Here is a 72,089-nt window from a genome sequence, read left to right as displayed (position 1 = left end):
AGAAGTCTCTGGCTTTAACCCCAGTGTAAGTGGAGGGATGCTTTTCTTTGCTCACTTCATTTGTCTGCCTTTGCTCATCTATAAAATAGAATAATATATTCTCACAATGTTACTATGGAGATCATCTGAATTACTATGTGTAAAAAGCCAAGCATAGTTCTTGATACATAGGAGACCAACAGTACATTAAATTTCTGCCCCTTCACCCAACCTCCCCTTCCCCACTCCCTACTGGGTTCTCGTATGTCAGACACCCCCTCCCCCAACACATATGCTCTTTCTCATGTTCATGGATGGTTCTTGTCATTGATTTCCCTAATCGTCGACTTAGGAACCCAGTCCCCACTTCCCACCTCCTGTCCAGTTCTAGATTCCGAAATTTGGATGGAGCTGGGGCTGGTCTGGGGTCCAGACACCCCATGAACAAACCCCAGCTCCACCTACTTCATGTGTGACCTTAGAAACATTTGTCCCTTCAGGCTTTAGTGTCTCCCCATGTAAGGTGAAGGCAGTACCGATCTCCACGACAGAGGGCTGATGGAAGAATTACATGACAAGATGGCTGGAAGGCATTTGGCAGAGGGTCCGGTGTACAGAAGGCCGTCAATAGATGGTCACTACTGGTAAAGATGAGCATAGATGTCAAGATATGAACGTCGTAGATCATTGTTTTTATCCTCACTTCTCCTCTCCCAAGCCTGGCTCAAGGTTAGAAGGTGGCTGGTCTTCAGCTAGAATGTATACAGCAGCTTGCAGTTTCAAGGGTGCTTTTCTAGCTTTTGGAGGCAGCAGGAGGAGGAGGTGGCTGGGCAGGAAACATGCCAGCAGGGGAGCGGGTCCCCAGGACGAAGGAGGGTGTGGGTGTGGGCTGGGCTGGTGAGCCATTCCCAGTGCAGTGATTCTGCAGGCATCCCCGCGTCCCGGACCCCCTGCGTGGGCCCCTGCACTCATGAAACCCTGATGTGTGAGCCTGGCCCCAGGTTGGTATCGGGGGCAGGAAATGGTGGGGACTTCTACATTCAGGAAATAGGCCTTTTCTGGTGTGCAGGGGATGATCAGGTTCACTCCATCAGAGTCCGAGGTTCCGTGGCTCACGGCCAGGCCCGTATACCAGGAGCGTGGTAGAGGATGAGTGCTGGACAGCACGTTCCCAGTTCCCCTGGCTCACCCTGTGTGATGCCCTGAATGCTGTATTTTGGGCTAAATGGACCAACTAAGCCCTCTGAAAGTTCTGCCTGAGATTTTCTTAGGCTAACGTCTGGATAACCCTTTGAGTGATTTTTTTTTTTTTTTTTTTTGTATTTATAATGCTTTTTATTCCCGAAGTTTGATAGCATGGCTGTACATTCATGTTTCCACTTGACAGAATTCCCAGGACAAAAGAAAGAGAAACGGTGGCATCCGTGGCAATGGAGCAGCGACGGTGAAGCCCCCACCCAGGGAGACAATAATCCCTGCTTTACTGAGTCATGGGGGGCGACTTAGCTCTCCCCAGGCCGGCTTCAGAGTAAGGCTTGAGAGCGTAGACCCACGGCAGCTAGTGCTCCCGCTCAGCCGGGGCAGGCGCAGGTCCACAGAACCTTCTGAAGGGAGGCCCAGGAGGCGGTCTGAGAACCCACCAGGCTCTGTCGGTTAATTCCTCTCCTGATTGGCCCCATGTAGGAAAAGCCAAAAGCAGCACCAGGCTCTCCAGTGCCTTCCATAGCCCTGCCCCGTTAAGTGTGGATTGTAGGCTGTGAGGGAGGACGATGTTCCTGGACTCTGGGGTCTCTCTCCCCAGTGCCACAGTGACTATCCCCAAGACAGCCATAGCAGCAAGATCCAAATCTCCTGATGTCTGGGGATCTCATTAGACGGGGGGGCTCATCGGCCCAATCCCACAGAGTGTGTGTGTGTAGGCAGACTGGGGTTTCCCACAGGAGCGAAGCCTTTGCATCAGGGCGCAGTCCTGCTCTGCTCAGTAGATGGAGAGGAGCCCTTGCCTCAGGACCCAGCGGTGTTTAAGGGTGCGGCTTTATTAGGCAAGCCACTCACACTCGGGTCTCCGCGGCCCCTTCCAATTCGAATGTTCTGGAACTGTGACTCACTCACTCCTAGATGCTGTCAACAAGTACTCACGGAGCACAGCCCACGTGCCTGGTGCAGGGAACAGAGCAGACACCGGGGCGGCGGCATCTGTACCGCGTGCGAGCAGCCCTACTTTGCACGCCTCCCTCCAGAGCATCACTGCGGACGGCCAGGGAAAGCGGAGGACCTCGTCCTGGGGAAGGTGATGCAAGGGGAGGCCTGCCTGCAGTCATTCCTGCCTCTCCTACAACTCTCCCCACATTTGTGCCGACAGCAGACCCAGCCTTATTTGCTTTTCCCGCTGTGAGCCCCAGACAGGCCTTCCCACAGGTTGAAGGCAGATCAGACCCCAGATCCACCAGCTTCCCTGGGACTTTGGCTCCTGGGCGTTTCCTAGTTCTGGTGCCTGCTTTATGCCTTTCTCTTAGACACGTGTCAAAGTAGGAGAGGCTCCCTTTCTAAGAACCAGCAGACTGAGGCGTGGGTACTTGAAAGAAGGGCAGTTTATTAATCTCTCATGGCCCCAAAGCGTTGACTTGAGAGAACCTGGAACCACTTGGCCTCAGAAGCCATTAAGACCAGGGAGCCCCTCAGAGGAGAGAGAGTCGTATGCAGAGTATTTACCACTGCTGGGGGGCCCAGGGTGCAGCCTTGTTGGACCATGGAAACCGTCTGCAGGGCACCTACGGGAAAGCTTAGGGGGGGCAGTAGGTTTTACCAAGACCTGAAAATAATCAGTTAATTGTCCGTGTCCCTCCTTTGCAGGTTTTCCAGTAGATCCACTCAAATATTTATGCAGCTCTTTGGAATTAGAAATACAAGGGATTTGAAACCCACGAGAAAGAAAAGGAAACCCTGATATATTGAAATAATGAACTGGAAAATGAGTGCATTTTTAGAAAATGTAGGATTCTTAGTGTATGTTTATCTGACATAAGATGAGTTTAGATGTGAAAAGACTGAAAAATCTGAAGTGGATGGCGGTTTTTTTCTGCGAAGGGAGAAAATACATTGATTACATCATCTGTCTATTTTGGCAGTTTTGTCTTTTCCGTTCTGACTTTTTATATCTCTTGTTGCATCCAGTGATGAGCTATAATACAGTATCGAATGCTAGCTGTTTTGGGGGCATTTTCCCTTTTTTCAAATTTTAATTGAAATGCTTCTCATGGGGCACCAGGGTGGCTCAGTTGGTTAAGCATCCCACTCTTGGTTTTGGCTCAGGTTGTGATCTCAGAGTCCTGAGATTGAGCCCCACATCAGGCTCTGCACTCTGCTGGGAGTCTGCTTGAGATTCTCTCTCTGCCTCTGCCCCTCCGTCTCATGCTCCTGCGCTTGCTCGTGCATTCTCTCTCTCTCTCTCTCTCTCTCTCTCTCTCTCTCTCAGATCTTTAAAGTGCTTCTCATGCTTTGGTCCCCATGAAAGGGGATGTTTGCTGTACATCCCTGACAGATGCCCTCTATCAGACAAAGGAGGTTCCCTTCTATTCCCCGTCTGTCTGCAAGTTTATCACGAGTAGGCTACTAAATTTCCAGCTGCTTCCTTTTCTATATCCATGCATACAATTGTATGCTTTTCACTCTTTAATTGGTTAGGGTGGTGAATTACATTAATAGATTTTTTCTAATGTTGACGCATACATTTTTTAAGGAAAACTCTTAGTCAAAAGACCAAGACCAATATCCCCTGTTGGATTCAGTTAGCTATTTTTTCACCTACCCATTATTTGCCAATAATTATCTCTTAAATATTTTTCTCTTCTTTGCCTATTTTTGGTACCAAACGTTTGCAATTAGCAATGTTTTTATATGCTGAGGAAATTTCACGCCTTCTGTAAGCTCTGAACCTGGTATCTTTTCTTGTTTGTTTTTCTGAAAGGGTAGATTTTTTTTTTTGCACTGCTTTTCCATTTTTGTAGAGTTATTATTCTACTAAATTTTTTATTCTTGGTATAATTATGGTAATTTATATCTTCCTATGAGTTTGCCCATTTTATATACTTTTTCAAATATTTAAAATTGTTCCAGGTATGTTTTTATAGTTGTGTGTACCTGCCCTTGTGGCCTTTTCTCCTGATTTTGCTTTGTCTGTATGATTTATCTTCATTGTTGAAAGTTGTTTGAAATTGATCTTTCCACAAATTCCAAATTTTAAAAAATAACATTTCTGGGGGAACCCTCCTACACTGTTGGTGGGAATGCAAGCCGGTGCAGCCACTCTGGAAAACAGTATGGAGGTTCCTCAAAAAGTCGAAAATAGAGCTACCGTATGACCCAGCAATTGCACTACTGGGTATTTACCCCAAAGATACAAATGTGATCCGAAGGGGTACGTGCACCCTGACGTTTATAGCCGCAATGTCCACAATAGCCAAACTATGGAAAGAGCCAAGACGTCCATCGACAGATGAATGGATCAAGAAGAGGTGGTATATATACGCAATGGAATATTATGCAGCCATCAAAAGGAAGGAGATCTTGCCATTTGCAACGGATGTGGATGGAACTAGAGGGTATTATGCCAAGCGAAATAAGTCAATCAGAGAAAGACAAGTATCATATGATCTCACGGATATGAGGAATTCTTAATCTCAGGAAACAAACTGAGGGTTGCTGGAGTGGTGGGGGTGGGAGGGATGGGGTGGCTGGGTGATAGACATTGGGGAGGGTATGTGCTACGGTGAGCGCTGTGAATTGTGTAAGACTGCTGAATCACAGACCTGTACCCCTGAAACAAATAATACATTGTATGTTAAAAACCAAAAAAAAAAAAAAAGGTAGTAGGAAGGGAAGAATGAAGGGGGGGGGAAATCGGAGGGGAAGATGAACCATGAGAGACTGTGGGCTCTGAGAAAAAAACTGAGGGTTTTAGAGGGGAGGGGGGCAGAGGGATGGGTTCACCCAGTGATGGGTATTAAGGAGGGCACGTATTGAATGGAGCACTGGGTGTTATATGCAAACCATGAATCGTGGAACACTACATCAAAAACTAATGATGTAATGTGTGGTGACTAACATAACAAAATAAAATTTAAAAAAACAACATTTCTGTTGTTTCATGTTTACTTCGGTATTTTAAATTCTCCTTCGTTATTTGTTTTTGCTTCCTTTGGGTTTATTTTGTTCTTTTCCAAGCTTTTTGGATTAGAATTTTTTATTTATCGTCCCTCTTACAGTAAATATATAAAGCTATAAATTTCTGAGAACTGCTCTGGATGTTCCTCATTTATTTTGACATGTAGTGCTTCTGTTTTAAGTTGTAGTACTGTGTATTCAAAAAAAAATTTGCTTTTATGTCTTCTTTAACTCTGTTTACTTAGATGTTTGTGAACAGAATAAGCGTGAGGCAAGAGTCAAGATCTCAGATCCTGGAGTCACGGGGCTGGGTTTCTATCTCTCCATCCCCCTTTGGGGGGGTTGTTCCTTCTCTCCTTGTCTCCATTGCCTCATTTGTAAGATGTGGGGGATGATAGTACTTCCTCAAACAGCTGTTACAAAGACTGAATGAGTAAATATTTGAAGGTGCTTAGAATAATGGCTGGCATGTAAGTGTTTATGAAGTAAATATTCCCATCTGTGAGGGGGAGTAATCAAGGGTTTGACTACTTTTTTAGGAAGGGGCTTGATTTCTTAAGGCATTGTGGTCAATGAAAATTATATAATACCAATATTTCACAATTTGTTGAGGCGTCCTTTGGGGTCAGAATAGTGACCATTCTCGGTAAGAAGGTTAGGCTTTTAGATCAGGCTTGTTAATTGTTCTTCTGCCCTTTTTAGCTCCATTGACCCATTGATTGTTTTATTAGTTTCTGAGAGAACTGTGTGACTATCTCCTGTGATTGTTTATTAAATTTCTTCCAGTAGTTTTACCAATTTTTGCATAATATAAAGTGAAGCAAGGCTGTTAGGACCTTATAAATTCATGAATGGAATAATTTCCTGGCGAACTATTTTGCTTATCGATAGTCTAGGTCCTTTACTGGTTTTCACTTGGTATACGGTTCTGTCTGAAGCCAGTGGTACATCAACTTTTTTTGTCAGCGTGTTCCTGGACTCCGTTTCAGCCTCTTCATTTTCAACCTGTGTCATTTTATTTTAATAGTATAGTGTCAGATTATTAAAATTCAGTCTGAGAGCCTTTTTGTTTCAATTGATTAACTTAATCCCCTCACATCTTTTATAATTAGAGATATGGCTGGGTATTACTGTCATCCTCTATTTTCCATTTACTATGATTTCTTACTCTGTTTGTTTCTTCGCCAGGCTTTTGTTTGACTGATTCATTTTCTGGTTATATATACACCATTTCTAGTCATCCAAAGGTCAAACTGAATTTTTACAATTGAATTTAGTTTTTATAAATAATCCAAATGCGGAATTAAAAATACAAAATGGCACTTTATCATTAAAACAGTTCTCTATCCACCCATGATTCTTGCCTCTTCGAAGTCAGCTCTTCTGTCTCCTTCTCAGGGTATTCACCTCCATATTTCTGCTGCTTCTATTTTATGTAAAATGCCTATAATGCTATTTCTTAGTTCCCAGATCTTGGGCGTCCTCTCTTGCCTCCCCAGCTCGCTCACAACACTATTACACATGAACACAAACGTACCCACGTACTTCTCCTCTTGTTGTCCCCTCCCACTAAAAATTAAATCTGTTTTGAGAACATACGTCCTTATAATATGCAAATATTATTGAGCCACGTAGCATACCGTAAGTCTGTCTCTTCCAGTGCAACTTTTGTTTTCTCACTAAATTTTAGTAATTGGACCCTCTTGTCAGTTTTGAAGTATCTACAATTCAATTTCATTTTTTTTTTTTTACCCGAACAGCAAAACATTTCCCCAAAACTAGTTATACATGGTCAAACATATGTAGTCATTTCTGTCTGGATGGATGGATGGACGTCCATCCATCTCTGTCTAGCTTGCTGAGTAGCTTCTTTTTGTCTTAAGACCACTGCTTTGCCGTCCTCTTTCCTCCAGCTTCAGTCTGGCTTGGGGCTTTGTGGGACTGCTCTAGGGCTCCTTCACCAGCATTCTCTCCCCCACCCCGACCCCCAGCTTTATTAAAGTAAAATTAACAAATAGAAACTATATATGTCTAAGGTATACAATGTGATGATTTGATATATCCCTTGTCAAAGGATTACCACAATCAAGCTAGTTAACACACCCACCACCGTGTGTGTGTGTGTGTGTGTGTGGTGAGAACACCTAAGACCTCTCCTAGCAAATTTCAGGTATATGGTACAGAATTATTTGCTGTAGTCACCATGCTGCATAATCGATCCCTCGAACTTATTTATTTTATAACTAAAGGTTTGTATCTTTTGACCAACATCTGCCCAGCTCCCCCAGCCCCTGACAACTACCACTCTACTCTGCTCCTATCATCTTAGTGTTTTTAAATTCCACATATAAGTGAGATCATACAGTGTTTCTTTTTCTGTGTTTGGCTTATTTCACTTACTGTAATGTTCTCTGGGTCATTCATGTTGTTGCAAAGGTCAGCATTGCCTCCTTTTTTATGGTTGGGTAATGTGAGTGTGTGCGTGTGTATGTGCATGCACACCTGTAGTCTCCCACATCCTCTCTATCCATTCATCTGTTGATGGATACTCAGGTTGTTTCGATGTCTTGGCCGTTGTCAGTAATGCAGTGGTGAACACAGGGGGGCAGCTATCTCTCTACAGAACACCCACTGTGCATATTCTGGAAGAGCCATATCTAGAGAATTAAGAAAATGGGAATAAAGGCACTGTCAAGAACTATGAAGGGTCTGAGATTTACCTTAGTTGCAAGCTGGCAAGTTATCCTGACACCCTGTTGTGGAGGCAGGCAGAGGGCACAGACTGTTGGGTCTGAGACAAAAGACATCGTTCCTTATAGCCATAGTGTTGACATGGGCACTGGCTCTTTGAGCTCTGGAACAGGAACAGAAAGAGTGCCAGGAAATACTTGAACATGCGATGAGTTGCATGAGAAAAGTGGAACTCTGAGCCTGGGGAACCCGAGTCAGCTTTAACGTGCAGTACCCTTGCCTGCCCTGAGTGCCGGAGAGATACAGTGGCATCCAGAAGGGAAGGAGGAAGATGTTTGTGATGACAGGTGTTGGTGAATGTTGGCTTCTGGAATGAAGTGCCGACGCACGGAGCCTCACCTCTGAGGGAAAAGGAGTGTGGCTTTTACATGGGGGATGTATTCTTAAGAAGCTAGGTGAACCATTTGCTATATAAATAAAAACAATCATCTATTTTGGGTTTTAAAATTTGGAAAGGCTCTCTAATATTTGAACCATTAAAAGAACAGAGAATCTTTATTATGTTTAGATTAGAGGCAGGTAATAAAGGTCGAGATAAATGGTTATCTATCTTAATAGAAATGTATGTACTCAAAGACATGAAGGTAAGAAGTCAATGAAAATAAATGGCAGGAATTTCTTTGCAGCTGGCCGGAAGAAGGAGTGAGGAAATGTAAAATAATACATTTAAAAGGAGAGCAGAGAGTGTGATTAAAGCATAAAGTCCTCTGAGCTATTAATTTAAAAGAAAGTAGGACTTGAAACCACTGTGGGCAATTTCTAAGTATATAGGCCTGAAAGATTAAAAAAAAAAAATTACAGAACTGGGTTTCATCAGGGAGCAGTACAAATAAAAGACCCCTCACACACCCTTGGTTCTCTTTCATGCCTGTGGGGGACCCCCCATCCACACCACCAGAGAAGATCTGGGAAATGCCCTTGGGACAGTGGCAGGGGCTCCTGCGTGAGGGGATCCTGATAAGGCAGCGACTCCGACTGACTCATGTCAGTCTATTAGGAATGGCGTGAACAGAGTTAATGCAGGCTCATTCAGCTCTCACAGTAGCAGAAAGTGCATAATGACATCTTTGGTTCAAATTCAATCTTCGTATTTTGGAAAATCCCACACACTGAGGCACCGTTCAACCCCAAAGTCTCAGCTGGGTTTCTCTTCCTTACAGGAGGCCCCAAGGACTCAGCCTCCTTAAAGCTGCTACAAACCACATGGCCCTAGACCCATTCAGAACCACTCTTCATTTCCTAAATGTGACATGATCATCCCTAACAGTGATGATAACCGTGGCCGACATTTTTTGAGATCTTACTGTGTCAGTCATTTTGCTTAATGGCTTATGCTTTAACCTATTTGAGCCTTACGGTATTCGGAGATAAAGTACTAAAGTTACCCATCGTATAGGTGAGGACAGTGTGTTATGGAGACGATTGGACCTTGCCCAAGGTGAAATAACTTTCAGTGGTAGTACCTTCTGGCTCTGGAACCTTGCCTTAACCACTGACCTCTAGTGATTCTCTTGCTGCTTCATCTAAATCTTGCTAAATGCTGATTCCTCTAACCAGATGCCCCCCTGTGACCCATGCATGGGTCACCTTTCCCTTACTGGTTTGGATACCCTCTTCTCTAGTGCGTTTTGACCCTCGGTCTGAGTTAAGTGCTCTTGTCTTATGCTTCTATAGCATCCTGTACTCATCCCCATCATAGTACCCATCATTCTGCCCATCATTCCCATTTATTTTTCTCCCTTAATGGTGTTTCCAGTTCCTTAACATCAGACACTCTAATCCATTATTCATTCAATAAACGTTTGTTGAGAAACTAGTATGGACTAGCCATTGCATCCATAGATCCTATCACATGGTAGGGGACTAGAAAATGTTTGAACAAATAAATGCTCTTTTGGGGGATTCCTCTCCCCTTAAGATTAATTGTGAATTTTATTGCTGGTCTCACAGAGAAAGACAGGTTGAATGCATAGCCACATTGAATAAGTTATAGAATGGATTGTATTCGTACAAGCTTCCTGTGAATATTGCCTTTTATCTTTAGCTTCCAGTCCCCACTCTAAAATCATTGGCAGTTTTCCTGGTTAAGCACCGGGTATTTAGTGTCTGTAGTGGTGGGGAGCCTCAAGCCTTATATGTACTTAGTTTACTTAGATAGCATTTACTAGGTTTTCCAAACACTCTGCATATATTAACTACTTTGATCCTCACAACTTAGAAGAGGTTGCTGTCATTAAGCCCACTTCAGAGATAAACAGACAGAAGTGACTTCCCTGTGGGGACATCGCTAGAAGGAAAGAGGATTCAGTCCCAGGCAGTGTGGCTCCAGATCGAAGCTTTCACCCGCAGAGCCTTCCTGCCTCTCACTACACTCTCTTTCCTCTTTGAGACCTAATGACAGCAAATTGCATCCTGACACCTTCTTTGTGAGACATCACTCGGTAAGAAATTGTACAGAGAGGAATGTGACACTCTATCAAAGTTTAGTATGCTCCTAGCCCTTGACTTTGCATTTCACTTTCTTGTGTTCACTTAAGTATGAAATGACATGTTTATAGTTGTCTATTATAGAATTGTTTATATTATACGGTAACAGCTGGAAAAAAAACCTGTGAGCCATAAGTTGAGTTAATAATGACCTATCTATAAAATGGAAAATTATATCATCATTAAAAAAATTCAGACGAATCTTTACTCTCTGGAAGGGCACCCAAGATATTAATAAATGTAGTAGGAAAAGTATGAACGTGTAGATGCGCACGTGTATGCTTGTGTCTTAGCCCGTATTTGAAGGCATATCTGCATAATTACCTACTATATCTTTCCTGGACATGGGGTGGAGGGGGAAAGGAGGGTGCATGCTTACTGACTGTATTAACATGGCTCTGCTATTCATTTGTTTTCACTAGTACGACTTTACTATTCTTCCTCAGCGTGGCGTTACTATTCCAAACAATCCTTGCCCGGGGAGACAAAAGTTGTGAACTTCATTGTTTTTACGAACCTTCACAAGAAAAAATTCAGGTCAGTGACCGTCAAACTCTTCAGCTTTTTAATAGCATCAAATAACTGTTAACTCTCTAAGGCACTAGAAACCCTTACCTCAAAACTTTCACTTTGTTGAGCCCACAAATCCTGAAGTACTATATCGTAGTACTCACCCAGTCCTAATTAAGCTCCTGCGTTGAAAAACTGATTATATACCTCACGCGAAACCATCGGGAAGAGCCTTTCACTCCCCTCTAGTAGATACTAATACTGTGTCAAGGTCATACTCCTGTATCAAAATAGGAGTGAACTCAGCTTTGTTTATCAACAGGTTATTTTGGTGATATAGTCAGCATTCTAAAAGAGGAAGGAGAAAATAAAATAAAATAAAAAAACAAAAGAGGAAGGAGGTTGAAGGCAGACTAATATTTAACTAGAACCTGTTTTAGTTTTTGTACAGGGTTGTGTATTACCTATTCAAAAACCACTGGAAGGTGGGATGAATGGGAGAAACTAAGGTGCTCAGTAGAAGCACTTCAGGAAAGAATGTAGAAAACCCAGATGTCAGTCCTTTGTCATTTCAATTTGTAGAGTCAGTCAGAGTAGGAGCAACCGACTGAGAAAGAGTATCTGTGATAAAATGAGTTAAAAAGAAAGAAAAAACTTTGAATTTCTTAGATAGAAGCAGGGTCATTAGTGGAAGAAGGGTAGAGGAGGGGTACTTTTATGTTGGCATGTGTGATTCAGTTCCGTGAATGCTAGAAGAGCTGGGAGCAAGACACAGGTACACTTTAATGCCCCTATAGTAAGCTCATTGTTCCTAGAAAAACAGCGTCTGTCTTTGGAAGGGAGGGGAGGTTCCAGGTGTACCCGTCCAGCGTGACAGGGTAGAACCGCCTTGCCACACTGGCATGCCATTGCCGCCTCAATAAATCCAGTAGTCTGGACCCCATCTGGAGAGACAGGGCGGTTCAGGAGAGAAGGCGCAGAGGAGAGCCAGAGATGAAGCTGGAAATCCAACACACATTGCCTTCTCCAAAGACATTTGGTTGTATCTTCCTCCTTCATTGTCTGCTGTGGCCAATCTCCCTCCCAAATGGTGATGAGAAACATTAATCTATGCATCCAAGAAACTCCCCCCCAACCCCCGCTCCAGGAAAAGGGAAACACAAAGACAGCCACATGTAGAAACAGTACAAGCTGCTGACAGATAAAGACAAAGAAAAATCGTGAAATCAGCAAGAATAAATGACTCCTCACACATAAGGGAACTGAAATAAAATTAACAGCTGGCTTGTGGGACAGTGGAGTCCACAGTCAATGGGATAACACATTTAAATGGCTGGGGGAAAAGAAAACATTATCAATGTTTGTTTGTTTTTTGCAAGCTTTTTTAAAATTTATTTTTATGTTCTTTTTAAATTTTATGATGTTAGTCACTACAGTACATCATTAGTTTTTGATGTGGTGATCCACGATCCATTGTTTTTGTATAACACCCAGGGCTCCCTGCAGTACGTGCCCTCCTTAATACCCATCACCGGGCTAACCCATCCCCCCTCTCCCCTCCCCTCTAGAACCCTGTTTGTTTCTCAGAGTCCATCGTCTCTCATGGTCCGTCTCCCCCTCCGATTTCCCTCCCTTCATTTTTCCCTTCCTTCTCCTAATGTCCTCCCTGCTATTCCTTATGGTCCACAGATAGGTGAAACCATATGATAATTGACTTTCTCTGCTTGACTTATTTCACTTAGCATCATCTCCTCCAGTCCCATCCATGTGGATGCAAAAGTTGGGTATTCATCCTTTCTGACGGCTGAGTAATATTCCATTGTGTATATGGACCACATCTTCTTTATCCATTCGTCTGTTGAAGGGCATCTCGGCTCCTTCCACAGTTTGGCTATTGTGGACATTGCTGCTATGAACATTGGGGTGCATGTGGCCCTTCTTTTCACTACATCTGTGTCTTTGGGGTAAATACCCAGGAGTGCAATTGCTGGGTCATAGGGTAGCTCTATTTTTAAATTTTTGAGGCACCTCCACACTGTTTTCCAAAGTGGCTGGACCAACTTGCATTCTCACCAACAGTGTAAGAGGGTTCTCCTTTCTCCACAACCTCTCCAACATTTGTTGTTTCTGTCCCGGTCCATTTTTGCCATTCTGACTGGTGTAAGGTGGTATCTCAATGTGGTTTTGATTTGAATTTCCCTGATGGCTAATGATGATGAACATGTTTTCATGTGTCTGTTAGCCATTTGTATGTCTTCAGAGAAGTGTCTTTTCATATCTTCTGCCCATCTTTTGACTTGATTATTTGTTTTTTGGGTGTTGAGTTTGAGAAGTTCTTTATAGATCTTGGATACCAGCCCTTTATCTGTTTACACTCATGAAAGAAATTGAAGAAGACACAAAAAGATGGAAAAATATTCCATGCTCATGGATCAGAAGAATAAACATTGTCAGAATGTCTATGCTACCCAGAGCAATCTACACCTTCAATGCCATCCCGATCAAAATTGCAATGACATTTTTCAAAGTGCTGGAACAAACAATCCTAAAATTTGTATGGAATCCAAAAAGACCCCGAATCGCCAAGGAAATGTTGAAAGAGAAATGCAAGCTTTGTTTTGAAAGAGATGTTTAAGTACCCAAACAAAACATGGCTGGGGGGTGGGTAAGGGGAAGAGATGTGAATAAATGGGAGCCCCGGGTTGTCTATAGGAAGGGGGATCCCAGCTGCCTCTTCAGCACAGCCTGAAGCTTTCAGAGAGGAATGCCCAGGGACTTGAGATCAAGAATTCTGTATTTGGTAAAACTCCCATTCAAAAATGATGGTGAAAGAGGCACAGTCCCAGGTAATCAAAGCCCTGAGAATAACTGTTGCTGGCAAACGTGCCTTACAGGAGTGTGGAAGGAGGTCCTCCAGGCTGAAAGGAAGGGACGCTGGACGGCAACTCGGGGCTGTGCTGCAGTGAAGGGCACCAATAATCATAATTACAGAAAATGCTATACAAATGATGGTTTTATTTAGAAACATTTGATACCAAAAGTGATCATCTAGTTCTGCTTTTCCGGTGATGGAGAGATTATACGCTAATAGATCACAAAAGTAGCATGTGGGCTCTTGAGAATTTTGAGTTTTTTCCCCTCACCATTGGTATCTGGATTATTAAAGGAAAAGGGCCTTTTCTGAACTTTGGCTTCTCTTGTCCTTCCACCTTCCCGTTGCCCTCTTCTATCACTAGAAGCTTTTAATTCTGATCTGCATACTTTTCTGCCTTTGGCCAGTCGTACAGCATTTTCAACCATGAGCTCCGTCGTTGACCCTGTGTGCGAGAGAGGTGTGTCTTCACCACACGGCCTGAGCTTCACGGGGCTTTCTCTAGCCGGAATGGATCATATGAACCCTATAAATCAGACCAAAGCCTGTGACCCTGTTGACGTGGCCAGAGTCTGGTGTCTGTTTCGTCTCATTAATCTTTCCCCAGTTTCTGTCCTGGACATGTGGAGTTGGACATGTGAGTGAAGGCAATTTGATTTGAATTGGTAGAGAGTATCCACTGAAGAAAACTTAGAGCTTACTCCAACTCATTCCTAAAAGTTATAGCTGAATAATATATTAAAACTGTAATCAGTTTTTTTTAAAAGACTTTTTTTTTTTTTTTTTTTAGAGCTGATTTAGGTTTGCAGCAATAGCCCACATACCCTTTGTTCCCACACAGGCACACCTGCCTTATTATCCGCATCTGCCTCAGGAGTGGTATGTCTGTTATAACTGATGAACCTGCATTAACATGTCATCACCCACAGTCCACAGTTCACACTCGGGTTCACCCTCAGTACTGTGCGTTGTGTAGGTTTGGATGAATGTAAAATGATGCGTATCCACTGCAGTGTACAGAGTATTGTCCCTGCCCTGAAAACCCTCTGTGTTCCGCCTGCTCACCCCTCCCTCCTCCTCGGCCCCCGGTCACCACCTATCTTTTTACTGTCTCCGTAGATTTGTCATTTCTGGAATATTACATACTCAGATTCATGCAGTACGTAGCCCTTACAGAGTCGCTGCTTCACTTCATAATATGCATTTATGTTTCTCCTCTGTCTTTTCACGGCTTGATATCTTGTTTTTAGTATTGACCAATATTCCATTATCTGAATATACCATAGTTTCTTTCTTCATTCCCCTAGCGAAGGCATCTTGACTGTGGCTCCATTTTGGCAGTTGTCAATAAAGCTGCTATAAACATCCACACACAGGTTTTTGTGTGAACATAAGCTTCCAGATTCTGTGGGTAAATACCAAGGAGCACAATTGCTGGATCATGTGATAAGAGTGTGTTTAGTTTTGTAAGAACCTGCTAAACTGTCTTCCAACATGGCCGCACCGTTTTGCATTTCCAGCGGCCGTGAATGAGTGTTCCTGTTGCTCCACAGCCTCACCAGCGTTTGGTGTCATCAGTGGTCTGGATTTTGGCCATTCTGATAGGTATGTAGTGGTATCTCGTTTTAATTTGCATTTCGTGGAGCATCTTTTTACAGGCTTATTTGCCACCTGTGTACCAACTTCGGTGAGGTCTGTAAAGGTCTTAGATCCATTTTTAAAATCAGATTGTTTTCTCATTGTTGAGTGCTAGACTTGTTTGTATATTTTGGATATAGCAGATGTGTCTTAGGCACATATTTTCTCCCAATCTGTGGCTTGTCTTTTTCTTCTTTTGCCATCTCTCACAGAGCAGAGGTTTTTCTCTTTTATGTGATGTTGCATCTGAACAATCATCACCATACCCAAGGTCGTCAAAGTTTTTTTCTCTGTTGTCTTTTAGAGCTTTAGAATTTTGCATTTTTCATTTAGTTCTGTGATCCATTTTGAGCTCATTTTTTGAAGGGTGTAAGATCTGTGTCTAGATTCATTTTTTGCATGCGGATATTCAGTTGCTCCAGCACAATTTGTTGAAAAGACTGTCTTTGCTCTCTTGTATTGGCTTTCTGTTCTTTTCCACTGATCCATGTGTCCGTTCTTTTGCCAACACCATCCTGCCTTGATTACTGTAAGTTCTGGAGTTGGGTGATATCACTTCTTTGATTTTGTACTTCTCTTTAGATATTGTGGACCTTTTGCCTCTCCAGATAAGTTTAGAATAAGTCTGTTGATATCCACAAAAGAACTTTCTGGGACTTTGTTTGGGATTGCATTGGATATGCAAATCCATTTGGGGAGAACTGATGTCATGACAATATGAAGTCTCCCCATCTCTGAGTGCATAATCTCTCTCCGTTTATTTAGCTCTTTATTTTCATTCATCAGAGTTCTTGTAGTTTTCCTCACATAGTTCTTGTCTATATTTTGGTAGATTTATACCTAAAGATTGCCTTTTTGTGCGGTGCTAACATAAATGATATTCCTTTTAATTTCAAATTGTACTTTTTCATTGCTGGTATATAAGAAAGCAATTGACTTTTGTGTATTAACCTTGTGTCTTACAGCCTTGCTGTTGCTGGAACTCTTGGTTCCGGGAGCTAGTTGATTCTTTTGGATTTTCAACATGGGCAGTTGTGACAAAATTTCGACAAAATTTTGATAGAGACAATAATAGACCCTCTGAACAAATACTGATTTATTTCTAATCCTCCCCAATCTGTATACATTTTATTTCCTTTTATTGTCTTACTGCATTAGTTAGGAATTCCAGTACCATGTTGAAAAGGCATGGTGAGACAGGACATCCTTATCTTGTACCTGTTCTTAGTGGGAAAGCTTCTAGATTTTATTATGGTGTTACCTATAGAGGGCTTTTTGGTTGGTTTTTGTTATATTCTTGCTCGAGTTGAGGAACTTTCCCCCTATTCCTAGATTACTGAGAGTTTTTATCATGAATGGGTGTTGACTTTGTCAAATGCTTTTTCTGTATCTATTGATATGCTCATGTCATTTTTCTTTTTTAGCCTGTTGATGTGATGGATTATATTAATTGATTTTCAAATGTTGAAACAGAATTGCATACCTGCCATGAATCCCACTTGGTTGTGATGTGCAATTCTTTTTACACATTATTGGATTCAATTTGCTAATATTTCGTTGAGGGCTTTTGCATTTATGTTCATGAGACATGTTAGCTTCTAGTGTTTTTCTTTTGTAATGTGTTTGTCTGGTTTGGATATTAGGATAATGATGGTCTCTTAGAATAAATTAGGAAGTATTTCCTGTACTTCTATTCTCTAACGGAGATGGACAAAATTGGTACTATTTCTTTCTCAAATGTTTAGTAGAATTTACCAGTGAACCCATTCGGGCCTGGTGCTTTCTGACTTTATGTTATTTTCCTTCTTTCTAAAGAAATTATTTTAACATTTCCTGGAAGACAGGTCTACTGGCAACAAAATTTGTTTTTGTCTGAGAATGTCTTTATTTCTCTTTTGCTTTTAAAGAATGATTTTGCAGGGTACAGAATTCTAGGACAGTCATCGTTTTCTGTCGACGGTAAATATTTCACTCCACTCTCTTCTGCTTGCATGATTGCTGAGGAGAGGTCATATGTAATACTTATCTTTGTTACCTTATAGGCAAGATTTTTTTTTTTTTTTTTTTTAAACCTCTGGCCCTGACCTGAACTTAGTGATAGGAGCAATCCTGTGGTATACACTGAGGGTGTCAGCAGGACACAGGTCTTCTAGTTCTTGAGTTAAATAAGAGTGGGTAGCCCATATCAGGGTATTACCCTGTTACTGCTCTGGGTTGGTGACAGGAAAGCAAAGATGACCCGTGCACAGGGAAATGGGCTGATTCTTGCTTCTACAAGACTTTAAAGCCAAAGTGAGATAAAGTCCATGCAGTACCTTTTTGAAGGAAACAGGTCATTAAGAAACACAGGAGGAGCGTGGAAGGGGTGGTCACAGGGATGACATTATTGGCCATTGTTATGAAGTTACATGTATGGGGCAGAAAAAAAAAATCCTTGAAAAATAACTCCCCTGTATGTCTTTCTTTTTGCTGAGAACTTTCACATCAGAAAGAGATTTAGAAAAAGTCAACATCATTTATTAACACCGGGTATTGCTTTTTTCTCTAGAAAGGCTACTGTATAAAGCAAAAAACATGAGAGGACTTAGTTCAAAAGAGCACTGGCCTCCATTTCTGGAAACATGACGAGTACTGTAGCTCGAATGGCCCTTCCACAGCCTGACCTTGTACTAGTCATCTTCTGTACATGAAGGAGTCGGGCTAGGGAGAGGAAAGCTCAGGACTCAGAATATTTGCGAAGAACACCTGTTCTGGGACATTCCCAGAGCACTTGGTGCTGGTAGTACATGTTGGCAGAGATGACTGGATCAGTCCCAGGTGGTACAGAGGGGGCTGAAGGGCCAGGGTCACTCAACACCCGCTGTCTCTTGGGCCTGGACCCACCTCTCTAATGATCAAGTATAGTAGTTGTCTTCCTAATTCTTTTCACTGACATTGAAACTTTTCCTCCCTTCTCATCCCTGCTGGAAATGAAGCAAATCATGAGAAACTTCTTGATCTGTGTTCAAGAGCTGTGAGTCCCTAGCCAGTGGAAGAGCACTGGTGGTTCCCGAGGCTGGGGCATTACTCAAGAGTACAGCTCGGATGGGGCGCCTGGGTGGCTCAGTCGTTAAGCGTCTGCCTTCAGTTCAGGTCATGATCCCGGGGTCCTGGGATCGAGCCCCGCATCAGACTCCCTGCTCAGTGGGGAGTCTGCTTCTCCCTCTCCCTCTGCTGTTCCCCCTAATTGTGCATGCTCTCTCTCTCTCTCTCTCTCTCTCTCTCTCTCAAATAAAATCTTAAAAAGTACAGCTCGGAGCACAGTGTAACCTGTTGGGCTGTGAGAGCCTCACCCTTCCTTCCCTTTGTCCAGCTCATTCAGATCCAGACCTTCCTCAGTGCTGAGGTTGACCTCTCAATGCAACAAAACTCCTTGAAGATTTCCCCAAGAGTTTTGGGTGGTAGTATAGGCTTGTCCTTTTTTTTTTTTTTCCCCCTTCTAACTTTGTACCTGCTGACTCTTTCTGGCATTGTCGTCATCATGGTGGTCTGGACCGTCACCTCCATACTCCCTTGTCCTGAGCGTGCTCTCTGTGGACTGCTATGGTGCGGCTGTCATTCCCTGCATTCTGTCTGGCCTCCTGAGTCCTCACCAGTCCACTGCCATTCAAGACTATGCCACCCACACTTGTGTGTCACCTGCGCAACCAGCCATGGTTTTTCCCACTCGTGGCCATTCAGTATGATCACTGTGTGACCATCTGCAACCCCTGTGGTGTTCAGTCCTTGTATGTATCAAAGTTCTCCAGAGGAACAGAACCAATAGGTGTTACTGCTATATGTAAGAGATTTGAGAATTGCTTCATGTGCCTATGGGGGCCAAGACGTCCCATGATCTCCCAGCTCCCAGCTGAAGAGCCCGGAAAGCTGATGGTATAAATCCCAATCTGAGTCTGAAGGTCCAAGACCCAGGAGCCCTGATGTCTGTGGGCAGGAGAAGACGGATGTCTCAGCTCAGCCACAGGCAAAGAATTGACCCTTCCTCTGCCATTTGCTCTCAACAGGTTCAGGCTCTCAACAGATTGGATGATCCCTGCCCACACTGGGTGAGAGGGAGCTCGAGGCATGAGTGCACATGCAGGGGTGGAGGCCATGCTTACGCCCCCAGCCAGCAGCCACGGATGCCTTCCTATGTGGACAGGAGCTGTGATGTTAAACTCCCAGCTCCCAGCCCAGTGCTGCCTGCTCGGTGTCAAGAGAAAACACACTGATGCACTAAGCATTTACTGGGTAACAAGCACCATGTTAGAAATTATATGCTTGTTGTCCAATTCAAACTGTACTGTATCCTTCTAAGCCCAGTCTGTGGATTCTTTTGTTTCCTCGTGTATGCAGGTAGTGTTGCTGCATTACCCAGCTGATGCTGTGAAGCTGGCTCTAAGAAGGTGGGGGCCAGCCCACACTTGGGGACCAAAGAATCCTTTAAACACTTTTAAAAAAAAATGAAGACCCAAGAGCTTTTTTGTGTGTTATTTTACCAATAATAAAAATTAAAAAAAATTTTGAAAAACACTTCTTATTCGTTTAAGAATGACAACCCACATGATAATGTCAATAGCATTGTTATGAAAAATAACCATACCGCAGACAAAAAATGTTTAGGAGAGTAACATTTGTTTACATTTTTGCTGTTTTTAGTGTCTGGCTTAATAGAAAAGAAACCTGCATTTTCATGTGCGCTTCTGTATATGATCTGACACCATATCATGTATTATGTAGCCTCTGAAAAACTTGTGTCTCAGGAGAGAATGAGTGAAAAAGGTAAAGAATATCAGTTTTGTCATGAAAATAGTTCTGACCTAGAAGACCCTCAGAAAGGGATCCCGGAGCACTCTGGGTGCATCTGAGCCATGCACGGACCCTCATCTGCAGGCATCTGCCGGCCTAACCTGTCTTCTCAGGGACCAGGCTGGTTTTAGAATCAAAGAACGAACCAGAAATGGGCATGGGGAAGCATCAGTCCTTGGGGGCGGTTAGCAAAGGAACCGATGAGGAGGTCCCAGCCTCGCTCCTCTTGGAGCATTTTTTGGTCCATTGGAAGGGGCATCAGAAAGTGTGTTTAGGGGGTGCCTGGGGGGTTCAGTCAGTTAAGCGTCTGCCTTCAGCTCAGGTCATGATCCCAGGGTCCTGGAATCCAGCCCTGCCTTGGGCTCCCTGATCAGTAGGAAGCCTGCTTCTCCCTCTCCCTCTGCCTGCAGCATCCCCTGCTTGTGTGCTCTTGCTCTCAGTCTCTCTGTTAGATAAATAAAATCTTAAAAAAAAAAAAAAAAAGTGTGCCTGCGCAGGAGAGGGGAGAAATGAGATGTATAGCCGAGGTCAGGAGGCTCGTCACCCCTTGGTGCTCAGAAGGTGGGTGAAAGGCGGGCTTCCCAAAACTTGTTTTCCTGTTGATTTTCTCTTATTCCTGACCCTGACCAGCAAATTAGAGTCTGTTGTGCTTCATAGCACCAGCTGAAACTCAAGTGCGACCCTTTCTTTGGATTGTTAACATTAAATCAGGAGAGAAACAACTGATGGATTTTTTTTTCATTTTTTCTTTTTTTTTTCTTTTTTTTTTTTTTTTTTTTTTAGTAGTTGGCTCTAAGCACATTGGAGTTCAGAGCCGGGAAGTGCAGTTAAAAAAAAAAAAATCTAATGAGAACTTCATGTTTGCACGTTTCTAAGTGGTATCTATTCCGTCATAGGCCTTTCTTGGTCATGTGCCAAATTGGTCTATGTGTATGCATCTGTTTTGGGATTCTATTCTATGGATCTATTTTGGCTATTTTGTGCCAGTTTTATGCTGTCTTAATTAATAAAGACTTATGATGTGTCTTGGTATCTGCTAGATCAAGTAAAAAAACCATTGTAATTTTTTTTTCTGAAATAGCCTTGTCTATTTTAGCACATTACTTAATATGAGCCCCACGAAAGCAGTGAGGTGGTTTATCATTTTGATTGTTGTACCCCAGCAGCTTTAATAAAAGTGACATAGTGTAAGCACTCAATAAATATTTGTTAAATAAAGGAATGAATTTATACTTCTGAACTAATTTTAGAATTCGTCTGTCAGTGTGTATGCAGCATCTTACTGGGCTTTTTATTGGGATTGCATTGAATCTGTAGATTGATTTGGGAGGAATTGACATCTTTGCATCCTTGAATCTTCCCATCAATGAATATGGCCCCATTTATGCAGTGCTTCCTTTATGTTCTTCAGTAACGGGACATAATATTCTCCAGAAGGATCTCATATAAAAATATCCATTTACGGTAATAACACCTTACAAAAACATAACAAAAATACACAAGGGCTTCACTGAAATGGCATTCAGAATGTAAAATGCACCATTTTAAAGTATGCAGTTCAGTGGTTTTTGCCAAAATCAGAGTTGTGCAACTATCACCACCAATTTCAGCACCTTTTTATCACCTCCATCAACCCCCTGTAGCCCTTAGCGGCTACTCTTCCTTTCTTCCCTCCCCCAACCACTCACAAACACTGATGGAGTTTCTATCTGTGGATTTGCCTCTTCTGCACATTTTCTATAAATGGAATCATACAATATGTGACTTGTGATTAGCTTCTTTGACTTAGCACAATGTAAGTTTCATCCATGTTGTAGCGTGTATCAATATTTTATTCCTTTTTATGGCAAAATAATATTCTAATATATTGATATACTGTATTTATCCAGTCACCAGTTGAGGGAAATTGGGGCTGTTTCCACTCTTTAGCTCTTATGAATATAATGCTATTGTGAACATTAATCTATAATTTTTTGTATGGACACATTTTCATTTCTTTTGGACATATGACTCAAAGTGGAATTGTTGCTAGAAATCAGGAATATTGGTCTATAGCTTTTCCCTTTTTTTTTTTTTTTTGTGATGCCATTGTCTTGTTTTGGTATCAAGATAATACCTCACAGAATGAGTTGGGAAGCATTTCCTTCTCTTTTATGTTCTAGAAGAGTTTGTGAAGGATTGGTATTCTTTAATGTTTTGTAGACTTCATCAGTGAAGCCACATGGTTCTGGGCTATTCTTTGTGGGACTTCTGTTCATCACTGATGCAAGCTGTGCTTATTGTAGGTCTATTCAGATGTTCCCCTTAAGTCAATTTTGCTAGTTTGTGACTTTCTGGGAATTGGTCCATTTCATCTAGGTCACCTAACTTGTTGGCACACAGCTGTTCATAGTATTCCTTTATGGTTTTTTTTTTTTTTTTATTTCTGTAAGGTCAGTGGCAATATCTTCTCTTTAATTCTTGATTTTAGCAACTTGTGTCATCTTTTTCGCTTGGTCTGTGTAGCTAAAGGCTTATTGACTTTGTTGATCATGTTAAAGAACCAAATACTGGTTTTGTTGCTTTTCTATTATCTATATTTCATCTCCAGTCTTTTAATTTTTCCCCCCTTCTGTTTGCTTTGGATTTAGTTTGCTCTTTTTCTAAGTTTTTTTTATTATTATTATGTTATGTTAATCACCATACATTACATCATTAGTTTTTGATGTAGTGCTCCATGATTCATTGTTTGTGCATAACACCCAGTGTTCCATGCAGAACGTGCCCTCTTTAATACCCATCACCAGGCTAACCCATCGCCCCACCCCGCTCCCCTCTAGAACCCTCAGTTTCTTTCTCAGAGTCCATCGTCTCTCATGGTTCGTCTCCCCCTCCGATTCCCCCCCTTCATTCTTCCCTTCCTGCTAATTCTTCTTCTTCTTCTTTTTTTTTTTTTTTTAACAAAGAATGTATCCTTTGTTTCAGAGGTACAGGTCTGTGATTCAGCAGTCTTACACAATTCACAGCGCTCACCGTAGCACATACCCTCCCCAGTGTCTATCACCCAGCCACCCCTTCCCTCCTACCCCCCACCACTCCAGCAACCCTCAATTTGTTTCCTGAGATTAAGAATTCCTCATATCAGTGAGGTCATATGATACATGTCTTTCTCTGATTGATTTATTTCGCTCAGCATAATACCTTCCGGTTCCAACCACGTCGTTACAAATGGCAAGATTTCATTCCTTTTTTTAAAATTTTTTATTGTTGTGTTAATCACCATATATTACATCATTAGTTTTTGATGTAGTGTTCCATGATTCATTGTTTGTGCATAACACCCAGTGCTCCAGGCAGAATGTGCCCTCTTTAATACCCATCACCAGGCTAACCCATCCCCCTACCCTCCTCCCCTCGAGAACCCTCAGTTTGTTTTTCAGAGTCCATCGTCTCTCATGGTTCGTCTCCACCTCTGACTTACTCCCCTTCATTCTTCCCCTCCTGCTATCTTCTTCTTTTTCTTTTTTCTTAACATATGTTGCATTATTTGTTTCAGAAGTACAGATCTGTGATTCAACAGTCTTGCACAATTCACAGCGCTCACCATAGCACAAACCCTCCCCAATGTCTATCACCCAGCCACCCCATCCCTCCCACCCCCCACCACTCCAGCAACCCTCAGTTTGTTTCCTGAGATTAAGGATTCCTCATATCAGTGAGGTCATATGATACATGTCTTGCTCTGATTGACTTATTTCACTCAGCATAACACCCCCCAGTTCCAGCCACGTCATTGCAAATGGCAAGATCTCATTCCTTTCGATGGCTGCATAATATTCCATTGTGTATATATACCACCTCTTCTTGATCCATTCATCTGTCAATGGACATCTTGGCTCTTTCCACAGTTTGACTATTGTGGACATTGCTGCTATAAACACTGGGGTGCACGTACCCCTTCGGATCCCTACACTTGTATCTTTGGGGTAAATACCCAGTAGTGCAATTGTGGGATCGTAGGGTAGCTCTATTTTCAATTGTTTGAGGGAACTCCATACTGTTTTCCAGAGTGGCTGCACCAGCTTGCCTTCCCACCAACAGTGTAGGAGGGTTCCCCTTTCTCCACATCCCCGCCAACATCTGTCGTTCCCTGACTTGTTAATTTTAGCCATTCTGACTGGTGTGAGGTGGTATCTCATTGAGGTTTTGATTTGGATTTCCCTGATGCTGAGCAATGTTGAGCACTTTTTCGTGTGTCTGTTGGCCATTTGGATGTCTTCTTTGCAGAAATGTCTGTTCATATCTTCTGCCCATTTCTTGATTGGATCATTTGTTCTTTGGGTTTTGAGTTTGGTAATTTCTTTATAGATTTTGGATACTAGCCCTTTACCTGATATGTTATTTGCAAATATCTTCTTCCATTCTGTCGGTTTTGTTGACTGTTTCTTTTGCTGTGCAAAAGCCTTTTATCTTGATGAAGTCCCAATAGTTCATTTTTGCCCTTGCTTCCCTTGCCTTTGGCGATGTTTCTAGGAAGAAGTTGCTGCGGCTGAGGTCGAAGAGGTTGCTATCTGTGTTCTCCTTTAGGACTTTGATGGACTTCTGTCTCACATTGAGGTCTTTCAACCATTTGGAGTCTATTTTTGTGTGTGGTGTAAGGGAATAGTCCAGTTGCATTCTTCTGCATGTGGCTGTCCAATTTTCCCAACACCTTTTGTTGAAGAGACTGTTTTTTGTTTTTGTTTTTTCCATTGGACAGTCTTTCCTGCTTTGTCGAAGATTAGTTGACCATAACATTGAGGGTCCATTTCTGGGCTCTCAATTCTGTTCCATTGATCTATGTGTCTGTTTTTGTGCCAGTACCCTACTGTCTTGATGATGACAGCTTTGTAATAGAGCTTGAAGTCCAGAATTGTGATGCCGCCAGCTTTGCTTTTCTTTTTCAACATTCCTCTGGCTATTCGGGGTCTTTTCTGGTTCCATACAAATTTTAGGATTATTTGTTCCATTTCTTTGAAAAAAGTTGATGGTATTTTGGTAGGGATTGCATTAAATTACACCCTCATTTTAATGGCTTCCTGAGAAAGAGGATAGGGGCAAGACATTGAGATCTTACATGTTGGAAAATGTTATTTTACTCTCACACTTGATTGATAATTTGCTGAGTTTACAACTCTTGTTTGGGACACCAAAAATTAGTAATGGGGAAGCCTCACGAAAATGGATTCGAGATGTTTGGGCAGGGGTATGGTCAGCACTACCACTCCTCATTGACCTCAGACCCAGCTGGAAGGAGAGGGACTTGACCTTGAACATGGATACCACTCTCCTACTCCAGGAGGTGGAGGAGAGGCAGCTCATGCCCACAGGCAATGGCTCAGTCAGTGAGAAGCCACCACACTCGGAACTCCCAGTTTCCTCCAAAGGACTTGCAGTTCGGAACAGCCCTCCCAACTCCCCGCTTTTCTCCTTAAAAAAAGTGCCTCTCCTTTGTTCCCAGACTTGCCTATGGTTGTGCTGCAGCTTCTTTGTCCCGGATTGCAATTCTCTCTTACTCCCAAATAAACCCATCTTTCACTGGTAAAATAACTGGCAGTTCCTATTTTTAAGGTGAACAGGACAAATTTTCCCTTAAAATTTTTTTAAGTTTTATTTTTATTTATTTTTTATTCATTTGAGACACAGAAATAGCAGGGGGAGTGGGAGAGGGAGAAGCAGGCTCCCCACTGAGCAGGGAGCCCGATGCGGGGCTCAATCCCAGGACCCCGGGATCATGACCTGAGCTGAAGGCAGATCCTTAATGACTGAGCCACCCAGGCGCCCCTTCCCTTAAAAATTTTAAGCCATTACTTACTTGTCTTCCAGTTTCTCGTGTAAAGACCAAGACCATTTGATTCTTGATCCATTCATGGCTTATTACTACATCTGTTTTTTTTTTTTTTTCTTAATCTTGAAGTTGGTAAGGTCATCTTGTTAACATGGTTTTTTGAAACTTCATGAGGATGCATTTTGCATGTGTCGTGACTGCTCTGGTTGTGGGAGACAATTGGTTTGGAAGCTCATGTTCTTTTGCTCTTTGAAATTCTCTTTTACTATTTCTTTGAAAGTTTAACCCTTTCTACTTATTTCTACTAAGTCTATCTAGTCAAATATTAAACGTCTTCTATTTTCAGTATTCGTTTGTCAGCCCCTTAGTTCACTCCTATTTGTCATTTTGTTCTGCAATTCAAGACGTTTCATCAAATTTCTCCTGCAAGTCTCCTATTTAATTTTTTATTTCAGGTAATGTATTTTTAATCTGTAAAGCTCTTTCTGCTTCTCAGTACATGCCTTTTATACAGATCTGCTTTTATTTCACCAATACAGTGTCTCTTCATGTCCTTCTGAAAATGTTGAATATGTATCTTTAGGAAGACTTTAATCTACTGCCTGCACTGTATCTGATTCTTCTTTGTTCTTTTGTTACCCGTTTATTAGATGGCATTTGTTTTCATGTTATTACCAAATGCTTGGGAATCCTTGTCAGCCCATTTGTAATATGACTAATGGACTAACAAGCTCTTTGGAAACTGTGCCTGTGTGTGTGTGTGTGAGTGTGTGTGAAGGGCTGGGGGTATGTTCAGTGGTGGGCTTTACTTCCTAGGGTGATAAAGCTGAGAGATGTGGGGAAGCTGGCTTTCTTAAAGGAAGCTTACTTTTTCAATGTAGAACATGGAACTTTCCATATCTGTTGGGCTTTGTTCATGGAATGCTAAGTTCCCCAGGGAAGGTCCTTCAGTTTCCTGAGTGAGAGCTATAAGCCTTATGGTCAGTCTCCTATAAGGGTTGCTGATGTTCCTTTACCTCTTCCTCACCTTCCAAAAAATTACCGTAGCACACCCCCCACCCTACCTCCTCTTTGTAAGTGTCCCCAGAAAGTCACCCTCCAGCCTTCTGCGCAGGTAGGGGAGAGACTCTGGCTGTATAATGTCTTGTAAACGTTTTCAGTGGTGTTTTACTAAACCAATCATACACTCTTAGGTTCAGAAAGACTTGCTGTCTCCCTTTCCTGAGCGCGTCTGGCATTCTGGGTGAGAACTGGGCATTTCTGCTGTGTGTGCTGCCTTGGATGCCTTGGACGTCTGCGGTCTCTGTGCTAAGTCGCACAGAAGACAGTAATCACGTATCAATCTGCTTTTCAGATTCCACGGTTTTGCTGCACGCACCTGTTGTCATCTCCCTGTTTCTTTTGGTGTAGAGATGAGCCTGTTCTGAACTGAAATTTAGTAGGGTTTTAGGGAAAAGCCACAAATAATTCAACTGTGAAATCTGTGTTTGATCAACATTCTCTCTACCCTTCAATTATATTTTTAAGATTATTTTTTAAGAGTTATTTTATATATATAGAGAGAGAGAGAGTAGTGGGGGAGGGGCAGAGAGAGAGGGAGAGTAGCAGACTAACTGTTGAGCATGGAGCCCAACACAGGGCTCGATCCCACAGCCCTGAGATCATGACCTGAGCCAAAACCAAGAGTGGATGCTCAACTGACTGAGGCACCCAGGCACCTTTCTACCCTTCAATTATATTTAACAAAATTCCTAAAACTTCATTTTAAATAGTGACTAGTATTAGCCAGTATGTATAACTTCACATTGAACAAGAGAAGTGAGTTGAATTTTCTTATAGTTCTTTTATAAAAAAAAAAAAATATTACTACTTTTTAGCTCAAGAGTACTTGTGGTACCTATTTGTTTCATCCTGTATTTCTGTCCTGTTTCCCCTGATCAGTTATGGCCTGGCCCCCATGTCACTACTGTGTTCCTCTCTCCAGGCATTGCTTCTGTCTGGAAACCACCAATACTCTTCTGCTACCACCTGCCTGGGAGCCAGAAGTGATGAGGAGAGCTGCCTTTTCTGGGCCACTACACCCTGTTTCCTTCTCCTGGTGTTTCCTATTGTTTGGGTTCTCCTCCGCCTCTGGTATGAAGTAACTTTCCTGACCAGGCTGCCTTCTGACTCCCACTGCCTCCGAGATACCTTACTCGGTTGATCATATTTGTTCTGAGTCTCTAGGTCGTCCGTGTAATTTGTGTCTCACTAAAAATTCCATTTCTGTTTTTAAGCACTGGCTTATAGGATCCTATTTTTAAAAATGGTTCCCTTCTAGCATTTGATAGGGGTGGGGCTGGGGCGTGTGGGAAGAGAAATGCTCTATGCACTCATTGTGCCATAGTGAGCATCAGAGAAACAGAGGTTCCATTTTCTTCTTTATAATTTCCTGAAGCTTTTTTCGAAGAGTGAGTATAGCTTTTGTAACTGGAAAAATGCCAATTAACATACCACTGTTACAGAATAAAAGAAGACCAAAATAGGTGGCCTCCTTCACAGATGCTCATTCCGGCTGGCTTGGCGCTCCCACGTGGAGCGTCCCCTTATGGTGTCCAGACCTGTCCGGGGTTACCCTAACTTTAGAGGGCCACCCCAGAAGCACATCAAAGTTTGAACTTACTTTTGGTATTTAGTCAGAATCCGCTATTTCGTTGCTACATTGGTCTTTAGTCTTTGCAAAGTCGATAGCCAAAAATGTTGTATGCCATTTTGGGGGGCAACTCTGAGCTTTCAGGTGAATAGTGATCACACCATAGCCTACATGGTTACCTCCAATCAGGCTGACAGCATCAGAAATCTGGACAAAGCAAGCCTTTGGCTTTTTAACAAATGTTCAAATATGAATTTTCAAATACAGTTACTCATTCTGTGGCTTTAGTTAGACCACAATAGCTTTATAAACTTTACATGTTAAAATTCAATCAATTGAGGTATACATTATATTTATTACTGCAAAAGTAAAGTGCAAAAACAATTATTGATTGAGAGCTGTTAATTTGGGGGACAAACTTAAGAGTTTTAAATAGGAAAATCGTATTTCATATAAACATTGAGTGTGTTGGTTTTTAGTTTTGGAATGTTATATGTTGTAAAGCCAATAAATACTTATGAAATTTAAATATACAAAGCAGAATGATGGAAATTAGATATCAGAATTCTAATCTTTGTAAAACTGTCTGGTGTTCTTATTCATAATTTTAAATAAAACAATTGTGAGGCACTGTATTTTTAGCTTTTTAATTCTTTTTAAGTCCTGAATTTACAGCATGATTTTAATTTTGCCACCACGGTTGAATATGACAGTCTTCAGGATAAATTATTTTTAATCCATATTTAATGAAGAATATGAATAAAAGAAAGTGTTAGAGAAAAATAAGGTATTTCCCTCAAGATAATTTTGCCTCTCTGCCAGGCTGTCTCTCACGTGAGAAGTAAGCCACCCACCTGGTGTCCCGGACATGTGACCACGGCAGCAGCCTAGCAGCTACAGTGGAAGGGTAAGTATCCCTCCTCTGAGATGTTCTGTGTTTAAATATGAACACCGAATGTTCAATAATAAAATTCCAGTGTTCTTAAGATTTTAATTTCACCAATGCAGAAACATAGTCTGATGATATTGGGCTTCAGCATGAACTTCAGCTGAGTATTTTAACTTTCATCTATTGAGTATTTGGTCAAAATATGTTATATCTGCACATCTGTTCATTAACCTCATTTGACTAAAATGAATTAGAACAGAACAGACTGGGGGAGCCTGGCTGTCTCAGTCAGTTGAGCGTCAGAGTCTTGGTTTGAGCTCAGGTCAAGGTCTCGGGGTCTTAGGATCAAGCCCCGTGTTGGGTTCTCAGTGTGGAGTCTGGTTGGGATTCTTTCCCTCTCCCTCTGCTCCTCCCCCTGTGTGTGTGTGCATTCTCTCTCCCTCTCTCTCCCTCTCTCTCTCTCTCTCTCTCTCTCTCCCTCTCTCCCTCTCTCTCTCTCTCTCTCATAAAATTTTAAAAAACAGACTGGAATGAAAAACATCAGAATGCATTGCAAGTAGTAAGGATAAATACTGTTCTCTGAATTCTTTGTTTCAGTTTGTAGATGTGTGCATGCACATTGGGTTATGTTAGAACATGTATTTCTTATTGAGGGCTGTGGGGCATGGTGAAGATTTTGAAATCCACTGAACTAGGAGGAAGGAAGGTGCTTGGTGTAGAGCAGAAGGATAGGCAGTAAGTGCTGAAATTACTAACAAAAGATAGTGGTGCAAAGTTTGGGGATTTTTTTTTTTGCAAGGAACTCCACATATGTGACCTTAGTGCAATAGCGTTAGAACTTAAGCATATGTGGGAGAAAGGTAGGAGTCAAAAATTGGTGAAATAATATAAAATGGCTGGGAGAAATTGGAAAGGTAAGAATATTGGGATCATGATGATAATACACTATCTTTCTAACACTTTTTGGTGGTTATCATAGCAATTTCTATCTACTGTGTTTATTCTAGTGTAGTCGATTCCTACGACAGCTGAACAGGAAAGACAAGCAGGTACTTGTAACCCCATTTTGTAGAGAAGGAAAGATTCAGTTACTTCCTTGGGGATCCACAGCTGGGAGGGAACAAAGGTGTGTCTTAAATTCAAACATCTTATGATTTCATGCTCTTAACAAAAGAGACCAGTTGAGAAGTGAAGGGTGGTGCCCTGGGTCTGGGGAAACCAAGTACAACACTCACTTTCTGGCGCTTGGTGCTCCCCGAGGCACTGTTTCAGATTCAGGACCGCAGTGTGTCTCGAAGAGACACACAAGCAAACGTTACCCTCCTCCTCCTCCTCCGGAGCATCCGAGGAAAGAGACCCCTGAGCCAGGTGGAGAAATAAGAAGGATATAACAGGAAGACAGAAGAGCAGCGTCCCTGAAATCTCTGAGGCGGTGGCCTCTCAGGTGGATGAGGCTGAGCTCTGGGTTTGGTAGATATGATTGGAAGTTTATGGAGATGATTTTGCTGTTTTCTTACTCTAATAAAAAGAAATATTTGTTTCATCATTTACAAAGGATTTTCACACATGTCACACATGTTTGTCATAAACTTTGGGGTATGTTTTTTTTTCTTTTTTAAAGATTTTATTTATTTATTTGACAGAGAGAGACACAGCGAGAGAGGGAACACAAGCAGGGGGAGTGGGAGAGGGAGAAGCAGGCTTCCCGTGGAGCGGGGAGCCCGATGCGGGGCTCGATCCCAGGACCCTGGGATCATGACCCGAGCCGAAGGCAGACACTTAACGACTGAGCCACCCAGGCGCCCCAAACTTTGGGTATGTTTTATAGGTGAGAAAACTGAGCCTTAGGGAAACTAAATAATTCATTCAAATGTAGATCGTGAGTAAGAAGTTCAGCAGGACTCAAATTAGAGTCTTTTTCTCCCAGTGCTTATGTTCCATTCCTTTCGCTCAGCTGACCTACAGAAACCACTACCTAACATTTGAAGTAGCTAAGTTGTCAGATATAGATTATCTATTGAGAGGGTCAAACGGGGCAGCATTTTTGAAGCTAGTCTAAAATAAAATTGTTATTTACTTAGTAAAATGACTATTGACAAATGGAGGGTACTTTTGAGTTCTCTTGGATTTCACCATAAATTTTTTTTTAAATTTATGTATTTGAAATAGAATGGGGGGGGGAGAGAGAGAGCACGCATGCACACGAGCAGGGGGTAGGGCAGAGAGAGAGGGAGAGGCAGGCTCCCCGCTGAGCAGGACCCTGGGATCACCCTGGGATCACGACCTGAGCTGAAGGCAGAGGCTTGCTTCACTGACTGAACCACCCAGGTGTCTCACCATAAATTTCTTAAAAAAAAAAAAAAAAAAGCCTATAGTTGAATCGGTGTAAGAATGAACCATAATGAGCTATTTATGAACTATTTGGACACAACCCTACTTTTTAAAAAATTTTTTTATTATGTTAATCACCATACATTACATCATTTAGTTTTTGATGTAGTGTTCCATGATTCATTGTTTGTGCATAACACCCAGTGCTCCATGCAGAACGTGCCCTCTTTAATACCCATCACCAGGCTAACCCATCCCCCCACCCCCTCCCCCTCTAGAACCCTCAGTTTGTTTTTCAGAGTCTATCGTCTGAAACAAATAATACAACCCTACTTTTTAAAATGGACATAACACTACCTGCGAAGACCGTGTCAGTGGGTACAGTTGGGACACAATCGAGGGCCTGGAGCTGGGCTCTGGCTACCGTGTCATTGCCCATTTCACAGGTGCGTCCATGAAGCCACCAGGTGGAAGTTTGCTGTAGTGACATGTGAATTCACGAGTGTCGTGTGGTGGGGTGGGAGGAAGTAGATGGAGTGACTCCATCAGAAGATTCATGGGAGAGCGACTTTGGTTTGGGGTTTCAAAATGAATACCCTGCTGAGTGGCAGTGAGAGCTTTCCATCCAGGGCCGGTAAGCGGTAGAAAGGCCTGAGGATAGGAAAAGGGTCGCTGGGTGTGGTTGGGGTTTGAAGGCTGTGTGGAGTGGAGGACACCCTGAGGGCAGGGGTCCTGGGAGTGGAGGTGGCCAGTGACCCATGTCCTGTTAATTCAGGGCCTAGTGGGTCTTAAGTGGTGGTAGGACGGATGGACAATTGGAGACTGTCTTGGGTGGTTTCTAAGTTATCAGATGGCTGCGTTGTCCTTACCATGCACAACCTTTCAACCCTCTCCTACTCACCCCTGCTGCGGACTCTCCTTTACTCCCCTGCACTTGTTACTTCTTTCCACTCCACGAAAACCTCTCCCAAGGCAAGCCCATCTCTCTCTAATGGGCGAGTGTTTCAGATTGTATCACCATCAATCTCATAGAGTCTCACAATATAAATGCCAATACGATTTACCTGGTACTAGGGCTTTAACCAGATCATCAAGGGATTTTTTTAATCACTTTCTGAAAATGTTTCTCTGACATGATCATGGAAACAGGTATCTATTTTCCCCTATGGCCAACCTGGAACTTAAGTGAAAAAGATTCAGAATTGAAACCTAATGAATTTTATACGTGTTTCTGATGTCTGCTATCCATTTCCTTATGGTGTCTAGGATGCAGGAGCTTGAGTTGTCTGTGAAGGAATTACTTCAGCTAGGACTTAAACCTGTGTAAATTGGTACAGGGAAACCCCGTATCTGAAAGGAGTGTTGGAGAACATTTTTAAAATGTTAACCTTGTCCCGGAGCAGCCGCCCCGGTTCATCCTTCCTTCTGTCCTGATGTCCTTCCGCCCACACTGCCCATTGCCTCCCAGCAGTCCCTTCTCCTGTGTTGAAGTCCCACAGCGTCTGTGTCCGCGTGTGAGGTGCAGGCTTGCCTGCGCTCTGGGGAAATGTGTCCCTTTCTCCAGTGGCTGAACCTTAGTGCTTTTGTTCTCTTCTCACTCACCCACTGCTTAGTAGGCTCCAGAATTTTAGCTGTAGGGACTGTGGGCACTGCTTTGCTCTCCTGCTCTAGAGAATCTTATAGGGTCCTCACTGAAGTGGGCCCATCTTGTCAGGAAAGCTTCCTACGAGTGGCCCGGAGCAGAGCATCCTTGACCTCCTTGTTCCTCAGGGTGTACACCACAGGGTTCAGCAGGGGGGTGATGATGGTGTAGGTCACCGAGATCAGCTGATCCTGATCCCTGCTATTTTCGGACTTGGGCTTGAGGTAGGCAACGGAGGCACAGCCATAGTGGACAATGACCACCGTGAGGTGGGAGGCGCAGGTGGCGAAGGCCTTCTTCCGGCCCTCGGCTGAGGCAATCTTAAGGATGGTGGAGATGATGAGGACGTAGGAGATGAAGACCAGCCCCAAGGGAACCAGGATCACCAGCACACTGATGATCACAGTCAGGATCTCATTGACTGTGGTATCGATGCAAGACAGCTTCATCACAGGTCGGATGTCACAGAAGAAGTGGGCCACATTTGTGGCACAGAAGGGCAACCTGAACACAGCCAGCACCTGTGTCATGGCTATGATTAGGCCAATGCTGAAGGGCCCCCCCACCAGCTGGATGCACACCCTCTTGTTCATGAGCACTGTGTACCTCAAGGGGTTGCAGATGGCCACATAGCGGTCGAACCCCATGGCTGTGAGCAGGAAGCAGTTGTTGATGGCCAAGGTGATGAAGAAGAACATCTGGGTGGCACAGCCAGCCAAGGAGATGGACCGACTCAGGCCCAGGAGGTTACAGAGCATCTTGGGTATGATGACAAGCGTGTACACGGTCTCTGAAGCAGACAGCATGCTCAGGAAGAAGTACATGGGCGTGTGGAGGTGACGGTCAATATTAATGATCGTCACAATGATGCCGTTGCCAGCCAGCGTTAGGGCGTACAGCGCAAGGAATACGACAAACAGGGTGAGCCGGTGCTCACAGAAGCTGGAGAAACCCTGAAAAGTGAACTCCCTCACCCAGGTGTGATTCTCTCTCTCCATTAAATCATAGGCCGTATCTAAGAGAGAAAAAAAAATCCTGTAAGGAACCTGGACGGGTGGTTTCTGTCAACTCGGCCGGGGGAGTTCTTGTGGTTAGTCTGCCTTGGGTCTCTGCTTCTCTATATTCACATTCACGTTTGTGCCTTTTGGGAATAGAGAGTAGAGAAATGTTTTCTCACTAAGAGAAAGAATGTGGCTTTTGGAGTCAAATGCTGTAGACTCCTATCGTCATGTGCTGACTTGTCTCGAGTCAGGAATTAGCATCTTGTCTTTATATGAATGTAGTGATGATGACCTTGTAGAGTTACTCATAGGAGCACGATACTTAAGCTTAAAATGTTTCTATTCAACAAGTTATTGAATACATTGAGGTTCGGTCCTGCTGGGCTCTAGGGTCTGCAGCCACTGGCTCATTCCTGAGCGGCTAGGGTTTGGGGGGAGCACCTGCCATGGGGCTCTACGCACCCCATTCGCATTCCAGTTCTCCAGCTCTGTCGGTCCTGTTCCTCTTAACCTCCATCCTATAGGCCTCTTCCTAGATGCCAGTCAGTTCTCGGAGCCACCCAGAACCGGGGGTGCCCTGTAGCATCTTCCTTTTCCTCCCTCATCTCTCTCTCCCCCCGCCCCTGGCGTCCGCATCCTTGCCCAGGTAGCTAGCACAGAACTGCTTGCCGACTCTTTTGTACTGACAACACCTTCTGCGTATTTGTGATTACAAACCACATTCCTGTCCCGTTAGTGTCATTACCGCCCCGCGGAGCAGGGAGAACCAGGATTACCGCTTGTCTTCGGATGCAGAAACTGTTTCAGGAATTGCCTGGGGAAAAATTGTCTTGAGCCCAAGTCTTCTGACCCTGTGCCCTTGTCCCTCCGCCTGCCCAAAACTGCACTGTAGAACTGCCCCCACCGGGGCTAGATTATATGGTCTTTGAGAACAGGGACCCCAGAGTTTCCACTGCAGAGTAGGGCACAAGCGTACCTGCTGGAGAGTCCTTACCGGTCAGCGCTCCACCAAATGAACCGCCCGCTAGGAAGCAGAGGGCTGGGCACCACAGTGAGGTTTCCTTCAAAGAGGAGGAAGAGCGAGTGTTTTTAAACCCTGTGTCCTTTTCCCTGCTCTCTGGGCTTGTGGGAGCAGCCAACAGCTACAGAACCGGGCTGAGTTTTAACATTGAAACTATAACCCTAGGAGAAAGCACGACACTATTAGCATCTCATTGGAAGATACACCATAGTCTGGCTCTTCTAACAGACTTTACTGGATTACCAGCCAACATATAATTATGGAACAGGTTAGCTACAAAAAAAATAAATAAGTAAATAAATTCAACAATAGAAACGATGGCATTGCCTAAAAAGTACCTTTTGCTAGAAGTAAAGCAAATCACCCACATTGCCGAATGTTTACTAGTGGGTAAACAGCAAAGGTAAGCTTTTTGAGTGCTTTTAAAATTAATCTGCTTTTCACAAACACACCACTTTTAAGAAAGAGAATCTACAAAAAGGTATAAGGGAGTGGCATAGTTACATTTCTGCTCTTTAGAGCATGTTATGAAAGAAAACGCTGTGGTGTTGCCAAAAAAAAAACCCCAAAAACAAAAACCAACCACTTGTGTGTAGTTTCAGGGACCACTTCTTGACGAGGAAGGTGGTTTGGCGTTGAGGTGTGCACCACGGGAGATAACTCATGGTCAGTCTGCTCCATGAAGCTTTGTCAGCAGTGTCTCTGGATTATGACTTGTTCATAGAACGTGAACCAGGAATCCTAGCTGATAAGTGGCAGAGCCCCATTCTTTGTTGGTCAAGATACTCTTTAATCCTGGGAAGTCATGATTCCTTAGGGTTAGCAGGGCATCTCTGAAAGTGGCAAACCCAGGGGGAAAACAAAAATTCCTAGATGCCCGGACCCTTTTCAGGTTAACCCTTTAACCATAAAACCCATATATATGTGTTATTCCTCCTATGGCCCTTTGTAAATCATTGAGGTCTTTTTTTTGAAATCTCACTTACTTTTCTTCCTGCAAATCTGTGGCTCAACAGAGAAATGGAAGTAGAGGTCAGAGATGTGGCCCACTGGTGACAAGTTTTCACAAATCATGGTCACGAAGAAAAGGTCCCTGAATGCGGTCCTTCCACCTGCCCTAGCCAGTCCAGGGACGGAGCTGGAAGGAGAGTCACAGCGGACACCCTGGATACTAGATATTCCCTCCAGCTGGAGGAGGAGCTTTTAACACCCAAGAAAGCCTCTCTGAGGACCATCTCTTGAGGTTTCTGAGTGCCCTTCCCTGACCACCCTTGAGAGTCACCCTGGGGCTGGAAGGAAGCTGACAGCCTGTGCCAGGGGACCTCGTTATGTGTGGGGTGCATTTCCCACGTTGCCTGGGCCTGTGCTTTGGGAATCTTTCAGTGCTTTCACTGCAAGTAGAAACAGCAGTGGCTTATTTGTCAGGTTTTCGTTTTTAAATAAATATTCTATTTTTATGCAGTTGTGCCTTGGAAAACCATGGTTACAAAGCCCAAGTGAGCTCTCGCTAAGAGCCCCTGCTTGGATTCCAGGAAACTGTGCAGTTTTCCCTGTAGTCGAGAACCCTGCTCGGTATTAGAAGCTGGCTTCTTTCCCCCCCTTGGACTGAAACAGTCAAATCTGGCTCTAGTTTTTGTCTTGTGGGATTCAGAAGTGGGAGAGCAAAGCTCAGTAGACCTCTCTAGAAGGCCAGGAGACCCCCTGTGAGTGTGCAAACAAACCTGAGCTGGGATCTCCTCCTCAGGGGCCGTCAGGCTGGGCTTCCGGAGGCTGTCACCATGCTGGCTTCCCTGCCCCAACCCCACACGCTTCTTTCCCTGAGAGTATCTTAGTCTCACTGTTTTTTCTTTTGTATTGTTCAAAGATGAACTGAGACATATTAAAAATGTTAAGTTTGAGCAGAAATCAAGTCTCTGAGAAACAAACTGAGGGTTCTATAGGGGAGGGGCTGGGGGGATGGGTTAGCCTGGTGATGGGTATTAAAGAGGGCACGTTCTGCGTGGAGCACTGGGGGTCACACACAAAGAATGAATCATAGAACACTGCATCAAAAACTAATGACGTATGGTGATTAACATAACATAAAAAAATAAATCAAGTCTAGTAGCACCAAATGGGCAGTGGTTAGGAGCGCTCTTGCAGCAGGAACTAGGGGAGACTTTTCGAGAGAAAAGGTGGAAACAAGGTGAGGGAGGATCAATAGCCTAAAGCCTCCTTGGCTCTTTGTGATTGGTTGTCCTTAGTATTTTGATTTTGTAATCCTGAGGCATTTATGGGCTTAGATTTGGGTTCCTTTGTGTAGGTGGGGGTGAGAGCCACCCAGCCTGTGGCTTCTGGGTTTAATTAATCTAACGTATGTTCCCTTATCAGTCTCCTCTCCTGACGGCTCCCTTCCGAGGTAATTTTTCTACAGTCCGCAGAAATGAAATGCCTATATTCATGTCTTGATAAACCTGAAAAACATCCTGTTCCTTTTTTTTTTTTTTTTCCTGTTCCCACTTCTCTACTGAATCTGTGGTCACTTTTAAATTTAGAAAATTATAATATGAAGACTTTACAGCAAATATAAACATGGTGATTAGTGTTTGCCCTTCTCCCCTATCCATTTCAGAGACCTAAGAGGAAAGACTAGCCAAACTAGAGTTTCGTAGGAGACTCATATTTTTCATTCAACGGTCGTTGCTACAGTTAGCATCTCAACCTCTCCCCTTGCTGGCTTTTCCCTCTGCTCTAGTGAGAACGGTCAAATTGTCACCCTGGTTGTCACTGGAGACACGAATCCGAGAAGCAGCATAGAGAGCTTCCCTCCCCCAAGTGGGAGGTGGATGTAAAGCCTCTTGCGCCAGAGATCAGCAGGACACCTCTGTCTACACACCATCAGGGCAGGGAGAACTTCCTGCTGTTACAGTCTGAGTGCTCTGGTCCAAATTAGGCCACGTTAGAGCAGGGTGACCTAGTGAACTAATTTCCCAGTAGAGAAGGTGTCCTTTTATGTTTCAAGGGATGAAAAAGGAAATCCAGCCAAATCCCGAGTTTCTGAGTAACCCAAAAAGGAAGGAGGACCGTGGTTAGGGGTCTGCTGAGCAGCTCACCGCAGCAGGTTTCCCAGGGTACGGCCGAGTAAGCTCCAGGAAGGCTGAGTCCTGGGAACACTCAAGGTGCCTTTACTGCAGCCTGGCTTCGGGCAAGTGCCCTTGGCCACTTCTGTGGGGGCTTGTGCAGAAACTCGGACGTTCTAGTCAGCAGCATCACCGAGTACCAGGGCCTGAGGGGGGTAGGGCATCTAGCGGCTAGGATCCGTCTCCCGGGTGGCTGGTCTCCTGTACTTGCGGCCAGGCTGGGGCTTGCTCACGTGCCGGTCTGGCGATCCCAGGCTGTCACCTGAAAGGCCTCCACGTGGCCCCTGCAGGTGGCCTGGGCTTCCGCCAAGCCTGGTGCTCTGGATTCCAAGAGCAAGTGCCCCCAAAGCTGTGTGACCCGTTGTGACCTCACCTCAGACTCACCACACGGTATTGGTCCGGACCAAGGCTTGCCTGGTCTCAAGGGCAGGGGTGCAAACTTTACCTCCTCGTGGGACATACCATGCTGTCAGGAGGGCATATGGAAGGGGCACTGCTGCGTCCATTTTTAAGAAACCCAGCCTGCCCCGGCAAGTTAGCAGATGACCCGTACCTCCGGCCCTCAGTGGAGGTGAGTGGTTGAGAGAAAATAAAAATCAGACTAATTTCAGATTTCCCTGCTTAGGTATCTACATAAACCTGATCATTCTGTTTGAAATGCTTCAGTTCTAGGGATTCTTGGAATACGACGGGGAAACGTGAACCCCTCCCCAAAAGGGAGATTTTCTATCTCCGCCTAATCTAACATTAGCAGCTTGGGATGACATCGGGGTTAGAAAGTATAAGATACATTGAGATGTTCGGTGATGACCACAAAAAGGCAGACAAAGTTCTAAGGTGTTTCACAATTAACGACGCTCTGGCTTGGCACACAAGATTCTGCAGCCTCCAGTTGCGACGTGCCTGTAGTATGGGTTTTTGTGACCACATGGAGACTTGGCACGTTATGATCTTTATTTAAAGATATTTATCATTTTTAACACACTTTATGCTTAACACTGTGTCCAAAATGATGTAAGTTGTGAAGCATAACAAAATAAACATCTGGGAGCTCCTCACTCCGCTCTAGCTGGGCTCACACATTTCTCACCCCCCTCTCCAACACCCAGCAGTGACTACTTTCTAATTTTGTGTTGATTTTTGTCTTATTTCATACCTTTATGACATACGTGTATTTAAGCAGTATGTTGTTTATTTCTGAGCCTTATAAAAAGGATATACTGTATATCATTTTCTGGGATTTGCTTTTGAAAAACTTCAGTGCTACATTTCCAAGATCCAGAGGGAGCTGCGGTTTCGGACTCTGCCTGCTTTAGCATATTCCACCGTGTGAACATATGCCACAGCGTTCCCTATCCCTTCTGGTGAGGGCTACGGTGGTGGTTTCTGGATTTGTATTCTTCTAAATTGTAGTGTTTCAGATATTTCAACACATGCTTCCTTGAGCAAACGTGGAAAAGTTCCTCTGAGATTTATCTTTTAGGCGAATGACTAGCTCAAGGGATATAAAAATGTTCGATTTTACAAGATCGCACAAAATTGAGTTTTGAAATGGTTGTGCCAATTTACACTGTGACAGGCAAATAGTCCAGGGAATTCCAGCTCGTCTAGGTCCTTGCACACACTTAGCAGACTTCCTAATTTCTGTCACGCTTGTGGGTGTGAAATGGTGGTTTTAACTTAGTTTCCTGAGTCCTAAAGAGGTGAACATCTTTTCAAAGTTTATTGGCCGTGACTTTTCATCTTCCACAGAACACTTGTTCATGTCACTGCCCCCTTTTCTACTGGGTTGTGTTTTCCTTGTTCAGTTGTAACAGGTTTTTAATACTCTGGGCACCACCTTCTTGTCCTTAATATGTTACAGGAATATTCGCTACCATTTGGTGGCTTATTTTTTTAGCTTTCTTCACGGTGCTTTTTATTGAACAGAATTATCGTAATGTAGGCAAATGTATCATTCTTGTCTTTCATAGTTAGCTCTCTCTGCATCTTCCTGGAGGTTTTACCTTCACATTGCAATAATCTTATTTTCTTCTAAGCATATTAACATACTGTCCGTACTTAAATCCGTTGACTTTTGTATAGGTGGTAAGATAAATATCTAAATGCATTTTTCGTTTTTTACATGGATAACCAATTATCCCGGCACTTCTGTTTGAAGAACCTCCTTTCTCCACTGGCCTACAATTCTGTCTGTCATATCTCACAATTGTACACACACATGGGTTAGTTTAGGGACTCTCTCTCCTCCATTGGTCTATTTGACTCCCTGTGCCAAGATTACACTGTCTTAACAATGATAACTTGATAATAAATCTTTGTTATCAGAGAGATCAACTCCTCATTATTAAGGAGTTAGACCCTTGCTTTTCCATACAAATTTTAGGTCAGGCTTGGAACTGCATTAAATTCAAACATCATTAGAGGGATGAATTGATTGTGTAGGCTATCTCCCCATATATTTAAAGGTCTTTAATCTTTTGTGGGAAGTCCTCAAGATCACCATCAAGCTAGATGATTCTCTTGTAAGGACCCCCCCAGATGCAGAAGAACTGTTGTAGTCATGGTTATGGTTTATTACAGTGGCAAGGTGCTGATTAGAATCAATGAAGGGGAAGGAGCAGTGGCGAAAAGTCCAGGAGAAACTCAACATCGGCTCGCGAGTGTCCTTTCCCAGTAGAGTCACGGGGACATGTGTGAATTTCCCAGCACCAGTGCATGACAGTAAGTGCAAAGTGGTGTCACCCAGGGAATCTCACCTGAGCCTTGGTGTCGGGGGCTTTTTAGGAGTCAGTCACATGGTCCTACAACACCACATTACTGACCTCAGGTACTCAGGCTCCAGCCCTCTGGAGCAAAAACAGTTTCACCATAAATCACATTGTTAATAAAAATTATCTGATCAGACAGGTATCATTTGGCTCAAGGCCTCGACATACAAAATGTTTATCCAACAGAATAATTCAGGGGCTCGGAACTCCTCTTCCAGGAGCTGGACAAGGGCCAATCTGAAAGATGAGCCTTTCCTCGGAGTATGCAGGTTTGAGCAGCGCAAGCTCTCCTGAGCTAACCCTTTTCTGCATAGACGTCTTTAAAGAAAATAATTATGTCATGTTTCTTAAAACACTTTTTAAAGACACAATTTCAGACTTAGAGAAAACTTGTAAGAATAGTACAGAAATTGCTTTACAAACATCTTTTATCCAGATACCCAATTATTTATATTTTGTTCCACTTGCTTCATCAGGTTTTCCTTCCTCCCTCCTCCTCTGCTTCTCTAATTTTCTTCCAAATCACTCGAGAGTAAGTTGAAGTCATTGTCTCACTATACCTTAAATATTTTAGTGTGTATTCCCTAAGAGGGATATTCTCTTATATAACCACAGCACAGTTGTTGAGAATCAGCGTGTATACATAGACAGATCCATATGTAGCTTAGTTAGTATCAAACTTGGTAAACCCACAACTCATTGTAAGTTACCCCGGTTGTATCAATAATGTCCTTTATAGCTAAGCTTCTTTACAGCCCAGGGTCTCATCCGAGATACCCATTGCTTTTTGTCATTCTGTTTCTTGAGTGAATTTTCATCTGAAATGGCACTGTGGTTTTCTTTGTGTTTCTCAACCTTGATACTTTTGAAAATGACAGGCCAAGTGTGTTTGTAAAATGTCTCTTAGCTTGGGTTGACCTGAGGAGTGCTAGAAATTCTAGTTTTTCCCTCACATTCATCTCCAATTCTTTTTCAATTCCTTCTCTTCTGTCTTTATCCTTTGGTTTAATCTCCTTCATGATTAAATTCAGATTGAGTTTTTAACAAGAATGTCACAAAAGTGATGCTGTATCATTCTCAATGCATCCCACTGGGAGTTGCATGATGTCAGTTTGTCCCAATAATTAGTGATGTGACCTATTGAAGCGGGAGAGCGAGGTTCTTGTCTCACAGAGTCAAAGAATGAATCTCGCAGACAAAGGAGAGTGAGAAAAGCAATGGAGTTTTATTAAACAAGGATACAGGAAAGGCCCTTGGGAGTGAGAGGGTCCCAACAGCCAACGTGAGCCTCCACTGATGGTCTTTTATTTAGAACTGACCAGGGAGCTTGTGGCCTTATGATTCTTGTGATGTCTTGGTTTGAGTAAGGACTGGTGATAACATCCTTAATGGCTTACTACTTCTTTGGGGTCTGGTCATTTTTTGTTGGTCACAAAGTGACTGCCATAAAAAGACCCCACGTCTGATGCCCAGGGCAGGGTGGTCTGGTTTGTTCCCTTCTCTCTGGTTTCCTTACACCTCAGTATTTCTGGGATTTCTGTGAGCCTGATCCTGTAGCCCCCTACCTATCTCTCCCTACCTAGCCCCACCTTCCCCTACTCAATGAGACCCTTTGGATGTGTATCAGTGAGACAGGTACTTGAGGGTGATTGCCAACATGTGTCTTGGTGGGGAGGGTGGCGGTAGAAAAAAGTTTACAAAGGAATTTTTTAAAGTAGCTTTACAGGGTCCTGGGGGGGAGGGGGTCAGGCTAAGATTGCCTTTTGCCCTTAGCAAAGTGTCAACATTGAGGTACTTGAGTCCCTAGAGGAATGTCACTCTGCCGGTTTCAAGGACTTGTCAATGGGTTGTAAGTAGTAAGGAAATTTAATAATTTTTTCTTCTGCCTTTGTTTCCCATATCATTATCTTCTCTTATTCAAGGTGCTTTCCACTAGACTTCTCCACTGTAAAGTTAGTATTTTCTCTCTCTTTAGGGTGATCTACTAAGATTAATCCTCTGTTCCTCCTCAAACTCTGACCCTGGAGTTTCAGGCTCCACCGATGAGTTGCTAACTCCATCTTTCCTGCTATAGATTGGCATTCTACATAAGGAAGATATCTATTCAGATACAACCAGATTTAGGTAGTATGGGTACTACTAGATAATGGTAGATACTGTAACATTATCTTGATGTCCAGATCATCACAGAATAGGTCAGTGGGAACAGCTTATTTTGGCTGCTCTGTTCTTTTGACCTGTCTCCGTTATTCATTAATAACTCTTTTATACACCAGCCCAATAAGATGTTCCAGCTCGTCTTGTACTTCCCTGGCTCTGGCCCTGGAATCAGCCATTCTGGAGGGAGCTCTGGTACCCTTTGGTGGAGGATTATACTTAGAAACCAAGATCTGGGTCCTAGGTATACTTACTGCCATTGCTGTGTGATTACTTTTAGACTCTTGCAGTGAAAAAGCTAGAAAGTGGTATGTCTCTTGGTGTCTGTGTATTAACATCTACATCTTAAAATCCATGATTTCATAATGGTATCTGCAATTCAAACTATCTCACGGATACTCTGGTGTTGCCCCTCTCCATATTTATAAGTCCTGTCTACAGCGCTAAAAACCTGGTTCATATTTGCACATTTGCTCGTCTAATATACATAGAAAGTTGTTTCTAAATTGCTAACCTCTGCTACGTCAAAAACCAAACCTACTAAATAGAATTTAGAAATGTTCTAGGCATATACCTAAGCATGTGTATTTGTAATACAAAGGGACTGTATTCTGTGTACTGTTAAAAACTTTTTCGTATAACAATACATTTGAGATGTCTTGACAAATCAGTATGTGAAGATTTATGCGTTCATTTGAACAACTGAGTATTGTAGAATAAGAATACAACATAATCTATTTAACGTGTATCAGTGGATAGTTAAGCTGTGTGCAGTTTTTGACATTTTTTAGGAGTATTCTAGAGAATCACTCTTCGTATAGAATTGTGCACTCCTGGGAGCATATCTATAAGGATCCATTCCTGAAAGTAAAATTCCTGGTCCGTGATCTGTACATTTAACTTAACAACTATTGCTAGACTGCAACCAGAATAGGATGTACATATACATTTGGTGCAGCTGAGAATGCTTCCTTACCCACACTTCATCAACCATGGGCTTTGACCAATTTTTTGTTTGGCAAGCTGGTAGGTAAAAATGGTGTATTATTTTTTCCTTTGAATTTTTGTTTCTTTAATTATGAATGGGGCTGAGTATCTTTTCATATGCTTATTAGTCATTTGTACTTCCTTTGCTGTGAATGTCTATTTACATATCTTGCTCATTTTTTGTATTGTCATTTTCTTATAATGAGTTCTATAACGGGGAAATATGCCTTCTATCATACATGTTGCAGTTAGCTTTCTTCCATTTATCACTTTTACTGAGTTTATGGGTTTGAAATTTTATTAGTATTATATTTATGTGCGCATCAGTGCCTTCCTAACTACAAGATTATTTTTTTAAAGTACCCATCTTTTCATTTGTACCTTTTAAAAAAATTTTTTATTGTTATGTTAATCACCATATATTACATCATTTGTTTTGATGTAGTGTTCCATGATTCATTGTTTGTTCATAACACCCAGTGGTCCATGCAGAATGTGCCCTCTTTAATACCCATCACCAGGCTAACCCATCCCCCTACCCTCCCCCCCTCTAGAACCCTCAGTTTGTTTTTCAGAGTCCATCATCTCTCCTGGTTCGTCTCCCCCTCTGACTTACTCCCCTTCATTCTTCATCTCCTGCTATCTTCTTCTTTTTCTTTTTTCTTAAAATATGTTGCGTTATTTGTTTCAGATCTGTGATTCAACAGTCTTACACAATTCACAGCGCTCACCACAGCACATACCCTCCCCAATGTCTATCACCCAGCCACCCCATCCCTCCCACCCCCGACCACTCCAGCAACCCTCAGTTTGTTCCTGAGATTAAGAATTCCTCATATCAGTGAGGTCATATGATACATGTCTTTCTCTGATTGACTTATTTCACTCAGCATAACACCCTCCAGTTCCATCCATGTCGTTGCAAATGGCAAGATCTCATTCCTTTTGATGGCTGCATAATATTCCATTGTGTATATATACCACCTCTTCTTGATCCATTCATCTGTCGATGGACATCTTGGCTCTTTCCACAGTTTGGCTATTGTGGACATTGCTGCTATAAACATTGGGGGGCACGTACCCCTTCGGGTCCCTACATTTGTATCTTTGGGGTAAATACCCAGTAGTGCAATTGCTGGATCGAATGGTAGCTCTAATTTCAACTGTTTGAGGAACCTCCATACTGTTTTCCAGAGGGGTTGCACCAGCTTGCATTCCCACCAACAGTGTAGGAGGGTTTCCCTTTCTCCACATCCCCGCCAACATCTGTCGTTCCCTGACTTGTTAATTTTAGCCATTCTGATGGGTGTGAGGTGGTATCTCATTGAGGTTTTGATTTGGATTTCCTGATGCCGAGCGATGTGGAGCACTTTTTCATGTGTCTGGTGGCCATTTGGATGTCTTCTTTGGAAAAATGTCTGTTCATGTCTTCTGCCCATTTCTTGATTGGATTATTTGTTCTTTGGGTGTTGAGTTTGATAAGTTCTTTATAGATTTTGGATACTAGCCCTTTATCTGATATGTCATTTGCAAATATTTTCTCCCATTCTGTCAGTTGTCTTTTGGTTTTGTGGACTGTTTCTTTTGCTGTGCAAAAGCTTTTTATCTTGATGAAATCCCAATAGTTCATTTTTGCCCTGGCTTCCCGTGCCTTTGATAATGTTTCTAGGAAGAGGTTGCTGCAGCTGAGGTCGAAGAGGTTGCTCCCTGTGTTCTCCTTTAGGATTTTGATGGACTCCTGTCTCACGTTTAGGTCTTTCAACCATTTGGAGTCTATTTTTGTGTGTGGTGTAAGGAAATGGTCCAGTTTCATTCTTCTGCATGTGGCTGTCCAATTTTCCCAACACCATTTGTTGAAGAGACTGTCTTTTTTCCATTGGACATTCTTTCCTGCTTTGTTGAAGATGAGTTGACCATAGAGTTGAGGGTCCATTTCTGGGCTCTCTATTCAGTTCCATCGATCTATGTATCTGTTTTTGTGCCAGTACCATACTGTCTTGATGATGACAGCTTTGTAATAGAGCTGGAAGTCCGGAATTGTGATGCCGCCAGCTTTGCTTTTCTTTTTCAAGATTCCTCTGGCTATTCGGGGTCTCTTCTGGTTCCATACAAATTTTAGGATTATTTGTTCCATTTCTTTGAAAAAAGGGGATGGTATTTTGATGGGGATTGCATTGAATGTGTAGATTGCTCTAGGTAGCATTGACATCTTCACAATGTTGGTTCTCCCAATCCATGAGCATGGAACGTTTTTCCATTTCTTTGTGTCTTCTTCAATTTCTTTCCTGAGTATTTTATAGTTTTCTGAGTACAGATCCTTTGCCTCTTTGGTTAAATTTATTCCTAGGTATCTTATGGTTTTGGGTGCAATTGTGAATGGGATCGACTCCTTGATTTGTCTCTCTTCTGTCTTGCTGTTGGTGTATAGGAATGCCACTGATTTCTGTGCATTGATTTTATATCCTGCTACTTGACTGAATTCCTGTATGAGTTCTAGCAGTTTTGGGGTGGAGTCTTTTGGGTTTTCCACATAAAGTATCATATCATCTGCAAAGAGTGAGAGTTTGACTTCCTCTTTGCCGATTTGGATGCTTTGGATTTCTTTTTGTTGTCTGATTGCTGTGGCTAGGACTTCTAATACTAGATTGAATAGCAGTGGTGAGAGTGTACATCCCTGCCGCGTTCCTGACCTTAGGGGAAAAGCTCTCAGCTTTTCCCCATTGAGAATGATATTCGCTGTAGGTTTTTCGTAGATGGCTTTTATGATATTGAGGTAGGTACCCTCTATCCCTATACTCTGAAGAGTTTTGATCAAGAAAGGATGCTGTACTTTGTCAAATGCTTTTTCTGCATCTATTGAGAGGATCATATGATTCTTGTTCTTTCTTTTGTTAATGTATTGTATCACGTTGATTGATTTGCGGATGTTGAACCAGCCTTGCAGGCCAGGGATAAATCCCACTTGGTTGTGGTGAATAATCCTTTTAATGTACTGTTGGATCCTATTGGCTAGTATTTTGGTGAGAATTTTTGCATCCATGTTCATCAAAGATATTGGTCTGTAATTCTCCTTTTTGATGGGATCTTTGTCTGGTTTTGGGATCAAGGTAATGCTGGCCTCATAAAATGAATTTGGAAGTTTTCCTTCCATTTCTATTTTTTGGAACAGTTTCAGGAGAATAGGTATTAATTCTTCTCTAAATGTCTGATAGAATTCCCCTGGGAAGCCATCTGGCCCTGGGCTTTTGTTTCTTGGGAGATTTTTGATGACTGCTTCAATTTCCTTAGTGGTTATAGGTCTGTTCAGGTTTTCTATTTCTTCCTGGTTCAGTTTTGGTAGTTGATACATCTCTAGGAATGCACCCATTTCTTCCAGGTTATCTAATTTGCTGGCATAGAGTTGCTCATAATATGTTCTTATAATTGTTTGTATTTCTTTGGTGTTGGTTGTGATCTCTCCTCTTTCATTCATGATTTTGTTGATTTGGGTCATTTCTCTTTTCTTTTTGATCAGTCTGGCCAGGGGTTTATCATTCTTGTTAATTCTTTCAAAGAACCAGCTCCTAGTTTCGTTGATCTGTTCTACTGTTCTTTTGGTTTCTAGTTCATTGATTTCTGTTCTGATCTTTATTATTTCTCTTCTCCTGCTGGGTTTAGGCTTTATTTGCTGTTCTTTTTCCAGCTCCTTTAGGTGTAGGGTTAGGTTGTGTATTTGAGACCTTTCTTATTTCTTGAGAAAGGCTTGTATTGCTATATACTTTCCTCTCAGGACTGCCTTTGCTGTATCCCAAAGATTTTGGACAGTTGTGTTTTCATTTTCATTGGTTTCCATGAATTTTTTTAATTCTTCTTTAATTTCCTGGTTGACCCATTCATTCTTTAGTAGGATGCTCTTTAGCCTCCATGTATTTGAGTTCTTTCCGACTTTCCTCTTGTGATTGAGTTCTAGTTTCAAAGCATTGTGGTCTGAAAATATGCAGGGAATGATCCCAATCTTTTGGTACCGGTTGAGACCTGATTTGTGACCTAGGATGTGATCAATTCTGGAGAATGTTCCATGGGCACTAGAGAAGAATGTGTATTCCGTTGCTTTGGGATGGAATGTTCTGAATATGTCTGTGAAGTCCATTTGGTCCAGTGTGTCATTTAAAGTCTTTATTTCCTTGTTGATCTTTTGCTTAGAGGATCTGTCCATTTCAGTCAGGGGGCTGTTAAAGTCCCCCACTATTATTGTATTGTTGTCAATGTGTTTCTTTGCTTTTGTTATTAATTGCCTTATATAATTGGCTGCTCCCATGTTCGGGGCATAGATATTTACAATTGTTAGATCTTCTTGTTGGATAGACCCTTTAAGTAGGATATAGTGTCCTTCCTCATCTCTTATTACAGTCTTTGTTTTAAAATCTAGTTTGTCTGATATAAGGATTGCCACCCCAGCTTTCTTTTGGTGTCCATAGCATGGTAAATGGTTTTCCACCCCCTCACTTTCAATCTGGGGGTGTCTTTGGGTCTAAAATGAGTCTCTTGCAGACAGCATATTGATGGGTCTTGTTTTTTAATCCAATCTGATAGCCTGTGTCTTTTGATTGGGGCATTTAGCCCATTTACATTCAGGGTAACTATTGAAAGGTATGAATTTAGTGCCATTGTATTGCCTGTAAGGTGACTGTTACTGTATGTTGTCTGTGTTCCTTCCTGATCTTTGCTGCTTTTAGGCTCTCTCTTTGCTTAGAGGACCCCTTTCAATATTTCTTGGAGGGCTGGTTTCGTGTTTGCAAATTCCTTTAGTTTTTGTTTGTTCTGGAAGCTTTTTATCTCTCCTTCTATTTTCAATGACAGCCTAGCTGGATATAGTATTCTTGGCTGCATATTTTTCTCGTTTAGTGCTCTGAAGATATCTTGCCAGTCCTTTCTGGCCTGCCAGGTCTCTGTGGATAGGTCTGTTGCCAATCTAATGTTTCTACCATTGTAGGTTACATATCTCTTCTCCCGAGCTGCTTTCAGGATTTTCTCTTTGTCTCTGAGACTCGTAAGTTTTACTATTAGATGTCGGGGTGTTGACCTATTATTATTGATTTTGAGAGGGGTTCTCTGTGCTTCCTGGATTTTGATGCCTGTCTCCTTCCTCACATTAGGGAAGTTCTCTGCTATTATTTGCTCTAATATACCTTCTGCCCCCTCTCTCTTTCTTCTTCTGGGATCCCAATTATTCTAATGTTGTTTTGTCTTATCGTATCACTTATCTCTCGAATTCTGCCCTCATGATCCTGTAGTTGTTTCTCCCTCTTTTTCTCAGCCTCTTTATTTTTCATCATTTGGTCTTCTATTCGCTGATTCTCTCTTCTGCCTCATTTATCCTAGCAGTTAGTGCCCCCATTTTTTATTGCACCTCATCAATAACCTTTTTGATTTCGACTTGGTTAGATTTTAGTTCTTTTATTTCTCCAGAAAGGGTTTGTTTAATAACTTCCACACTTTTTTCAAGCCCAGCTAGTATCTTTAAAGTCATGATTCTGAACTCTAGGTCCGACATCGTACTAATGTCCACATTGAGTAGGTCCCTGGCTGACGGTACTACCTCTTGTTCTTTTTGATGAGGTGATTTTTTTCGTCTTGTCATTTTGTCCAGAAGAGAATAGATGAATGAGAGAACAAAATGCTAACAGGTTTACAACGTCCCCAGCAAATGTACTGTATACAAATCAGAAAAGACCTGAAACCAGGGGAAAAGAAAGGGAAAGAAAGAAAAAAGAAATAGAAAATAAAAAAGAAAAAAAAAAGATAAAAACAAAAACAGAACAATACAAAAAAAGCATAATGTGATCAAATATGATCAGGCTAGTGCATAGATCAGTGCCACACACTAGATTTTGGGCGTATTTTGGTCTGTTAGAAAAAAGTGCCTCCTAAAATTTTAAAGGAAGAAAGACATATATGTACAAAATAAGGGTTGATACAATGAAGGGATAGAAGATGACTGTAAAGATGAAAATTATAAAAGATTTTATAAAAGGACTTGATAAGATAAGAAGTTTGAAAAAAGAAAGAAGATTTAAAAAAAAAAGGGAGAGAATGTGATCAGGCAGGAGACTAGAACAGAGCCATACACTAGTGATTTAGGGTATATTTTTATCTTTTAGAAGAAACTGTATCTCAAAATTTTAAAGAGAGAACAACTTATATATATATGCCAAAATAAGGGTAACTACTATGAAGGGATAAAATATGACTCTAAAAATGAAAAATAAAAAATGTTTTTTTTTTTTAAAAAGAGATTGATAAGATGTTGGTTGAAAAAGGGAAAAAGAAAAAAGGAAAAAAAAGTTAAGAAAAATTAACTTTGATGAACTAATGAATCATGGTAAAAAAAAGCCATGAATTCTATGTGCAGTATTCCCCTAGCGCTGGAGTTCTCCCGTTCTCCTTGATCGGTAAACTTGGTCTTGGCTCGCTGGCTGTTCGTGCTGATCTTCTGGGGGAGGGGCCTGTTGCTGTGGTTTCCAAATGTCTTTGCCGGAGGTGGAATTGCCCCGCCCTTGTGGGTCCGGGCTAAGCAAGCTGCTCGGGTTTGATCTCAGGAGCTTTTGTTCCCTGCAAGCTCTCCGTACAGCCTTGGAGGACCAGGGCAAAAATGGTGGCCTCCCAATCTCCACCCGGAGGAGCTGAGAACTCGGGGCCCCGGTCCTCAGTGCGCCCCCAGAGGAAAGCAGTCACTCCCTTGTCCCCAGTCTCCGGCCGCACTCCGTGCTCACCCGGCCTGTGACCGAGCGTTGCTATCTCTGGCACCCGACCCCGTGTGGAGTCTCCAAACCCAGCAGATCCCTGCAGTGCGTTCCCCCGCCGCTCCTCCCCGGGAAGGAAAGGGAGTCTCCCCGGATCTGCCACTTGTTGGGTCCCTGCTGGAGGAGCAGTGGCCCGACTGGGCCGCGGATCACAGTTTATGGCCAACCCGAGCTGAGAGCCCGCGCCTCAGCTCCGTCTCTGCAGCTGGCTTCCCCGCTCCGATACCTGGGAGCTCTGCCGCACTCAGGCTCCCCCGGTCTTTCTGTGACCCCAAGGGTCCTGAGACCACACTGTCCTGGGAGGATTCCACCCCCCGCTTAGCCACTGGAGCGACGTCCCTCAGCGGAGCCCACTTCTAAAAGGTCCGATTTTGTGCTCCATGACTCTATCACTTGCCAGAAGCGGCCGACGGAGGCCCCCTCCCCCGCTGTCTATCCTCCCGAATATCGCCTCGGATTCACTTCTCCAAACGTCCTACCTTCCAGTAAGTGGTCGCTTCTCTGTTCAGAGAGTTGTTGCTACTCTCCTCTTTGATCTCCTGTTGAGTTCGTAGGTGTTCAGAATGGTTAGATCCCTATTCAGCTGAATTCCTGAGACCAGACGAAATCTAGGTCTCCTACTCCTCTGCCATCTTGCTCCGCCCCTCTCATTTGTACCTTTTATATGTGATTTAATTGGTTGTAAGAAACAAATTTAGAAATGTTTCTTAAATCAGATATACCTTTTATTATTCCCAATAACTGGGCATTGTCTCAACACCATTGAAAGGGAAGCAGAATTTGCTATCCCAAAGTGTGTGTCTCTGGCATGGGAATTATTTTAAGCTGGTTTTTTTTAACAGCACACACAGGTGAAGCTCTGAAAACTGAGTAGAATTGACCCTTTTGTAAGAGACCTTTGAATTTATAAGGGAAATCTCCATTTGTAAGGGTGTCTCCTTCTCTGAATGGGAAGATGGAGATGACTCCCGCTGTCTTATCAAATCTGCATCACAGCCTTACCCTGGTTTACTGTGCTTTTCCTGGTCACCTTCTACGTTTTCCCCTCTACCCCGCCCCCGACATATTCCTTTGTCTTTGGCTTATATTTAAGGTAATGGCTTTTTTGGGGAGTTACTTAGTTTTTCTTGGTGTCTCCCATTCATACAGGAGGTATATATTCTGTTAAACTTTGGTTTTCTCCTGTTAATCTGTTTTACATCAATTTTATATCAGTTTTTAGACCACCCAAAGAACCTAGAAGAGGGAAAACGTTTCCGCCCCTAGGTCTTACATTGAATAATAAAAACATTGTATATTGCTACTATGTGATGTTACCATATGCAACACCCCCCGCCCCTGCCATTGTTCTTCTTTGGAATTTCTCTAGTTATTCTCACATTTTTAACAATTAAGGGTGTTTTTATTGATTTCTTATTTGTATTCATAGAAATTTAAAGAGAATAAACATCTTCAGTCTTCACAACACTGAGGCTTTCCAACCAAAGCAAGATTTAAAAAGAAATGTTTTTGTTTCATAGGGTTTTAAAATCTTCTCCATGTAGAAAATGCACATTTCCTATTCCCTTGAATTTGCTATGTTTTGTTTCATTTAGGAATGGGCTACTTCCATTATATTTTCTAGAGATCTGTTGATTTATGGCTTTCTTTCCAGCTCATTATCACTGGTACCCTAATCCAAATAATCTCTCAATTTATAAAGTCCTACACTCCATATCTGTGTGTTTCCGTCGTTCGCAGGCTCTCGGCTACTGCTCTCACTGTTCTCACTTTCATCCCCACCCTGTTGAGACTCCATAGGCTGCCATTGTCAGTTATTGCCTTGTATTTACCTTTAATTTACTTGCTCCTGTCTTACCTGGCATAATACCAGCTTTGGTTAAACCACATATTCCTTGAGCAGAGCACCCACGCAGCTGAACTTCACTGGTGAAAAAGGTTACTACTGTAACCTAATTACCATGAGTTTGCTCCTTGAGTCACACATAGAAACTACACCCGGTAGAGTTGTCACACAAAGGAAACTTTATTCGAAGCAGATAAAGAGATCTTGGGGAATAACTTACAAAACCATAACCCCCAACCCCCCAGCAAGGATGAATGGGTTCCTTTTTATTTAAGGTTAGTAGGATTATTTATTTATTTATTTAGATTTTATTTATTTGAGAGACTGAGCACAAGCAGGGGGAGCGGGAGAGGGAGAAGCAGACTCTCTGCTGAGCTGGGAGTCCCTGAGGTGGGGCTCAGTCCCAGGAAACTGGGATCATGACCTGAACAGAAGGCAGAAGCTTAACCGACTGAGTCACCCAGGCATCCCAGGATGAATATTTATTTATTTATTAAGATTTTATTTATTTATTTGACAGCACAAGTAGGCAGAAAGGCAGGCAGAGGGAGAGTGAGAAGCAGGCTCCCCGCTGAGCAGGGAGCCCGACGTGGGGCTCCATCCCATGACTCTGGGATCATGACCTGAGCCGAAGGCAGATGCTTAACCAACTGAGCCACCCAGGTGCCCGACCAGGATGAATATTTAGAAAGGGGATCCTTGTCACCCTGTGTAGAGGTGGGCATAAGGTCACAAATGTGCCCTAAGGAGATATTTGTTATGTTAATGGGGCTTGTGCTCCTTGTTGGGTGGAGATTTTAGCCTTATAGTGGGGTCAAGGTAACTGTGGGTCCCTCCGTGGTCCATCTGCACAGGTGTGAGTAGGAGGTTGAGCTCAAACTGATCTGGGGCCTGCTGGCTCCTCCTCAGAGTAGTTGTTACTGGTTGAGGGGTAGTTTTGGTTTCCACCACAGGATCTTGTGCCCATCAGGTCTTTTGCCTGAGTTAAAAGATAAGCTGGAAAGAAGAGCATAAGGAAAATGTGGGACAAAGGTTGCTGGGTACCTGCAGGTGGGCAGTAAAGGTCGGGTCTTGGGGTCTTGCTGGTGACTCTGATAACCAGTTGTGATGTTGTGATTTTTAAGAAACATGTGGTCATTCATCCACCAAAAATATATTTCATATATATATATTTGGTCTTCCTCCAGGCTTCCAGGCTCATAGCTCCCCAAACCCTTGGAATTCCTTGAGCAGTTAGAGAAATGGGAACGTCTTTTGCTGTATTGTAATAGCATCTGGTCTCTTGTCCTCAGGCTTCAGAGCCAAAAGGGTGAAATGAAGGTCTTGTTAATCATTAACAAGCCCCTTTCAACCACAGCTGAGTTTATGTTAATGAGGTGACTTTTGGAAAATACCTAAGGATGGGGGCTGGGGGCCAGAATCAAGGCCAGGAGACCCAATCACATGACTAGAGACTTGGAATTTTCACCCCCATGACCTCCGGGTTGGGAGAGGGGCTGGAGGTTGAATCAATCACCACTGGCCAATGAGGTAATCAGTTGTGCCTGTGTAATGAAACCTCCATAAAGACTCAAAAGAATGGGGTTCAGAGAGCTTCCAGGTTGGGGAACCAGAGCATATGGTTCATGAGGACAGAAACTTCTTTGCTCAGAACCTTGACCTGTGTGTCTTCATCTGGCTGATGATTGGTATCCTTTAACATCCTTTGTAATATATTTGTAGTCTAGCGAGTAAACTGGTTTCCTGAGTTTTGAGAGCCACTCTAGCAAATAACCAAACCCAAGGAAGGAGTTGTGGGAACCTCTGATTTATAGACAGTCAAGTAACAACCTGGGCTTAAACCTGGCATCTGAAGGAAGGCGGGGTTAGTCTTGTAGGACCGAAGCCTTCACCTGTGGGATCTGATGCTGTCTTCAGGTAGATAGGGTCAGAATTGAGTTGAATTGGAGGACACTCAGCTGGTATTGGAAAATTGCTCGGTGGTGTGGGAAAAACCACCCCCCACACAAATTAGAATTGGTGACCAGAACCCCTTTCCTGGTCTTACTTAAAATTCAAGACATTTAACAGTAAGCAGGATAGTGACGTCGCTGGGCAACCCGCCGGACCTCCTGCCTACGACACGTGCGCTCTTCCCGTTTGGCATCTTTTCACACCTTCTGCTCACCTGTCCCCCAACTTCCAGAGGTTCTTCCTTATCCTCATTTTCAGCAGCTGACTTTATTTTCTATTTCATTAAGAATTAAAAGCAATTAGAAGAGCCCTTGTGAACATTCCCACCACCACGCTCACCCACTGTGTGTGCCTGTGCTCTGCGTCCGAGCGAGCCACCCCTTACCCTGGGGAGGGCTCTGTCGTCCCTGGCTGGGCACCTCTTCCTCACCGAGGACCTCACTTCGGCCGTTCTCCCCCGTCTCCTTTGAGTGGTCAGATTCGTACTAGATCACTTTCATTTTCAGACTTGTTCTAATTCTCCTTGGGCTAAAAGAATAAAAACAAACTTCATTGATCCCACATCCTTCTCTAGCCACAGGCCCATTTATTTGTGCCCCTTCTATGAAAACTCTTTGAAGGAATTCTGTGTTCTTCATCTTTCTGTGCTCTTGAATTCACGCTAAATAGGCTTTTTCACCATTACTCTACCAGTAGAGATTTTTTCAATGGAACTAATCACCCCATTTTGTCAAATCTAATGGTCAATTCTAACCCCACTTGGCATATTGGCAGGATTTGACCCAAATGAGGACGATGTCTTTCTTGGAAACCTGTTTTCATGTAGCTTCCAGGACACGCCCGGAGTTTTTGTACTTTTCATTTTATTTTGTTTTGTTTTTTTCTCCCGCTGTCCCTTCTCTATCTTCTTCTCCTCAACATCTTGATCTTGGAGCACCTCGAGATTCAGCCACAGACCATTTCTGCCTTTATCCTTCCAATCTAATGATGTCTTCCTCTTTTGAGTTTAGACACTTTTCCGATTAAATCTCCCCTCTGTACTGTTTTCCAAACTGTGGAGTTGTATGTTCAACAGCCCGTTATCTCCACTTGGACGTCCACTTGGCATCCTAAATAGAACGTGCCCCCAACTGAACTGGCCAGCTCCTCAGGCAGAGGCACCCCTTGTTCCAAGCTGCTATCACCTATAATGTGGGCAAACAAGGTCCTGACTGGTGTCTTCCTATTTCCCCTTTGGCTCTGGGGCTTGATTTTCTCTGCAGTTAGCAGCCAGAGTAAAGATTTTAATAGTAATTCCTTGTTCAGATATTCCTACAATGACTGTCTGTTCCTCTTAGAATAAAATTCAGAGTCCATGCCATGGCTTGGAAAACTGCGATGTGACTCTCCACCTTGGTTGTCCTGGTCATTCTCCCCAGCTGCACTGGCCTGTTGTTCCTCACATATGCCACGGTTAACCCTCCTCGGGCTCTTCCCGGCCTCCGATCTCAGCCCCGCGTGCCCTTCCCCCGGGTTCTGCAATGGTTCGCTTACTCCTTCACTTCGTTTTTCTGCTCACATGTCACTTCAGAAAGGCCTTTCCTGACCACCTGACCTAAAAGACCTGCTGTTCCCTGCTGCCAGGAATGACTGTCCTTTTCTCCTTTTCTGCTCTATCTTCCGATGCTTATCCCTTTACCAAGATGACCTATCTTATTTACATACTTTGAAAATCATCCGTGTTCTTGCCTATGAACTCTGACAGTAAGAGCTTTGTTCACAACTTGCTTGTTTTTATTTGTGTTTTTGCTTTCTTCTATTTAGTATTTTTCCTGGTATACAGTTTTATATCCCTTATTTTCAACCTTACTGTTTTGTTTCAGATAGTGATAAGTGCTATAAAAAACCTAGAACAACTAATGGAGAATGTCATTGGTGGGCATTATAGTCAATGAAGTGGTCAGGGAAGGAATCCCAGGAGACTGCTGCTCATTTCCCTTGAGGCCTGAATGATGGAAGAAAGGGAATCTGGAGCAAGAACACTCTTGACTGAAGGAATGGCACGGATAAAGATCCTAAGTGGGAATAAACCTTCCATGTCGATAGATGCTGGAGTAGCAGGGGTTAGCAGTAAGAGATGAGGTCCTTCCTAAAAGCATGGGTGGCAAAAGATAGGTAGGGCCTTAGAGGCCACCATGAGGAAAGTGGATTTTATTCCGAGTGCAGTGGGAGTCCACTGGATAGTTTAATTAGGGGAAGGGTGTCATCTGGTTTTCATTTTTAGAAGATAACTTTGCTATGAGGTAGAGAATTGATTGGGAAAGAATGAGAATAAACAAGGGGAGTGCGTAGCGAGAGATTGTTTCTGGATAAGAGAAGTTTCAGTGGAGATGGAAGGAAATGGATGATAAATTCACGTTGTGTTTTGTAGGTAGAGCTGACGAAGCTTGTCGGGAGATACCGGTCTAGATGGCCCCAAAGGCTCATTTTCTCTCTCCTTTCGGTAGCTTGGCAAAGAGCTGACACAACAGTTCTAAGAAACTTCGGTGGTGGAAGAAGAGGCCGACACCAGCTGCTGAGTTCTCGCCGCTGCCCTTCTTTCTAACATGGCTGTTTCCACCTGGGAGCTCTTGTTGTTAGATAATCACTTAGATGGTCCCTGTTTCTCCTTTTTTTATAAATGTGCCATTCCCCTGGTACAACCGGCCCACTTAAGCACAGCCGAAGCTGCAGGTTAACAAGAGTTTGGGAGATCGTGTGCACTCTTGAAGACTTTCTCCTTATAACCTTGTTTTGCTTAATGCCCTGTGGTGCTGGTAGGATTTTGTTTTTGCCTTCTTTGGCGTAAAAATGTGCTGACAGATTCAGTGCTGGGGAGGAGAGAGGACGAGATAGGATTCAAGACAGGGCCACTGGCTTTTGGGTTGAGAAGCTGGGTAGAGAAGGTGCCATTTACTAGTTGGGGGGACGTATACTAATTTTTTTTTTTTTAATGTGTTTTGTTTGGAACAATCCTAGGCCTCCAAATGGAAGTGTCAAAAGCAGGCAGCTAGTTACAAAAGCCTGGATCTGGGAAAGACAGCCGCTGGAATCATAAATTTGAGAGTCCCCCTTATTCTTCACAGCTATAAGCATAAAGCAACAAGAACCAACCTAAAGTGACCTTTTCTTTAGAAAAAGTCATAGAGGAAGCGGTCAAAGCATTCCCTTCCACAAGAGTCTCAGCTCCAGAGAATTCTAGGCTATAAAATCATATGATGTAAAGTCAGAGGATAATTCTACCAAAACTTTCAGGAACAAATAACCACAATGGTCTTTAAAAAGGGGGGAACCTGGAAAAAGGACACCCTTCAAATTGTTTGATGAAGCGAACAGCAGTGAAAACCAAGCCCGATTTGATCATCACGTGTACACAGGGCACACACGTGTTGGGGAGGAAGCACGTATTCGACCCTTGAAGGTTCTTTTAGCTGGACTAAGAATCAAATTGACATGAGACAGAGTAACAGGACAAAATCAAGTTTAATAGCAAATGTATGTGGAATCCACATAGACGTGGAATTCCAAAGACAGTCAGCAACGTGATACTTCCGTGAGCTCAGGAGAGGGGCAGGGTCTGTGGAAACCAAGGGAGGAAGACCGTTAGCGGGAAGGTGAGAGCAGATGTTTGGAAAGGAAAGGTGCTCTATTGTGCAGATAAGTTGCTTGGGTAAAGAGGAATCTCTGTACTTTTCTTGGTACTGAGATGCTGTTGAGGGGGAGGTAAAGAGCTTTTTCCTGAATCTGTGGGATTTTGATTGCTTTTAACTCAAAATAGTGTTCATGCCAAAGTAGCCCATCTTGGTCGGCCTGCTCTACACATGCAGACACAAAATACAAATTTCACTAAAGTAAATAGAGAACCCAGTGCTAGATTAAAATAATAGCATACTGTGGCAAAGTGTAATGTAATATTGCATGTGATCAATAGGAAAACTCTTGAATCCCAGACTCTTGGAGTTTAAAAACTTCATTTATGAACTATGTGATTTTAGGCCTGTTGTTGCGCTTCTAAGGTGCCTCTGTGTTCCTTTGTAGGAAGTAGATATAACAGTATTCATACTTATAAAGTGGGAGTAATAATAGTATCTACATCATAGGATTGTTTTGAGGATGAAATCAGTTGATTAACACACATACTGAGAAAAGTGCCTGATACATAGTAAGTATTCAGTATGTCAGCTATCATACCAGTGATACAAGGAGGGTTCTGAATTTTTAAATCTATTAATAAATTTAATGAACCATATGTAAACAGAAAAAATGTATGCGTTTCTTTCTAGGGGCTGAGAAAGATCCATGATACGATATAACCTCTATTCTTCATTTAAAAAATCCAGTTAAATAGGATTAGATGAATAATTCCTTAACATAAAAATGTATGTATCTCAACTAAAAATCCAGCCTCAAGCTTTATAGGGGGAAATGAGAAACACTCCCATTAAGTAAAATGAAACAAAATGATCGCTGTAACCATTATTGTTTAACTCTGTTATACTGAACAACATAATTACCTCAAGAGAATTAAAAGGCATAAAAACTATAAAGGAAGTGGTAGAATTATAATCTTTCCCGGGTATGATATAATAGAATATTTGGAAAATAACCCAAGAGGAGTCACTGAAAAATTATTACATTAAAATTATTCTATAAGGAGTCTGTGTTCAGATTTATCATTATCCTAGCTGCATAGAAATAAAAGTCAGTCAATAATGGAAGAAGAGCCATTTTCAATTGCAAAACTAGAAGAAATGTCAAAGAATAAATTTAAATGTGTAAAATTGATAGAAAAATGAATTTCTGGTACAGATACAATGGCATAGATTCTTTTCTCCCCTTAAGTAGAACCGCAACCTCTGGAAATAACCCAAGAGGCAACCAAAGGAGAACTCTAAGAGATGGTGAGAGGAAGCTAGACTTGTTTGTGACCTCAGGTCTGGAGGAACAGCACAGTGACAGGAAATTTTAACCTCTCCCATCTCAGCATAAGGTCATCTTGGCCCCAGTGTTTCCTGACCATCAACCTGGCTCATTTCTATCCTGGATCAAACAGGTGGTGGTGAGCCTGGCACCACTAGCAAGGGGATTGATGAGGGAGCCCCACTAATTAATAGTAGCTGGGGAAAGTGTGTTCTCTCCCTGACCGAAACACTAAGGCTACTGATTCTACCACCAAACCCAGTTCTGGAAGCCTCTTTGACTCTGTGAGCCTGAAATTTCCCTCCTTCCTCCAACTTCCCTCCCTCCTTTAGAGACACAAGTTTAGGGAGGGGCTGTACTAGTAGGAGAGGATCTCCATCCCCGCCTATGAGGGTCATGTGATCCTAACAAGCACCTGCCTAGAGAAGCCTCTGTCTCCACAGGCTGAGACTCTGCTCCATTTCAGCGGCCCAGCTTGGGGAAACCCCTTCTAGCCCTCAGGCAACACCAGCAGGGCCATCTCAACAGCACCAAATAAGCTAAACACACCCAAAAAACGGAAATGTTCTGAAAATTAAATGTCCCTGGAACCACATGCAACAAAAGTAGGTCAGACCCTGCGTATTAACCCTAAACTGGGCAACTACCTGCTGAAGTAAAAGATTGAAATAGGATCTAGAGTCTTCTAATGGAATAGGCAAAATGTTCGGGTTACAAACCAAAAGTTAATAACAGGACAATAGGAGAACTTCTATAAACATAAAAATTAAGTATCATACTTCTAACAAATCCACAGGTCAAAGACAAAGTCTCAAGAGAATATGTAGTCAACAATGGAAATGATTGTACAATTTATCATGCAGATACAGCTAAAGCAGTGTGCTGGGGAAATTTATAGCACTAAATGCTTACATTAGGAAGGAAGGAACCTTTCAAATTGATAATCTAAAGTTCCTATCTCAAAAAAACTAGAGTTGCAAAATCCCAAAGCAAGCAGAAAGAAATGATAACAGAAGTCAATGAAATAAAAAATAGGAAAATAGCAGAAAAAAATCAATGTAACAAAATGGATTCTTTGAGAAAATCAGTGAAGTTGATAAATCTCTAGAAAGACTGACAAAAGACACAAGTCACCGTTATCAGGAATGGAATGAGGGTATCACTACAGATTCTGCAGCTATTAGAAGGATAATATGGAAATACTATGACCAACTTTGTTTATAAATCCAACCACTTGAAATGGATCAAGTCCTCAAACTACTAAAAACCAGACAATCTGAATAGTCCTATAACATTGGATAAAATGAGTAGTCTTATAACTATTTAAAAAATTGAATTCATAATTTAAAAACTTATGAGAAGGAAATCTCCAGTCCTAGTTGGTTTCCCTGGAGAATTTGTCAAACTGTAAAAGAAAAATTAGCATCAAGTATGAAGAGTCTCTTCTAGAAAACAGAGGAGGGTAGAATACTGATCAACTCACTTTGGGAGTCCATAATTTATGAGGCCAGTATTATCCTGGTACCTAAACCATGTAAAGGCTGTACAAATAAAACTACAGATGAGCATCTCTCTCATGAACGTAGATGCAGAAATCCTCAGCAAAATATTAGCAAACCAAATCCAACAGTGTATAAAAAGCATTACACATCATGAACAATTGGATTTATTTCAGGAATGTAAAGCTAGACCAATAGTCACGAATCAGGCAATGGTATCCCCTATATTAACAGATTAAAGAAGAAAGGTCATATAATTATATCAACTGACATAGAGAAATACTTGATGAAATCTAGCACTCATGACAAAAATTCTTTGCAAGTTAACAATAGAGGAAAATTACCTCAATTTGATAAAGAACATGTCCAAAAAACCTATAGAAAGCATCATCCTTAATGGTAAAAGACTGAATGCTTGCTTCCGTCTCTTTGCCCCCCCCAAAAAAAAATCAGGAACAAGGCAAGAATGTCTGCTCCTGCCACTCTTATTTAGCATAGTAATGGAAGTTCTAGTCAGTGCAATATAGCAGGAGAAAGAAAAGCATACAGATCAGAAAGAAGAAATAAAACTGATCCTAGTTATGTCGAGGACATAATTGTCTCACCCCCCCAAAACACCTAGAACTAGTGACTTAAAGTCACAACATATAATATCAACACATGAAAATCATATTTCTGTAAACTAACACTGAACATGTAGAAACCAAAATTAAAAGCATGGTATCATTTACAATTTCTCCAAGGAAAAATGAAATGCTTAGGTATAAAATGTAATATTTACATGCTGAAAATTACAACATGCTGGTAAAAGAAATCAAGATTTAAATAAATAGAGAAACCTATTGTGTTCATGGATTAGCAGACTCCACATCGTAAGGTTGTCAGTTCTCTTTAAATTCATCTATAAATTTGATGCAATTCCTATGAAATACCAGCAGGGTTTTCTGTAGACATAAGCTTGTTCTAAAATTGGTATGGAAATACACAGGACTTAGAATAACTAAAACAATCTTGACAAAGAATAAAGTGGGAAGACTCACCTGACTCAGTATTGAGGCATGCTGTAGAGCTGCGTTAATCAGGATGGTACAGTATTGGAGAATTAGATACATAGATCACTGGACCAGAAAGAAACCCAGAAATTGATCCATAGAAATCTGCTCAATGGACTTTTGACGAATGTGTAAATTCAATTCAATGGAGGATGATCACCTTTAAAGAAGATAGGGCTGGAGTAATTGGCTATCTGAAAGCAAAAATTAAACTTTGACTTAAACTTCACACTTTAAACAAACTAACTCAAAAGAGATCACTTAAATGTAAAACATAAAACTATAGAACTTTTAGAGAACGATTACAGGAAAATGTAAAATTTCCTGATTGAAAAGGAGACTTGAGCCAATGGAAAATAACACTGTTTTTGAATACAGAGATTCAAGATCATTAAGATGTCAATTTTCCATAAATTATAAATGCAGTAGGATTATAGTAAAATAGTACCAGAGTGTGGTTTGCTTATATGGGTTTAACTGTGTTGAGAATGCTGTGTGCTGTTTTTTTTGGGGGGGGGGGGCGTAGGGGGTAGGGGTTGTAAACTGAACAAGCTGCTTCTAAAATTTATGTGAAACATTTAAACAAGCAAAACATCCCCAAAAATTCTAAAGAATAATGGCAGATAACTAGTTGTAGCAAATAAAACATTAAAAAATCCTTAATTAATGTTGACATGTAGAATAAATATATAAATGCAACAGAATAAAAATTCTACATTGTTTTCACATCCTACATTCCTCATTGTTTCACAGGAATTTCATTTGCCCCAGGGTAAACCTAAAAGAACCCAGAAGAAAAGTCAATTGAATTTCAAAAAGATTTTTTAAAACTCATAACTAAAACATTTGTCTTAAAAACTGAAATGGTTTTTAACTTTAGCAAAGTTTTCCAGAGAGGAAAGCCTCTTTTAGCTTACAAATAATGTTGAATATCAAAAGCTTAAGGATTGAAGTACTTTATATGTGAAATGTACAATGCAAATTGTAGAGTTAGGAAGTGTTCAGGCTTTTCTGCCAAAACAAAATAAAGGCATCCAGGTTTGTGGAGTCAACATTAGAATTAGCTGGATATGAGGGAAGACCCAGTCTTGCACCTGCCAGCTAAGACCTGCTGTGGGGTAGAAGGGTGAGGCATCTGATAAAAGCAGGAAGGATATGCTCTCATTTCACAGAGAAGCTTCTTAGAAAAAGCTGGAATCCTGGCGGAGCAGACCTGAGTGAGTGATGCATCCGGGTGGGTGGCATGGGGACACCCCACTGAGTCCTATTCATTACAGGGCCAGGGGTGCAGCTGAATGCCTAGATGTCTTCAAGAAGTGGCTGAGGGCAGGCCAGAGGCCCTAGAAAAGTCCTAAGGAAGATGAGGTGCAGGGACCACGTTGGTTAAAGAACATGACGACACCGGAGTCCTCTTGATAGATGCCACCCAAGATGGCTTCTGGGGGTCATGTATCTTCATAGAAACCAACATGGGGCAGTTGGAACCTTCCATGGACCAGGTAGGTTCCTTCTCCTGTATGCCAAGAAAACTAGAAGACTTTTTTTTTTTTTTTTTAAAGATTCATCTGTCAGAGAGCATGTGAGCACAAGCAGGGGAAGCAGCAGGCAGAAGGAGAGGCAGGCTCCCCGCTGAGGAAGGAGCCCGATGTGGGACTTGATCCCAGGACCCTGGGATCGTGACCTGAACAGAAGGCAGACATTTAACCAACTGAGCCACCCAGGCATCCCTAGAAGACTTGACCAGAACTTGACTGATTTACCCCAAGGAGAATGGGGGAAGAAGGGGGAGGAGCAGGACTTTGAATTTAATTATGGTTACTCATTAAGTGCCTTATTCACTAAATTGCCCCAGTTTGCATAGAAAGGACCAGGTGATTTCCTCCATCCATCAGACTGGGAGCTCAGAATGACAACATGAATTAAATTGTAGAACCTTCTAAAAGTTAGGTTTTTATGTATCTGCATACTTAGCCTATAAAAATTCATAATCACTCTACACATTTTGATATTCATTTCAAAAATATTCCACACTGAGACTACCGTGTACTCACATATTGATTGTGTATCTTTTTACAAAGAGTTTAGTGTAGTAACTGATTTGCTCAGCAGTTACAACTGCTAATCATCATGTTATTCAACACCAATTTTGTCTCACAAATTGAGTCTAAAATTCATCCTGATTCATTTTTATATTTTTGACGTGAGGAACGGTAAATAGTCTTTTATTATTCCATTTCCAACTCCATTGCTTTAACCTCATGGAAGTTTTCATGTCAAAAATCCTCTTCTGACTTTTTTAGCTTTTCAGGAGTAATATTACCCAATTCATCAGAAAGGAATTTTGTTGACCCTTTTTCACATTTTCACTGAACTCTCTTTCCTTGCCTTTGTGACTTGGCTTAGGAAGGGCAGGAGAAGACCCAGTCCAAAGGATTTTTCCCGAATTCTTGTGCCACCAACTGTCCCTTTGTCCTTCTGCCTTCTCCTACTCTGCTCTGACTAGAAGCTCTCATTTGGATCCGCCTCTGATTTTTCTTCTGTTAGGCAGTTTCACAGGATTCTTTTCGGCAGTCTGCTCCCTGAGCCATCTGTGGGCTCTTCCTCTGAGCCCACTGGTCATCCTGTCCGCGGGAGAGCCATTGCTTTCAACCCCACAAGGTCGCCTTCATGTGGCTTATGTTCAGCTTGAAGAAGCAAAGGATCAGACTGGGTCTGTGCACTCTGTTCACGCGGCCAGAGCTCCATGGCTGTCGGGTGTGGCCAGGAGTCCTCTGTCCTTCACTTCCCTTCCCCTTCACCCCAGCTCCTTTTCCTTTGCTGCCCCACATGTAAGTAATACGGAAATTTGCAGGGGGTTGCTAGAAAATCTTCTCTCTAGAAGGTTTTTAGCTCATCCCAAACCCATTTCCTAAAAGATATCTCTGTCTTTGCTTATCTTTTTCAAACACAGGCGATTAATTTTTGCACAGTATCATTTCTAGTAACCACTTGTTCAAACATCCAACTTAAGGCTAAAAGAAGATTCAGTCAGCATGACTTTAATGTGGTTTGTACTTCAGCAAAGTGGACTGGTCACTTTAAATTTAAGCTTGAGATAAACACTAGAATCACACCCTGACCCTGTAATTATCTCCTGGATTAGGGCCTATAGGTGTCTGTTTACAAGTCTGCAGGGTGACTTACGTTTTTATTATGTTAAAGAGGTTGAGGAAGTGAGAATCAATTATTAGAAGCTGACCCCCAGCTTCACTTCAGGTCCGCTCTGGCCCTGGCTGTGATGTAGATTTCACCAAGGGCTTGAAACCTGGGCTCTATAACTTTACCTATAAGCTTCTATCTGGAAAACATGCATGCCTGTTTATAGGGTAGAGATTTCATCTTAGGGAAGGGATTTCCTACCCACCAAATTCCTCAGAGCACCCTGGACTTCTTTGTTTCTCAGACTGTACACCACAGGGTTCAGTAAAGGTGGTACGACCATGTAGGTCACTGAGATCGGCTGATCCTGATCCCTCATGTTCTCGGACTTGGGCTTGAGGTAGGCGACGGAGGCACAGCCATAGTGGACCATGACCACCGTGAGGTGGGAGGCGCAGGTGCCGAAGGCCTTCTTCCAGCCCTCAGCTGAGGCCATCTTGAGGATGGTGGAGATGATGAGGAGAGGATGTAGGAGTTGAAGAGGAAGGTGGAAGGGGCTGTGAGGGCCAACAGGGTGATAATTAAGGTCAGGGTATCATTAATGATTGGAGCAGCACAGGCTGGCTCCAACACAGGCCGAACATCACAGAAGAAATCCTCAATCAGGGAGTTGCAAAAAGGCAGTCTGAAAATGGCCACAGCCTGAATCAGAGTGAGCAAGAACCCTGAGGCACAGACCGAGGATGCCAGGATGGTACAGACCCTCCAATTCATGATGACTGAGTAACGAAGTGGGTTGCAGATGGCCACATAGCGATCAAACCATATTACTGCTAGCAGGAAGCAGTTGGTGATGGCAAAGCCAAGGAAGAAAAAGAGCTGAGTCCAACCGCCCACCAGGGAGATGGATTGGCTCAGACCTACGAGGCCGGAAAACATGTGTGGGATAATGACCAGGGAGTAGAAAGTCTCTGATGTGGAAAGAACACTTAGAAAGAAGTACATGGGGGTGCGGAGGTGGTGGTCGATACAGATAATTCTCACAATGATGACATTGCCTACCAGAGTTAGGATGTATACCATCAGAAACACAGCGAAGAGTGTGAGTTGATATTCTTGGAAGTTGGAGAAACCTTGGAAAACAAAGTCTCTCACCTCTGTGTGGTTGGCTGTCTTCATTGAGGATCTCAAATCAGAAAGGTAAAGAGAAGGTCAACACCATCCCTTCACACCAGAGACCACCCTGCCCCCTGGTGAGCACACAATCAAGAGCAAAGATCCAGTATCGCAAAAGCCTGGTTCAAAACTTCATGAATCAACTGCCTTTTCCAGGGACGTGGTAGACTCAGCCCTAGAACTGACGTAAAGATAGCGAAAGTCCGAGCAACATTATTTGAAAGTTTGAGGTAAAGCATTCTTTTCAAGGACACTTGACCCTATGTATGGCCCATGATGTTGGTCTCAAAAATTTCTTAAAACTAGATTTTTCTAAAATGTCCACTATGTGATTAGGTTAGAAACTATCACAAAAAACTTGAAAAATTGGAAATGTTTGAAAATCTAACTTATAGTTCAAAGAGGAACTTATAATGGGAATTAGAAAATCTTTAGAACTGAGCAGTAATAGAGGAATAATGTAGCACGACATGCACCACGCATTCAAAATATTGGAAGGAAGTTTATCATTGGAAATGCTTGTTTGTTTTTCAAAACAGAAAATTCATGAGAATCCATTCTGAGAAGTTATAAAAACAACATTAAGAAGGAAAAAACAATAACAATGAAACAGATGTGAATGATAAAATATAGAAGATCCACAAAGGTGAAAGTTTATAAACTTCAGGTAAACTCATGAAAATCCGGCCGAGAAAAATAAGTGAAGACATAAAATCAGATTATGAGTTAAGGGACAGAAGCTTCAGACTCTGAAAGATGAGAAGTAACATTATGAACAACCTTACCTCAATAGGTTTTTAAACTTCAATGAAATGGATACATTTCTAGAAAAAAATTACTTAATATTGAATCAAGAAGTAGAAAATCTGAGAACTATTTTAAGACATAAAGACAGGAGTGAAAAATCTACAAATAAATCTCTAGGCCAAGAGAAACTTACGAATATGTGCTATAAAACATTCAAGGATAAGTCGATTTCAATGTGATACATAACTTCTATTTTAGGTAATGAGGAAATCCTCACCTCATTTTATGAAGCTGGAATTATCTTGACAAACAAGCCAGTCTCACTCACAGGTAAAATTCTTGAGCAAATGTCATCAAACCACATCCAACAATGTGTAAAATGGGTTCATGACCAGGTTGGTTTTATTTCAGGATGTGAAATTTGGTGTTTTTTTTTAATGTTTTATTTATTCATGAGAGTCAGAGAGAGAGAAAGAGGCAGAGGCAGAGAGAGAAGCAGGCTCCCCACCTAGCAGGGAGCCCAATGCGGGACTCAATCCCAGGACCCTGGGATCATGACCTGAGCCGAAGGCAGACGCTTAACCATCTGAGCCACCCAGGTGCCCCAGGATGTGAAATTTGTTTAACATTAAAACAGTCCAATTATATATTTCCTCCAATAAACTGTTCAAAGGGAAAAAGTCGCATGATTATTTCAATAGCTGCCAAAAAAAGCATTTTTAAAATTCAGTGTCTACTTATAAGAACCCTTAATAAACTAAGAATAAAAGATTTTCTTTAAGCTGATAAAACGTGTACAACTATGCTGCAGCCAACATATACTTAGTGGTGAGATACTGAAGGATTCTCTCTAAGATTAGGAACAAGATGACTGCTTTCTCCACTTCTCTTCAACATTGTACTGAATGTTCTGGCCAATCCAGTAAGCCAAGAGAAAGAAATTAAAGATATAAGGATTGAGAAGGAAGAAATTCTCTACAGTTGATGTGATTGTGTACATAGAAAATCCAAAAGAAACTGCTGATAAATTATTGACATTATTAAGTGTGTTTAGCAGGCTTTTGGGTATAAAATTTAGGTATAAAAAATCTATCAAATTTCTGTACTTCAACAAACTGATAGCAAATTAAATTTAAAAGGACTATTACTTATAATAGCTTAAAAATAAAAAGTACCTAGGAATACAGATCTTTATGAAAATCACAAAACCTTAAAGAAGATACCAAAGACTGAAGTAATAGAGCAACAGACCCTGCTTATGAGTTGGAAGATCTGAGATTGTGAAGATTCCAATTAATCAAAAATCTATGTCTTAATCTCAGGAAACAAACTGAGGGATGCAGGAGTGGTGGGGGATGGGAGGGAGGGGGTGGATGGGTGATGGACATTGGGGAGGGTATGTGCTATGGTGAGCGCTGTGAATTGTGCAAGACTGTTGAATCACAGATCTGTACCTCTGAAACAAATAATACTTTATATGTTAAAAAAAAAAAAAAGATAGGAAGGGAAAAATGGAGGGGGGAAATCAGAGGGGGCGACGAACCATGAGAGACGATGGACTCTGAGAAACAAACTGAGGGTTCTAGAGGGGAGGGGGTGGGGGGATGGGTTAGCCCGCTGATGGGTATTAAGGAGGGCATGTTCTGCATGGAGCACTGGATATTATACGCAAACGATGAATCATGGAACACTACATCAAAAACTAATGATGTACGGTGACTAACATAACATAATAAAATAAAATTTAAAAAAAATCCAAAAAAATATCTATGAATTCCTAGATCTATGATTTATGAATTCTGTGCAGTTCAATCAGAATCTCAAATGGATTGTTTTTGGTTGGTTGGTTGCTAGATTGATAACTGATGCTAAAATTTGTATGAAAGTACAAAGATCTGAGAGAAACCAGAACACTCTTGAAGAAACACAGGAAGAGAAGATTTGCCTTTCAAACATCATTACTTATTATTAGGCTATAGTAATTAAGAAGGTGCGGTGTTGGCATAGAGCTAGAGTCACGCCAATGGGAGAACACAGAGTTCTGAAATATGGGGACTCTTCCCACCGGAGCTGGTACTGTAGGCTGGTGGGGAGCACAGAGTAGTCAATTAATGATGAAATAGTTGGTACCTGTATGGGAAAAAGTGAAATCAGATTGCACCATAAAAACATTTCATTTCAAGTGTATTAAAAACCTAGGAAGGAACAAAGCACTTTATGAAATGTTTAGGAAGATAATATATGAGAATATTTATAAAGCTTGGGGTAGTAAAAGATACAGAAAATAATGATATTCTGGTACATAAGCATTAACTTCCATTTTTCAAAACAAATTCCAAAGAAAAAGGCAGGAACAAGTAAAGATGCATACAGCAAAAACAACAGGTAGAGCACTAGTATCTAGGGTATTAGGAGATTTAAACATAAAAAGAAAAAAAAAGATCAGCTTAATATAATGATAGATTTTAAAAGTGTGTACGAATTTCATACTAGGGGAAGCACAGATGTCATGTGAACAGATTTTTAACATCATTAGTAGCCGGGGGAAAACAAGACCACAGACCACAATTTCACAGCCATCAGGCTGCAGAAAATCAAAGCTATCACAGCTAAAGAGCAGGGGAAGCTCCTGAGGAGAGTAAATTGATACGATCATTTTGGAAAACAGTTTGACATTACCTGTTCAAGTTGAAAATGAACTGGTCCTATGAGCCATTAGAATTTAATCCAGAACAACTACAGAGACACACAAAGTTAAAACAGCTTTGCTTATAATAGGGGGGGAAAAGTGCTGAAATGAACAAATATTCTTCAAAAGCAGAAAGGATAAATTGAAGTATACCGACAATATATTATAGAGCATCAAATGAATTAATTATAGAGCAGGGGTGGGCAAACTACAGCCCAAGGACCAACAGTCTGTTTTGTAAATAAAGCTTTATCAGGACACAGTCACACCCACTTGTGTACGTGTTGTGTGGATTGCATTCACACTGTGACAGTGAAGCTGAGTAGTCCAACAGAAATTGTAAGGCCAGCCCGCAAGACTAACGCGTTTACCACCTGGTCCTTTACAGGAAAGGTCTACAGACTACTGTTAAAGATCGCTAAGGGCACTCATTACATTTTCACAATTCAACTTGCATGAACCTCAAAATCATAATGTTGCATAATAGAAGCCAATCACAGATTGTGTGTGTGTGTATTCCATTTAAATGTTCAAAAGGAGGCAGGGCTAATATATTATTTAGGGACAATCTGTTTCTTTATAAATGTGCAAGTGCTTTAACCTAAAATTCACAATCGTGACTATTTGGTGAGGATTTGAAGTATTTGAAAAGAACATCTACAAGACTTCTAGATTTATAGCGATCTTCTGTTTCTTAGCCTGGGCGGAGGGTAGCTAGGTGTTTGTTTTGTTATTTTTCTTAAAATGTACATTTATTTTATAAACTCTTTATACTCTATTTTACAATAAAAAAATTAACGTTATACATCAAGAAGAGTGTTCATGCTATTATTAAATGGAAGAAATACCACAAAACAGTAAGGATCATATGAACCCAATATAGTAAAGAAAGTAAAGATCTATATTCATGTATTTGTGAACATGTCTAAATACAAAAAAGACTAAGAATTTATAAATGCGGGCACCCAGATGGCTCGGTCAGTTAAGTGTTTGCCTTCAGCTCAGGTCATGATCTCAGGGTCCTGGAATCGAGCCCCATATTGGGCTCCCTGCTCAGCGGGGAGTCTGCTTCTCCCTCTGCCTCTTCCCCCCTCTCATGCTCTCTCTCTCTCTCTCTCTCTCAAATAAAAAAATCTTCAAAAAATATATATATAAATGAATATATGTGACATTTGTAAATAGAAACTAATACAGTATGTTAAAACTTGTGTCGCTTTTAAATGATGCATATGAAAATTATGCCATTCAATGGAAAATAAGTTACAAAACAGGATGTTTTTGTAATTAAAAAATTACCTCAATTACATGAAAATGTGCATAGAAAAAAGCTGAAGGGAAATCATGTAAATGTTAGTAGTGCATGATTCTGCATGGTAAAATTATGGGTGAATTTTTGCCCTCTCCTGAATTTTCCAAAGTGTCCACAATAAATATACATTACTTATGCAGTGAGATGGAGGATAGCTTCAATTTCTTTTAAGCATCCCTTGGGGTCATTCTCCTCACTATCTTTCCATCAGGGCATCCCTTCCATCTTGGTTCTCTCAGCCTCTCTCATTCTTACATGATAACACTTGTCACATTCAATTGAAATGATTTATTATCTAACTTTTCAACTAGATTGTACCTTTTTTGATGACAGATCATACTTAGTCGTTTCTGCATCCCCAGAACTTAGCTCAGTTT

The 72,089-nt window shown here is 42.1% G+C and overlaps 1 protein-coding gene across 1 annotated transcript; it reads right to left on the bottom strand.

Annotated features, from left to right (window-relative positions):
* Positions 1-33,595: 33,595 nt before the first annotated feature.
* On the bottom strand, positions 33,596-66,970 carry LOC113933110 (olfactory receptor 10J1-like). The gene is made up of 2 exons (XM_027612863.1): positions 66,471-66,970; positions 33,596-34,526 (listed from the first exon to the last, which is right to left on the bottom strand). Exons 1-2 carry the CDS (start codon positions 66,968-66,970, stop codon positions 33,596-33,598), a joined length of 1,431 nt encoding a protein of 476 aa, XP_027468664.1.
* Between the last annotated feature and the right edge of the window lie 5,119 nt (positions 66,971-72,089).

The sequence above is a fragment of the Zalophus californianus genome, chromosome 10 (genome assembly GCF_009762305.2).
Source record: "Zalophus californianus isolate mZalCal1 chromosome 10, mZalCal1.pri.v2, whole genome shotgun sequence".
Taxonomy (NCBI): domain Eukaryota; kingdom Metazoa; phylum Chordata; class Mammalia; order Carnivora; family Otariidae; genus Zalophus; species Zalophus californianus.
This window is presented reverse-complemented; position numbering and strand designations above follow the sequence as displayed.

Coding starts and splice junctions, on each gene's coding strand:
- LOC113933110 (XM_027612863.1), bottom strand. CDS start 66,970: ATGAAGACAGCCAACCACACAGAGGTGAGAGACTTTGTTTTCCAAGGT. Junction 34,527..66,470: donor GTGGCCATTTTCAGACTGCC/TTTTTGCAACTC, acceptor GGCCTATGATTT/AATGGAGAGAGAGAATCACA.